At 48.9% G+C, this 69,784-nt stretch overlaps 2 protein-coding genes across 4 annotated transcripts; both read left to right on the top strand.

Annotated features, from left to right (window-relative positions):
* The first annotated feature begins 13,016 nt into the window (after positions 1-13,016).
* LAPTM5 (lysosomal protein transmembrane 5) lies at positions 13,017-36,738 on the top strand. Of its 3 annotated transcripts, none has more exons than XM_068172899.1 (8): positions 13,017-13,216; positions 19,043-19,136; positions 25,478-25,554; positions 26,359-26,487; positions 28,576-28,701; positions 29,336-29,431; positions 32,847-32,939; positions 35,597-36,738. In XM_068172899.1, exons 1-8 carry the CDS (start codon positions 13,130-13,132, stop codon positions 35,669-35,671), a joined length of 777 nt encoding a protein of 258 aa, XP_068029000.1. In that variant the 5' UTR covers positions 13,017-13,129; the 3' UTR covers positions 35,672-36,738. The 3 variants fall into 3 exon arrangements, with proteins under 3 accessions (XP_068029000.1, XP_068029001.1, XP_068029002.1); XM_068172900.1 differs by having other exon boundaries at positions 13,024-13,216; positions 28,579-28,701; XM_068172901.1 differs by lacking the exon at positions 13,017-13,216 and adding an exon at positions 17,587-17,611.
* An 8,152-nt stretch (positions 36,739-44,890) lies between these two features.
* Positions 44,891-66,140, top strand: MATN1 (matrilin 1). The gene is made up of 9 exons (XM_068172607.1): positions 44,891-45,202; positions 49,108-49,454; positions 53,990-54,212; positions 57,670-57,795; positions 58,046-58,459; positions 60,520-60,672; positions 63,301-63,381; positions 64,836-65,585; positions 65,654-66,140. Exons 1-8 carry the CDS (start codon positions 45,115-45,117, stop codon positions 64,883-64,885), a joined length of 1,482 nt encoding a protein of 493 aa, XP_068028708.1. The 5' UTR covers positions 44,891-45,114; the 3' UTR covers positions 64,886-65,585; positions 65,654-66,140.
* Positions 66,141-69,784: the final 3,644 nt, after the last annotated feature.

Raw genomic sequence — 69,784 nt, 5'->3', positions numbered from 1 at the left:
GCTCCGCTCTGTGTTTTCCAGAGCAGAATCCCGGGCACTACCGAGGCTCCGGATTTTGGGAGCGAGGTGCCAGAGGATGATTGAGCTCCAGCTGTGCCAGACACACTTGGTGTTCATTCCCAGTTAAAGCAGGACACGGGGAAGGGGAGAAAGATGGGATACAGGGTTCAGATGTCTGGGATTGGAGAAGGGGCATTTGTGTTCCCAATCCTGGATTTGATGGAGCACCAATAAAAGAACTGGGAGGGCAACAATGGAAAATAAACAGAATTTGGCCCCTCAAAAGCAGATTTTAGCTAAATTGGAGCCCTAAGTAATGGCTGTGACAGCAACAGGGCTCATCTGGGATCAGCAAGACAGGACAGCAACTGTCGCCCTTCCAGGACCTTTTGTCTGTGGGGAATGTGGTGGTGATTGGGAATGTCAGACCAAGGCTCCTCCCAGGATTCCTGTAATGTGGATTTGTGATCCTCCCTTGGAAGTGTCAGTGGGGCTTTCCAGGAGTGTCCTCTTTGGGGTTTTGGCGCTCTCCAGGAATATCCTCTTTGGGGCTTTCCAGGAGTGTCTTCTTTGGGGTTTTAGGGCTTTCCAGGTGTCTCCTCTTTGGGGTTTGGAGCTCTACAGGTGTCTTGTCTTTCAAATTTTGTATCTCTCCAGGTGTGTGGGGTTTTGGAGGGCAGCTTCTCCACGGGTGGCCCAGGAGTGAGGAGAGGTCAGCTCAGGGATTCCTGGGATTCCCATCCTGACCCTTTGGCTTGGCAAGGGTGGAGCTCTCCCAGCAGAGACTCCTCTGAGTGTAAATCAGGAATTCCTCAAGGAAAGCTGCCACTGGCACCAAACCCTCCCTGCTGGAGCTGTGGAGCTGCTGTTGAGCCAGGTTGGGAAAATTTGGCTCCCAAAATTTGGCTCCAATCCCAGGGAGAGCACAGAGTCCTGTCCCTGCCCTGTCCATAATTCCTGCAGTCACTCCCTTGTGGGGATGGGGTTTTCCCTCAGCAGGAATTCCCTGTGCCCATGGGATGGATGGATTTGTGTCCAGGGACTGCACCACCAGAGCCAGCAGCGAACTTGTCCCATGGGCTCAGATCTCCAAGGTTCATCCCTGGAGACAAGAGAACTCAGGAATCCTGAGGAACTATCCCAAAACAGAGGCAGTTGGACACAGAGGTGACACTGGAATAATTTAGGGAGTTTTTTTTGGTCTAAGAGATCAAACCACTGGGGGGAAAAAATCCCACCTATTCCCATTTTATTACAGCTGCTTTAGAAGAACAAAACTTTTCCCCTTAAAAACTTAATTCTAGCATTTAAAAATTAAGTTTGCCAAACTTTTCATTCAGTGCATCCAGCAGGGAATGGAGCAGCCCCGAAGGCTGGATTGGGATTCCAAGGTTTGGTTAAACCCAGACCCCTCCTCGGGTTCAAAAGGCACCAGAAAAGGAGGAATTGCCAGAATTAAATTCTTCCCAGGCTCCTGGGCTGAGTTTCAACCTCTGAGGAGAAAACCTGGAAATAAAGTAGGATTTTGGACAGGCACCAGCATCAGAGGACACTCCCAGCTGATAGGGCTCCTCCAGAGCTGCTCCCATACCCATAGAACATTGAAAATCCACGGGAACAGAGATGGGTATGTAAAGAAGGGATATTTCTGTTTGGAAAAACTTCCCATCAGCCCCACCTCTAGGCCCTCCCACCTGGATCCATAAAAACAGATGAAGTCATCAGCGAATTTCATGGAATCTCCACTCCCTTCTCCTGCTGGGTTTATAAAATCTCTGCTCAGATCATTTTTCTTGGAGTGCAGAAAGGAGAGGAAGTGGCAGCTCCGTGTTTTGTTCTGGTTCAGGCTGTGCTGCTGCAGAAGAATGGGTCAGTAATTGCCAAATGTTTCCAGATATTTTCCCTCCTTTTCCTTCACTGAAATCTTAAAAAAGGTCCAATCAGCTCCACAGTCCCACAACTGCATTGATAAGCTCTCAGAGAAATTCCTTTCAGTCGTTTTGAAGAACTCCTGATCATGGTTTTAAAATTATTGTTATAAATTCCACTCCTGGGGATGAAACTGCCTCTGATCATTGAGGGGCTTCACCCAAGGTCCCTTGCAGTGAAACTCTCTGTTATCATTGAGGTTTTAAGCCAAGGTCCATTTTAATGAGGAATTGTTTAATTCTGAGGTAGTTCCAGCCCAAGCTGACATCTCCACTCTGCCTGACTTCAGCTGGCATTTATCTGAACAAGCCCCATCCCAAAATTCATAATCAATTTAGATTTTATTCTGCAGTCAGGTTTCTGCTTTAGGTTAAAGCACTAAAATGACTCAAATAAAGGTACCCATGTGAGGGTTGAGTGCTCCACTCCCCCAGAACCCTTGATTTTGCTGGAAAAACTCATATTGGAGTAAAATTTTTCCACAAAATTTCACCGAAATTGAGTTTTGCAGGCAGCAAAGCACCTTCAGAAATGAGTATCAGAGTGGCCTTGGGGCTCTGGACGACCTGAGACAGTGAGGGTGCCCCTGCCGTGGCAGGGGTGGCACTGGGAGGTCCCTTCCCACATTACTCATTCCATGATCCCATGAGGGATGAGGAACCTGCCCCAGATGGGGGCACCTCCAGCTGTTCCACTGAAATCCCCGCAGGATTTTAAGATGTAGATGTTTGGGATGAAGGATGAGGAGAGGAAAGGAGCTGTCTTTGTGCAAACCCCAGAGCTGCACCCACTTCATTCAAAACCAAATCCAAATCCCACCCCAAGGCCTCATTAACCCAGCAGGAGCAGGAACCGGAATCTCAGCCCCTTCTCAAGGGGCTGCGGGATAAATTCCATTTGTTTCTACCCAAGGTGAAATTAATCTCTGGCCAGGAAATCAGCTTAAGGCCTCTCCCCTGCTTCAATCCCTGCAAGGCCTCTATGGCTCACTTGAGTAATCATTGATTGGGTTCTGCAGAGAAGCTCTGGCTAATTGCAGCTGGGAATGACTCAAGTGTGGGGCCTTGGGCAGCATTGAAATTTGGAATTAAAAAAGAAAGAAAATCAACCCGAAAGGATTCAAAACTGTGGTGTCTTAAAAAACCAGGCTGTCAAAATCTGGTCAAGTGAAACATTTTGATTTGATTGCTGCAGGGTTTTTTTCCCATATATAACTCAGAGACATATTCCGAGGTCAAATGTTTTCTCAACCTGAGGAGGTGAAAAGTTTCATTTGGAAAATGGCAAAACAAAATGTTCCCGTTCTTGTATTTGTGGGTGGATGATTTTTCTTTTTAAAAACTCTGCGAAGTTTTAATGCTTTTGTAGAGAGCTACAGCTTCTTCTCAGCTGAGTTTTGGGCTTCAAATATTTTGGTTTAGACTTCAGCATTTTGTGTGATCTATAGTAAAGGTGAGGCACCTGCACAGGGGCCCTGTCACCAATAACTGTGGGAATATTTGGAGAACATGGATTGTTCTTATCCTTGCAGAAAAGATGGACTTTGTGTGATCTGTGCACACAAACACAGAATTTAAACACAAATTTGGGATCAGTAGGAGCGGGGACAGCCACAAGAACTTGCATCCCCATATTGTTGAAGTTTCCTTATAGGAGTGGGTGAAAATGCTGGGAAGGTTTCTTCCAGCCAGATCCAGAGGGTTGGGATCAGCTGGGATCAGCTGTGCTGTGGGGACACCCAGAACCTCTGCTGTGCTGGGGACTGCCAGCTCCTGGCATGGGAGGTGGGAACAGCAGTGCCACATTCAGGGACATCCCCGTGGCCAAGACACAGCCCAGGGTAACCCCAAGGTGCCACCTACCAACCCTGACCTGCCCAGCACCCCCTGCACTGAGGCAGAACAGAGCAGGGATGGGGCTGTGCTGAGAAAATCCCCCGAAAATGGGATTTACTGCGCAGGGGCAGCCGTGGGGAGCATCCTGCAGGCCGGGGATGAGCAGGAGCTGGAGCCCTGCAGAGGCACAGCGGGTTCTCCTCTTGGAGAAGGATTTCACATGGAGCTTTCTGAGGGGAAAAAAAAAATGTGTTGCTTCTGCAAAGTGCTCAGCAGCCACCAGCTGGGTCCTCTTCCCATTTCCCGGGAGAAAACAGTGCAGGGATCAAAGGCGAAGTCTCCTCCTTCTCCTGTGGAATTTTACTCAGCTGCTCATGTTTAGCACAGAAAAACTTCCCTTTCCACTCAGGACAGGGGGGATTTATAATCCCATTTTCCCTCCTTCCCCACAACTCCTCCACTAGCATGACAACTCTAGGAGCTCTTCACTTTTCTGAGCTCGGCTTAAAGCTCCCCAAAAATCCCTGTTTTCCTACATTTCCTGGCTATTGCTGTTGGCCATGGCTGATTTGTTATAAAAACATATCAGAAGTTTCTCTCCCCACTGTGAATCCATTTGGGAATGGGAGCAGGAGCAGGAGCAGGAGCAGCCTCCCTCCCCACAGGCTCGAGGAACGTGGAAACATTGGAGAGGTCACTGAATTACCCACACAGGGTGTCCTGCCAAGCTTTGTGCAGGAACTTTCACCTTTTTTGGTGCCTCCTAATAAATCTTTCGGGGTTTGCAGACAGAGCAGCAGCCATGCTCCCTCTCCAGCTCAGTAATCCAGTGGTTTCTTGTTTTCCCTTTTCCAGAGCAGATCAGGGAAGGAAAGGTGGGAACGGGAGGGAATTGCAGATGTGACAGTGAGGGAGGAGGGCAGGCTGGGCACAGATCTCAGGAAGGGATAAGGCTTTTCCCTGGTGATTAAATCCCAGAAATATCTTGTTTTCCCACTGTGGGAAGAACTAATGGAGCAAATGTCCTGTGGTTTGCAGCGGGCAGGGCCCAGCCCTGGGCTCCTCTTTGCCCTCAGATGAGGTGAGTTTGGCTCTGGATGCAAACCCTCTTGTGGAGTTTTGTCTCCTGGCCTGAGCTGATCCCTGTGCTGGAACAGGACCAGCACTCCCCAGCACTCCCAGTCCTCTGGAGCTCAGTGGATGCTCCCAGGGATGAGCTGGTGCTGCAGGAGCCTGGAGCTGTTTTCCAGCAGCACTTTTTGGGGTTGTGGCTGCCTGTGGGATCATCCCCCATGTCCTGGCCCCCTCCCAGGCACAGCCTCCCAACCCTGGAGGGCTCTGAGGGGTTGTGGGATACACTCAAAGCCCCAAATCCTCCCTGTTTTGGGGTAATCTGCTCATGGTTTCTGGGGCATTGTAAAAGGGATCCCTCTCTGCCAGTGCAGGCTCCTCACCCAGGCTCCTCCATGCTGGGAGAATCCCAAATATCTCAGACTGGACATTCAGAGTGAGAATGAGCTCCAGGTGAAGGAGCAGCACTTTGGAACAACCTGGGATAGTGGAAAGTGTCCCTGTCCATGGCACAGGATGGAATGGGATGAGCTTTCAAATCCCTTCCCACCCCAACCATGCCACAATCCTGTGTGGGCGGCTGAACCCAGCACTTAATTTTTTAAGGCTTTATCAAGGTGGGAGGATCTCTCCATGAATCTGCCATTAATAAAAATTAAACAGCAGCAGTGGTTAATTGTTAACAGTGGTTAATTGATTTATCCTTGCTGGGTGAACATTGCAGGGAAGCTGTTGCCTCCCTTCAAACCAGAGGATCGACCTGTCCTCGCAGATCTGTGTGAAGGAAAGCCAAAGCAGCAGCTCCCTCCATCCAGCTGAATGAAAACAATGGACTTTCACCTCTGCGAGCACTTAAATATCCTCCAGATTATTATTTTTTATCTCTGAGAGAGGCAGGAGCCGTGCAAGCTAATGGATAAATCCAGGAAGGTGGATCCACGGGGAGGTTGCGTGGACATCAAGCATGGCAAAGCTGCTATAAAATATAATGAAGGAATAAAGCAGGGAATAGGCTGCCATAAATCCTAAAACAGGGCCCAGCGTGAGGAGAAAAGGAATAATAAATGGCCAAACACACATCAGCACAGATATAAAGTACAATGAGCTGCTGGCTGAAAGTCACATTAATGGAGAGGTTCTGTTGTCACTCCTAATAAGCAAAATGATAATTTTGTCTTTGGAGCCCTCAGAGAGCTCCTGGCTGCTGTGGGAGGGGTTGGGATTTCTCACTGAGCAATGAACGATTTCCGACACCTGCAAATCCTTCTGCTGGACGTTAGGAGCAGCTCTAAACCCCTGCCAGGCTGGGAATATTTGGTGTGGGGCTCGGGGGGGGGAGGACACAACAGGACAGGCTGGGGACACAGGGCAGGGACAGGACAGCAGCTCCAAGTCCTGGGTGGGTAAATGTCAGATTAAGCCCTTTTCTGACCCAGAGATGGGGTAACTGAGAGGCATTTTAAAAACTTTTATTCCGTTTTCAGTCTCATGAAAAGGGTCAGACAATACAGATGTTATACTTCACACCATCACAATCAGAAGCCAACTATTTCCTAATTGCAGTACACTGTAAGAGTTTCTTGGCCTATCAGCTTTAGCCACACCTTGCTGTAAATGCACAGGTAAAATATTGAGAATATTGGAACATCCAGGCCATGCACAGCCCCCTCCCCAAATCACTTGGTTTTAACAAGGCCAAGTCCGGTGCTGCCCCTGAGGTGGAGAAACTCCTGGGCTGGATCCAGATGGAACAGCCCTGGGAGGATTTGGGCGTGATGAAGGGTGAAACTGGACATGACCCAGCCCAGAACCCCCAGCCCCGGACTGATCCCAGGAGGCAGCCAGAAAAGGGGGATTGTGTCTCTGTGGCCCTCTCAGGTGAGATCCTACCTGCAGAGCTGCCCCTGCCCTGGCACCCCCAAAATGAAGGACTTGGAGCTGCTGGAGACAGTTCAGAGGAATCCATGGAGCTGCTCCAGGGCTGGAGCCCCTCTGGAGCCAGGCTGGGAGAGCTGGGGGTGCTCCACTGGAGAGGAGAAGGCTCCAGGAAGAGCTCAGAGCCCTTGCAGGGCCTGAAGGGGCTCCAGGAGAGCTGGAGAGGGACTGGGGACAAGGCCTGGAGGGACAGGACCCAGGGAATGGCTCCCAGTGCCAGAGGGCAGGGATGGATGGGATCTTGGGAATTGGGAATTGTTCCCTGGGAGGGTGGGGAGGGGCTGGGCTGGAATTCCCAGAGCAGCTGGGGCTGCCCCTGGATCCCTGGCAGTGCCCAAGGCCAGGCTGGACACTGGGGCTTGGAGCACCTGGGACAGTGGGAGGTGTCCCTGCCCATGGGATGAGCTTTAAGGTTCCTTCTCACCCAAACCATTCCATGATCCTATAATTCTGTGACTTCTGTAGAAAGACCCACCCACTCCCCTGTCCCCCAGCATTTCCAGCTGGGATCTGGCACATTCTGTGATTCCAGGACTGCACAGCTCCCCACCTCCATCCCACCCTTGGACCAAACTCACTGTGCAAATCCATTTGGGATTTTAAAAAACCCATTTCATTTCATTAGGGCACTCCAGAAGCAGAAGCCATTTCTCACCCAGACTCTTCCTTTTCCCTGGCAGCAGCAGAGCCTGACCCCGCTAGGTTTGCAGCAGGAATTTGAGGTGGCAGCCCCAGTGCCAAGCTCTGGCAGGGATTTATTGCATCGCTGGCAATAAATGCAATATTCCCCTCATTAGGTCTCTCATGTTGTTTGGCTTCTCGTGGAGGGTAAATCTACCGAGAAAAACCTCGGGAGAAGCCAATTAGGAATGTTATAAATAACAAATATAACAAATATATTTGTTATTAATATACATATAAAAATAAAATATAATATAAATAATTATATCTATTTTAGAATTAGATAATATTTATATTGAAATTATTTATAACAATAAACACATATAATAATTATATATAATATAAATAATATAGATATCTATATATAATATAAACATATATAACAGGGAACAAATATATAATATAAATATAGTTGCTTTCACATTTATATATTTGCTTTTGTTTTGCAAGTTATTATTGATGACAAAAATCCTGATAGAGTACAATTTGTAATTACTGCCTTTGATGCAGTATAATCTGTCAGTTTATGTATGCACCATATAGCTTCTATAAATAGTAGTGTAATATAGTGTAATATATACTATTACATGGTGCAATACTATTATATAGTGTAAATATAGTGTAATATTTACTATTTTAGACTGTAGCATAATAGAGTCTGTGAAATGTTGAAATGCTTTTTCATATAACTAACTCAGAAAATGGTGTAAAATAATCAGGTAATTTCCCACATCCAGGGACTATCTTATCTAAAAGACAAGATAATAGAAACGAAAACCAGAGCACTGAAAAAAAAAAAAAAAAAGAATAATTATTTATTGACCCTCGTTATCAGGGAGTGAGAATACAACAGGATGGAACCACAAGAAGAAAAAAAATATATTATTTTAATCTACAAGATGGAATGAAGACAAGTCAAAGGTTAAAACCAAGCAAAAGAACATCTAAACTCAAAAGAATGTTTGAATGTGTACAAAGTTTATGAATATTCATGTACCCCTGTGATGTAAGAGTAAATAGAGAACAGGGTTTAAGTTAAGGTGTGCTTTTGGCAAAGAGCCAAGCACCCCAGTGCTGGATTTTACCCCTTTTAACCCTTAATAAACTTTTATAAAAATTTTCAGTGGTGAGCTGTGTTTCTCACAGGAAGGACAAAAGAAACGTTTCCCAGCTCTGAGCAGGACTGGGAGCTGGGACAGGTGATTTGGGCAGGAGATGAACCCAGCCTGGCTCTGGGACAAACTTGGGAGTTTCCTCGTGCTCTGTTTGCCCACCTGTGAAGGTGGCGCAGACCCAAAGCTTTGTGTCCTAACCCCACCTCTCGTCCCTTCCACAGAGCAGCAAATGCCCCAAACCACCTCTGAAATGGGCAGAAAGGGTTCGGCAGGGGAATTTCCTGAGTCCCTGCCAAACCCCAAAATTTCCCCCCAAGTCCCCCCCAACAAATTCCTCAATTCCCCAGAATTCTCTGCCAACCCCACCCAAATCCCCTCTAAATTTCTCAAATCCCCCCTAAATGCCCAATCACTCCCAGAGCCCCCCAAAATTCCCCCAAACCCTTTAAATCCCCTCTAAACCCCTTCATGTCCCCCAAGCCCGCCCCCATACCCCCAATCCCTCCCAGATCTCCCCAAATTCCCCCAAACCCCCTTAAATCCCCTCTAAACCTCCCCATGCCCCCCAAGTCCCCCCATAACCCTCTCAGTTTTCCCCAATCTCCCCAATCCTTCCCAAATCTCCCTTAACCTCCTCAGCCCTCCCAAAAGTTCACAAATCTTCCCAAACTTCCACAAATGCCCCCCAACCCCCCTCAAATCTCCCTGAACCCCCCAATCTTCCCCAGATCTATCCCAAATCCCCCCATGGATTTTATAGTTCTTTACTTTTTATTTAAACATAGATATTTATTTGTAATTTTACATTTATGTATCTTTAGATAATATAATAAATATATATCTCAAAATGCATTATTATCTTGTCTTAGGGTGACTTAATGATGCTTGTATCCCCAGTCTGTTCTGTTTATGCTGGATATTAAGTTTAACCTTTAAGCCTGGTTCCGAGAGCAAAGGGTGGAGAACCAGTTAGAGGAGGGGCAGCTTGAATTTATTTTCTAAAGAAAACCATGTCAAAAGTTTACTCCCAAATTTGCCTTAAACCAGGACACATATTTATATTTATTTATAGGTATTTTATGTGTCATGTTTATATTTATCTATATTTAGATAATATAATATAATATAATATAATATAATATCATATCATATCATATCATATCATATCATATCATATCATATATATTATATCTATTATATCCATTATATTACATTTATCTATATTTTAATTTGGTCTATTTAGATATTTATATTTATATTTGTGTTTGTATTTGTGTTTGTGTTTGTATTTATTTTTAAAATATTATATCCTACATATTCTATTATATCATTCTATTATATTTGTATTTATTCTTATTTATTTTTAATTATTATTGGCAGGTTTATATTTATTTGCCATATTGGATTTATTCCCAATGGCTGCCCCACCCTCCAGCCCAACTTTCCTTGAGGAGCAGCTCACACAGGGCTGGGAATTTTCCCTGCTCTGGGGAGAAGGGACAGGGCCTGGTCCCAGCCTCTCCTGGTGGGAGATGCTCTGATGACCTCTCCAAGGAGAAATTCCAGCTGGAATTGCTGCCAGGAAGGAGTCACAGACAGAGCACCACAAAACACCTCAAATCCATGTCCAGCCAAGGCTGTGTCCCTTTCAGCAGAGCAACCTCCTAAATCCTGGAGTCCCCAGAGAGGACACGGGGGTGGCACTGCCAGGCCTCAGTGGCCTCCAGGCCCCAGCAGCACCCCAGGCCCAGCTCTTCCCAGTTTTGTCGTTCATAAGAAGACTTCTGATTCCTGGAGATTGCTCCCCGACCTGAGGAACATCAATGAGATCAGAGGTCAAGGGGCCTCTGCAGCCTGGACTTCCCTCTCTTTCAGTGACTCCAAGCGACTGGCCTCTTGTTGTCATCAACTTAAAAGATTGTTTTTTCAACATTCCACTGCACCCAGAGGATGCTCCTGGATTTGCCTTCTCGGTTCCAGCCATCAATAGAAGAGAGCCGCTGCAAAGGTTTTACCACAAGGCTTTACCAATGGACAATTTTTGCCACAAGGGATGAAAAACTTGCCTACTATTTGTCAATATTTTGTGGCAAAAGCTTTGTCTCCAGCCCAACAAAAACACCCACTGTTGCCCTGATTTTTTAAGATTTTCTAAAGCCTTCTGAGTTTACATTCTTGTTGCAAACTTTCTCACACACTTTCTGTATATAACTTATTGTTTTTGCATTCCTTCACAGAGGTGGAGAAATTTGATGGACTGGTAGTTTGTCCAGTGTCATTGGAGAGGTGGCACTTTCACCCTCCAATCCCCTGTCACCTTTGGAAAACTATAAATGCTAGAGTCAGAAAATAAACTTCCTTTTTTTACCTTCACAATAACAGCGGTACCTGTCGCGCTTTCTCGTGTCCTATAGTGACAACCCACTCAAGAATTTTACACTACATGGATGACTTGCTCATTGCAGCACCAACTTGACAAGAAATGGAACAGACCTGTGTCTGTCTGTGTTTGTTTTTCCACAGTTTGGGTCTGGAATGCTCGGGCACACAAGGAGAGCTCTGTGTGCCCCTGAGGGGACAGGGGACAGAGCAGAGGGAAGGGGCAGGGTCAGATCATAAACCAGCTTTTCAGAGCTGCAGGAAATCCTTCATCCTCTTGCACCTCCTTCCACAAACTGGTTTGGAGGGGAAGCAGCCCCTAAAGAAAATACATTTCATGTGGGGAAGGCAAAGCCAAGCCTATTATAAAGGAAAGATGATCAAAATTATCTATTTTTAAAAATAAAACTTATTTTTAACCCTATTTATCAGGGGTGGAGGTAGCCCCTAAAGAAAACACATTTCATGTGGGGAAGGCAAAGCCAAGCCTGTGTTTGCATCTGGTTTGTAAAGGAGAGATGCTCAAAATTATCTATTTGTAAAAATAAACCTGATTTTTAAGCCTATTTCTCGTGAGTGGATGCAGCTCCAGGGGTGCTGGTGGATGTGGTACCCTCAGTCCTCACCTGCAGCTTTGTGCTTTCCCTGCTGGTGAAGAGATTTCACCTTCCTGCTCTACCAAGGATCCATCAAGGAATATTTGCAGCTGGATTGTATTTATGAAGCACCCAGGTGGAATCTCTGCATTTAATTCTGTAAAAACAACCAAGAAGCCCCTCTGCTGCATCACTGCAGGGATCCTGTGCTGGGAAGGCTCCTGGAGGCATCAAACAGCAAATTCAGGGAGGGTTTTTGGGATGTGACACCCACAAGAGTTCATGTGAATGTTTGCTCAATTCTCATTTTATTTACCTGCATTTCCCTCCTGGAGAGCTGTCCCCTGCTGGGACACATCAAGCCTTTGTCAGAAAGCCCAAAACTCAGTACAATCTGCTCCACAGGGGTCTAAAGAGGGAATTTCTGTCCCATGGGGTGGGGGAAGAGGAGAAGAGAATTAAAAATGGGATTTTTTTATGAGAATGGTAAAAAATCACTGTCAAAGAGCACATTTTGGTTAGTTCAGGGAGGGGGACACCCTGATGTCCTGCACAGTGACAAAGCCACCAGGCTCAGATCCTGCTGGTTTCATTTCCAGGAGATGAGGCTACAAATCACATCCCCAGGAGCTGGGACCAGAGCTGCAGATCCCTCAGCTGACACTGATGCATTAGGATTTTAGCTTTTATATTTTCCATCTATTTGTAATCCTGCAGTTCTTCAGTTAGAGTTCTTCAACTCTAAACTCCATATGCAGTGTGAGCTGCTGCTTCCCCATTTTGGGCAGACACAACAATTCCTCTCCAGGCCTGGCAATCAAGGACACCTCACTGCCTCAGGCCCTGAGAGATGGAAAGAAAAGTGAATTGGGGGGGGAGCAAATTTGGGGTGAATAACTTAATTACCTGAAACTGTAATTGGAAGATTAACACCCAATATGCAAATGGCCCAAACTTATAAAAGTGTGAAAACCCGTAACCCCTGGTCCATTTTTGGGTGTAGCCCCTGGTGGGCTTCATCTGCTCAAAATGTACCTGAAGGCCCTTCAATAAACATGACTGCTTTTTATTCCCTTAATTCTGTCTGGCCTGTGGTTTTAGGTAGCCCCAAAAAGGCAATGACACCCTCTGCCATCCTCATCCTCCTCCTCCTCGCAGAGCCCAAGGCTGCTCCAGCAGCACTTCCAGGGAGTGATGCCTTTGCTGGTAGGGAACACCAGCTCCAAAGGGAGGAACTTGGATGCTTTGTTGCAAAAACAGCAGGGTGAGTTTGAGGTGAAATTCCTGGCCTCAGTTTTGTTCCTGAGGATTTCTGTAGGACAAAGCCCCGTCCTGCTCCTGATGGTCCTCTCCTGACACCCCATGCTGGACACAGCACTGGGGCTCTGATTTCCCAGCTGGATGTGCTTAAAAAGCCCCCCAGTTTTGCTTTCTTTGTGATTGAGAAACCCAAAGCCTCATGTGACTTTGTAGATGACTTCACACATTCAAAGAGCAGGAAGGAAGCCGAGCTGCTCTTGCTTCGCTTTCTGTGGGGTGGCTGCAAATCCAACCTCATTAACTCAGGAGTGCTCAGAGGGACCCGAAAATGACTGCCCAAACCCCCCCTGAGCCCGCCAGATGCTGCTGCTTCAACATCAAGACAGTGACAGTGGCCTTGGGGATCTTCCACATGGTGAGTCCTGCAAGGGGGCAGGGACAGGGAGACAGGAAAACAGAGGTGGAACCTCTCCAGGAGGCGCATTGTTGTGGGTTTGTTCACAGGGTTCCCTGACACTGGAATGTTCTCTGTTCCCAAGAGAAAAACCCAATGAGTTAAGAGGGATGAACAAAAGGCGGCGGGGGACAGGGAGAAGCAGAATTCGCTGCACTGGGGGAGGGCTTGAATGATTTTTTTGTGACTCTGCCAGTTGGAGAGAAACTCCCTCTGCTTCCTGTTTTTCTGCTCAGCGCAGGAGCTTCTACCTGAGTATCCAGAGCCTGCTGGGTGGGAATGGGCAGCACTGGCAGTGGGAATGTGGGAATGGGGCACTGGAGAGATTTGGGAGCTGGATGAGCAGAGGGTGATGGGCAGAGCTGACTCCTCTGGGTCTCTTTTGGTTTCCATTGGGATCATGGCCGTGTCTAGAAGCTGTTCAGGGCAGGGATGGAAGAGCAGGAGAGCCTGGAGGCCCCTCTCTCCCACGCTCCTGGCTGTACTGAGGAGCTTTAGATGTTTTCAGACACCCTGAGGATGTGGTTTCTTGCATGGCTGCATTATTAAAATAATCCCTGTGCTGCTCTGGGTGTGCACAGTCAGCGTTTGGGAGCCCTCGGGGTGGTAACAGGGCTCTCACAGGTTCCTGGGACAGCAGAGCAGGAGCTGGGGACCTGCAGCCTGCAGAAATCCCATGGGATCAGCTGCTGTGGCACTAGAAGGACATTCCATGGTCCCACCACAGCTCTGGATGTGCACTGTCAGGGCTGGGAGCCCTCAGGGTGATAATGGGGTTCTCACCACTCCTTGGACAGCAGAGGGAGAGTTGGCGATCTGCAGCCTGCAGAAATCCCATGGGAACGGCAGCTGTTGCACAGGAAGGACATTCCAAGGTCCCTCCTCTTCCCTGGAGCAGCAGGAGCTATACCATCCCTCTTGCCCTTGGAAAACAGGGTTATTTTTGGATAGGTCTTGTCTTACTCTAAGACCTATCACACAATAGCAATCATTTTCCCCCCTGCCTCTTCTCTCCCTTTCTGATGGGGCAGCTGCAGCTGGGCAGGGGAAGGGGAAGGGAAAAGGGGATTTATACCTTCACTGATTTGCTCCATCAGTGCTGGGGCTTTGGATCAGGATCAATTCCTGCTGCAGGTGCCGGGGTGAATCCCAGCCATGCTGGGTGAGAGCAGTGCCACCAAGGAGTTCTCAGGCTCTGTGGTGAGGTCTTCTCCTCCCATAAATCAGCTCTGCCTCACTGCTGATCTCTTCAGAGACAACTGGAATAAATCCTGGGCATTCTGGAGTAGACAGGGAAGGAGGAGGGGAGTGAGGGGAGGACGCGGGTGTGCGATCAGCAAAACTCCACTGGCTGTGGGGAGGTGACCTGCAGGTGACTTTCAAAGACAGCACTGGGGAGTTTGTCCTGTTCCTCAGGCCTCAAGGTGTTTGACAGATTTAAGATCAGGGCTGGAAAGCTGCTCCAGTGCAGGAACAGAATTCCCTTCCTGCTGCTCCTTGATTTGAGCCAGAGGAGCCTTGGGAAGCCGTGTCTGCACCTTGTCTGGCCTCAGCTGCACTCCAGCTCCTCTCTTTGGCAGCTCTGTAACTCACAGAGCAGAAATTCCCCTCTGGAACCCTCCCAGGTCCTGTCCTCACCTCTGGACACAACTCAAGTGAGCTCAGAGTGGGATTCACTGAGCTCTCACCAGGCTGGGGCTGACCGAGGGGTCCCACAGAGCCTGAGCTGCTTCTCCTGGAACAGCTCAACCAAGAAGGCAGCAGGAGAAGATGAAATGTTGTGAAAGGAAACCAAATGAGAACTCAAAGCACTCCTCACTTCATCCTCAGCTGCTACATGAGCCACTTGGAAATTCAAGAGAGAAAAGGAGAAGCTCTGACAGGGCAGCGTTTTTGGGTGGTGCTTTGTGCTGGTGTCCCAGAACACCCCAGCACCCAGAGCACCCTGTCCCTGTCCCCATTGGCCCCTGTTCCCCACGGTTTCAAGCTCCCCTTGCAGAAACCCCTGCTGTGAAGCAGAAGAGGAGCAGCCTCGCACCAGGGCCATGTGCACAAAGATAAATCAGCTGGAGATCAGGCAAGCTGCAAATATTTCAGAAAAAAAAGGCACAACATGGCCTCTAAGAGCAGTTTAACCCCTCTGCAGCTGCAGCAGGATTGCCCCCAGGGAATGGGGGCTCTGTGTGTCAGATTCTGCCTTCAAGTCACCCTAATTTATCTCCCTTGATTTAATGACTGGATTTATCTCAGTCCTACATTATTTCATAATATTCCATATCATGGAATCCCAGAATGCCTCAAGATGGAGGGACCCACAAGGATCCTCAAGTCCAGCTCCTGTCTCTGCCCAGACCCCCCAAAATCCCACCCTGGGCATCCCTGCAGCACTGTCCAAACACTCCTGGAGTTCTGGCAGCCTCAGGGTCGTGCCCATTCCCTGGGGAGCCTGGTTAGTGGCCAGCACCCTCTGGGGGAAGAACCTTTCCCTGAGCTCCAGCCTGACCTGCCCTGGCCCAGCTCTAGCCATTCATTTCCTGGGGATTCAGATTTCTTCCACCAAGAACTTTGAAGCTTCTTTTACAGACAGGCAGCAAGAAGATGGGGACTGCTCCAGAAGTTCTAGCTCTAGCAGATCAGGGAGGAAGGGTTGGAGAGGGGCTGGGAGTTGAGTACCGGGAAGTGAAATCCTCAGTTTTAAACCTGCATTTCCCTTTGCAATGGGAAAGGGAACTAGGTATTTTTCTGTCTGAAATGAGAAGTTTTTGGTTTCTGCCGGAGCTGAGGGTGGATCTGCAGAGGGAGTAGCTGAGTGAGGAGTGCAGGGCAGGCACCACATCCATCCTCCTCTGCCTTCCTCCCAAAAGGACCCTCTGCAGAGGGTTTATCCCCTTGGATGTGCATTCCCTGCAGGAATAAGGAAGGCTCCACATCCCAGCGTGCCAAAGCCAGCTACTGGAGAGGTGTCCTGTGCCGGCCTGGCTCTCCATGCCAAGGGAAAGGCCTGTAGGTCTCTGCCTGCTCACAGCTCAGTGCTTCTTTCTTTCTACACAAAATGGAAAATTTTAAACCAACTTTTGCCTTAAAAGTCTCCTGAGTCTCTGAGGCTGGGCTGGTGTTTCCTGCCATGTCCTTTTCTTGTGTGACTGCACTTGGTCTGGGTTGTGTGGCTCATTTCCTCACCAGCAAGGAAACCAGGGCCTCATTTTTCTCTGGCAGACATCAGAGAGGATTCCTCATGCTCAACTTCAGCCTCTTGATCTGCTGGATGGGATGGGGGAATTTGAGGTTTGCTGTCCTGCTCTCACCCACTCCTCTTTCAGAACAAAACTGATATTTAGGGCCCAGCTCATCCATTTTGCTCAGGCCTCCTTTTAAGTGGAACCTGAAAAAGCAATTTCTGCCCATATTTCCCAAGCTAGCAATTGAGGGGTTGGACCAACAGCAGAAATAAAGGAAGCAAAAAGTGTTTGGGAGCCTGAACACAAAACCACTCAGCCACCTTGCAGTCAGGTGTGATCTCCATGTGTCTTCATTAAGAGATCCCTCTCCTCCCAAGGGGCACCAGCAGCTGTAAAGACACTTTGGATCGATGCAATTTCATCCTTGACAGGGTTCAGAGCCGCCCTGGGAGCTGAAATGCTGTTCCATTAAGCTGAACTCGTGTTAACTTTGTCATGTCCTCGTGTAATGAGACCTGGATATTACTCTTTTTCTTGCCAGCTCATGAGCAAATTGCAAAGTTCATTTACTTAATTGAAAAAAAAGGGAAGACAGCAGAGTGAATCTTGAACAAGCTGATACCAGACAGGACCAGGGCAAAACTGACATATCCTTCCTTCTCCCTCAGACTCTGGACAGAATTTTAAAATCAGAGGGACAGGGTGGACAGGGGCTCCCAGTCCCCTCACAGCCCGGCGTGGCTGGGTGGGTGCTCGCTCTGGGAGTGCCACAGTTCTGGAAGCTGCAGCTGGGGCCTCAGAAAGTTGATGAATTTGGTTTGAAATTATTCTAGGTGTTCTGTGGCTGACACAGAGGCAGAGGGAGGGGCTGTGCTCAGCTCCTGTCACCTCCCAGCCTTGATTCCCCCTTTCTGGGGGGAGCTATGGGAGGCAGAGCCTTCCCTCCCATAGCTTCTTTGCAAGGGCAGCACAGCTCCTCTGGCTGGGCATCCCCGCTGCCCAAAGTGTGCCTGGATCCCTCTGAAAACCCAGCCCCATCCCCTGCCCAGACCCAGCCCGTGTGGCAGCTGGCTCTGGGCTCTTCCAGCAGCCCCAGTTTGCAAACGCAAGCCCAGACCACAGCAGTGCCACTTCCTCCTCGCCCGCGGCGCTGCTCGGGCCGTGGTTGAAGTGAAAGGTTGGTGCAGCTCTGGTGGAAAAGTTGTTTCAGCTCTGCCTGAGCTGGTGCTGATGTGGGTTGCAGATAGGGCCTGGCTTCTGCACCCCTGCAAGGCCAGAGGGCTCAGGGTCACGGAGAGGGGCAGCTGGCGGGACCCCAGGGTCACTGGTGCCACTCCCTGCTCCAGCAGGGCCATCCCAGAGCCCAGGGCACAGCAGGGTGTCCATGTGGCTCTGGAATGTCTCAGGGAGGAGACTCCAGCCCCTCTCTGGGCTCTGCTGGGGGCTGGCACTGCCCAGGGCAGTTCTGCCTCCTGGGCAGGGGCAGCTCCTGGGCTCAGGCCCTGCCCGTGGCTCTGGGGCCATCGCTGGGCCTGGAGCAGAGCCTGGTTCTGCTCTGCCCTCCTGCACACAGGGACACCCAGGGACAGACAGGGACAGACAGAGAAACCTTCAGGGATGGACAGAGAAGCTGTGTCTGCCCCTGGATCCCTGGCAGTGCCCAAGGCCAGGCTGGACACTGGGGCTTGGAGCAGCCTGGGACAGTGGGAGGTGTCCCTGCCCATGGCAGGGGTGGGATGGGATGAGCTTTCCAATCCTTTCCAACCCATGGGTGAATCCCTACCAAATGTAGGCAATGGTTCCCACATTTCCAATGGAGCAATATTCCTAAATATTCCCATGGATGGATTGGAGGCTGCTCTGCTCAGCTCAGCCCCCAGTGCAGGGTGCAAACCCCTTTCTCCAGAGCTTTCCCAGGAAATAACCCAGCAGGGAATGACCCAGCAGGGAATAACCCAGCATGTTCCATCCTTTCTGGGATTCCCTGATTCCATGGCGATCTCCTAAGCTGGGCTCAGACATCCCAGGGTGAGTGCAGAAGTTCAGGGCCAGGACTGAGCCCACAGCTCTGGACCTCCCTCCATCTCTCAGCTCATTAAACTCCGGACAGAATGAGCCCTGGAGGCTGGGGTTTGAGGGTTCACTTGGAAAACTTGGGGAAAACCATTCCAGTTCAATGTGAAATGGAACATTTGGAGATTTTCCTCAAATAATAAAGGGAGGAAAGTGATGGTTTTGTCAGTGGAGTGGCACAGCTGCACTTACAGGGAGATCTTTCATCTTTTTTGTGTTTCTTTTTACTCTTTGGAATACTGGTATTTCACTTTCCTCAACTCTGAAGCAAAAGGCAATTTAAAAACATAAAACCAGGATAAAAACCATTGAAACAAAACTCACTGCCTTTGTCATTTCTCCATCCTCCCCCTGCTAGCAGTTAAATCCAAAATATTAATAAACTGATAACTGTTGTCTCAGAATATCCTGGGATTTAAACCCTTTGTGTTTGGCTCACTTGGAGACTCATCCATCCAGCGTTCCCTGGAAATAAATTCACTGCTGGGAATTTGGCTCAAGGCCCCTGAATTTTGTTTTTTGCTTTATTCTCCAGGTCATGAGCATCCTGCTGCTGATCGAGTATTCCCTGGAGGTGGCCAACGGGAAGGGATTCTGCAAAGACCTGGACAAGGATTACTACAGAATTGGTGGGTCTTGGGAATGCTGGGAAGCAGCTGTGGGGCAGAGAGGGATCCCTCAGTCTTGCATTGCTCTCTCTGCCTTTTCCATCAAAGAATTTGGAATTCTGGGTCAAAAGCACAGGAAGGAATTTAGGCTCTCTGTGGGTTTTGCTTTAGGCCAAGGCTGTGTTGGAGATCAATGTGGAGCCCACAGAAGTTTTTATTTCAGAGGATCAGCCCAAACTCTGCAGCACCAGCAGAGTCCTTCAGCTCCCTCTGGAATCTCCTGTGGATTCCCTTGGCAATCCTGGTTTCCGTTCCTCTCCCTTTTCCCAGCTGTGGATCATTCCAGCCTCACACACACTCCTGACCTCCTTCACGTTCTGAGCATTTCCAGGGAAACACTGAAGTGTCACAGAACTCCTCAATGGACAGAGAGGACAAATCCCACCCCACACTAATCTCATGGATGTGTGGGCTGTGGGACACTGCCACCAACACACCAAGACCCCTCCATGCCATGGAACCATTGCCATGGAGCCATTTCCATGGAGCCATTCCCATGGAACCATTCCCATGAGCCATTCCCGTGGAACCATTCCCATAGAGCCATTGCCATGAAGCCATTCCCATGGGACCATTCCCATGGAGCCATTGCCATGGAGCCATTGCCATGAAGCCATTCCCATGGGACCATTCCCATGGAGCCATTGCCATGGAGCCATTGCCATGAAGCCATTCCCATGGGACCATTCCCATGAAGCCATTGCCATGGAGCCATTCCCATGGGACCATTCCCATGGAGCTATTCCTGTGGAGCCATTCCCAAGGAACCATTCCCATAGACCCATTCCCATGGAACCATTGCCATGGAGCGATTCCCATGGAGCCATTCCTATAGAGCCATTGCCATGGAGCCATTCCTATAGAACCATTGCCATGGAGCCATTTCCATGGAACCATTCCTACGGCTCTCCTGCCTCTCAACTGGACAGAGCCACACCACCCCTCCCTCCCCCTCTGACCCCTATTCCCAGATTTTCCCAGCCCCTGGTGTGTTTTTCCAGAATATTGGTGGCTGGAAGAGGCAGCCAAGCTATCCCAGAGCTCACAGTTCCTGAAAGATTGAATTCCTCCAGAAGGATCCAACTCAGATCCTTGCAAAGACCTGGGGCTGCCTCATGGGCTGCCATCTAAAAAAAACAAAGCCCTCAATTATTGCCCAACCAGGATGTTCTGCCGGAGCTGTTTGGAAACAAGTGCAGGGGGGTTTTCCTTTCTTGAGTCCTTTTCCGTGAAAAACCACAAGCTGAGAGAACCCTGGGAGCAAAAGAAAGAACCCAGGCCCCATCCCTGCCCTGTCCATGCCCATGGAGAGAAAACACAACACCTAGCAGCCAGGAATTGCTGTTCCCTGATTTTCCAGAGCTGAAAATTCCCTGTACATCAGGGAAAATGAGACTGGAGTACGGGTTCCTGCACATTCCAAACCCTCCTGTCCCCAGGACAGGAGTCAGAAATAGGGAAAATCACCACTCCAGGAATAGGCACTGCCTGGTGAAGTTATAAAAGCTGGCTTCAAGTTTTTCCAAGGAAAGAGGCAGCACTGGGATCCCCCAGGGCTGTTTGACATCAGCACTCAAAGGTTTGATTCATCCAGCAGAATCATGGAATGTCCAGACTGGAAGGGATTTTAATCACCCAGTTCCAAGGGGAAGGGCATCAGTGAGCAAAAAATGGGAATTTGGGTGAGTCCTGCTGATAGGAACCCAAGCAAGGGCAGTGCAATGGCTCCCATATTTCCCATGGAACAATATTCCTAAATATTCCTGAGGATGGGTTGGAGGCTGCTCTGCTCAGCTCAGCCCCCAGTGGAGGATGCAAACCCCTTTCTGCAGAGCTTTCCCAGGAAATAACCCAGCAGGGAATGACCCAGCAGGGAATAACCCAGCAAGCTCCAGAGCCAGGGCTGGGATCAGCCCAGGGAAGCTGGGAGCATCCATCCATCCATCCATCCATCCATCCATCCATCCATCATCCATCCATCATCCATCTATCCATACATCCGTCCATTCATCCATCCATCCATCCATCCATCCATCCATCCATCCATCATCCATCCATCCCCCATCCATCCATCCATCCATCCATCCATCATCCATCCATCCCCCATCCATCCATCATCCATCCATCCATCCATCCATCCATCCATCCATCCATCCATCCTCCATCCATCCATCCTCCATCCATCCATCCATCCATCCATCCATCATCCATCTATCCATACATTCGTCCATCCATCCATCCATCCATCCATCATCCATCTATCCATACATTCGTCCATCCATCCATCCATCCATCCATCATCCATCCATCCATCCATCCATCATCCATCCATCCATCCATCCATCCATCATCCATCCATCCATCCATCCATCCATCCCCCATCCGTCCATCCATCCATCCATCCATCCATCCATCCATCCATCCATCCCCCATCCATCCATCCATCCATCCATCCCCAATCCATCCATCCCTGTAAAACATGTTCCTACTTCCAATTTTTGATGGGAATTGAAGAACTTGATGCAAGTGTGACCTCAAGGGTTTCCTTCCTCTTTCAGGGTTTGTTTGTTTTGCTGTTTCATGGGGGGTTTTGCGTTGGTTTTGGTTTGGGTTGGGTTGGTGTTTGTTTTGGTTTTGTTTGTGGATTTGGGAGTTTTGTTTGATTTTTTTTTTTTTTTTTTTTTTTTTGGGGGGGGGGGGGTTGTTTGTTTATGTATTTTGGGTTTTTGGTTGGAGTTTTGTTTGGTTTTTTTTGTTTGTTTGTTTGTTGGTTGGTTTGGATTCTTTTTTGTTTGGGGTTTTTTGTTTTGTTTGTTTGTGGGGGGGGGGAAGGTTGAGGGGTTTTTTATGGTTGCGTTTTTTGGGTTTTTGTCCATGGTACCAACCCACCCCTGCTGCAAGCAGGGAGGATGACTCTTTTTCCTGGGAACAAACAGGAGGCAGACAGCTCATGGAAAGTTGTTTTCCCTTGGTTTTCCTTTTCTTTCCATCCCTTTGTGTTTGTGGGGTTGTGGAAGTTTTGTTTCTTTGTTGTTTTGTTGGGGGGGGTTTGATCCAGGTTCTGCTTGGAAAATCCAGCTGGGCAATTAGCTGGCAATGGCTGCATCCCAATTAATTAGGGATCCTGCCAGAAAGCTGGTGCAGGAGCCCGTGGAGAGAGAGAGAGAGGCAGGAAAATGTGGCTGTGCTGGATCTCAGAAAATCCTGGGATAAGGAGATAAATCCTCTCTGGGCAAACTCCTGAGTGCTGGTGCTGGACAAAACTAGGGAAAAGGCTTTGGGAATTTGGTATTTAATGGGATTGAGATTGGCTCCTTTAGGGAAAAGGCTTCAGGAGTTTGGGCTGTAATGGGATTGCAATTGGCTCCTTTAGGGAAAAGGCTTTGGGAGTCGGGCTTTTAATGGGATTGGGATTGGCTCCTTTAGGGAAAAGGCTTCAGGAGTTTGGGCTGTAATGGGATTGCAATTGGCTCCTTTAGGGAAAAGGCTTTGGGAGTCTGGATTTAATTGGATTGGCTCGTTTAGGGAAAAGGTTTTGGGAGACTGGGTTTTAATGGGATTGGGATTGGCTCCGTTAGGGCTGATCCCACAAAGGCTGAGTCTGGCTTCTTTTTAAGATCTGTTTTGGGTTTAGGTTGTTCCCTGTTAATCTTTGGCTCTTTGTGCACCACATCCCAGCCTTGGTTCTACTCCCCTGCTCCTCAAAGGTGGTGTTGTTGTTCTGCCTTGGAATTCCAATTGGAATTCTCTTTCCCACACCCGTGGGAGCAGAAGGAAAGCAGCAGTGGCTGCCTTTGGAGGGAGCTGCCCTTTGTGTTCCTGATTTTCTCCAGGAAAATGCCCTTTCCCCCTCTCCCTCGAGGTTTGCTGAGTTTGGGGGTTCTTTCTTCATTATTCATGGAGATTTCTTCCTCCTTTGGGTCTCAATTCCCACGGCCTAGGGAGGAGCAGCCATCAAAGAGCAGTCATCAGATCCACAATTTCCTTTCCTACCTGGGGATACTGTGCTCTCAGAGAACCCAGTGTTGTGTTTGAATGGATTTTATGTTTAATCATTTGATATTTACTGGATTATTGATCCCAGTCCCATCCCAGCACTATTCTGAATTCATGGAATCCAGACCTGCTCTGGAAAATGACATCAAGGCCACAATTTCTTTTCCTACTCAGGATATTGTGCTCTCAGAGCTCTCAGTGCTGTGTTTAATGGGGTTTGTGTTTAATCACTTCATATTTACTGAATTATTGATCCCAGTCCCACCGCAGTGCTGTTCTGAATTCACTGGGGTTTTATCAGGTTATGAGGAAAAGCTGTTTCCTTGCTTTGCACCATCACAGCCCTCCTTTCCAGGTGGAGGGTGAGTGGATAATTTGGATCATTCCCTGTATCCCACCCCTTCAGATGGCTCAATTCCCCCTCGAGATCAACTTTTTTGGTTTCCTGGCAGGTTGCAGCCTCCCCAGAGGGTTTTCCCCCCCCAGCCTGAGGAAGGAAGAGGCTCCTTTTGCTGGGGGGAGGAAGTTCTGGGCAGAGCTTCTTTGCACACTGAAAGTTTCCCATCAGCAAAGCTCATTTCTGGAGGAGATTTAAAGAGGAGACAGCAGGGGAATTGAAAATCCCTTTTATGTCAATTGAAATGAATTTAAATTGCATTTAAATGAACTCTGTCAGCAGAGGGAGGATGGGAGGGGTGGTGCCGCTGCTGCCACCTGCCCAGATGTGGCTCAGGAAGATTTTCAGCAAACCTGGAATTGTTCCAGAGCTTCTCAGTGACATTTTTAGTCCTTTCTGTAGCTGGGAGTAGATTGGTGTCCCTTTACCCTGGGGGGAATCTTTGCATTTCCCCCTAAACACAGCAAATGTCCAAATTCTGATAAAGTTACCATTGTTGGGATCACCTGCCTGAAAAACAGGTTTCTCTGCCTTGACATCTTTAGGAATGATTTTATCCTCTTGGCAACAAAAGCCCGCCCCCCCCCCAAAAACAACAACAACAAAAAAAACCCACAAAACCCAAAAAACCAAAACAAACAAAAAGCAAAACAAAAATAAATATATTTAATTAATAAATATTCACTGGAATAAAGAATATCCACTTATAGAAAGAGAATAAGGGATTATTTGAGGTCTGCCCAAGCACTGAAATCTTCCCTCACCAAAGGGGCACCAAAGCTCCAGGTGAACATTCAGAGCTGGGGGAGATGGAGATGAATTTTCCTGGGGAAAAAAGGGTGATATGGTGTAGTTAAAGATCTCAGAGCAGCTGGAATGTGACAGGGATTCTACAGGCACAATTCCCAGAGTTCTTTATGAAAACAGTGGGAGCGTGGTGGATAAAACAGAGTTAGGCACTGGATTTATTCATAGTTCCATGGAATATCCTCAGCTGGAAGGGACCCCCAAGGACCATCAGTCCTGTGAACCTATGGGAAGGATCATCTGCTTAAAAAAAAAAAAAAAAGAAAAATTAAAAGTTTGGCTCTTTTCTAGCAGAATTAAACTCTTTCTTTAAGCACTTAGGAATTGAAGAGCCCAAACTGGCCAGTGCTGATTTCAACTCAGGTGAAACAGAAGGAAAGGAGCTGGAGGAAGCTCTGGGAAAGGTTGTGCAGAGGCTGATAAAGAAAAACAGCAGAGTTTTGCCTCTGGAGAGGTGAATCAGCAGCAGGGCAGGCTGTGATTGCAGGAGGGAAAATTGCTTCCAGGCAAAGGTTGAGCAGGAACTCTGTGGATATAAAACATCACCCTCACACCCAAAGCAGCTGCTAAAAATCATCCTAAACCCCCTCACATGGCATTTTGAGGAGTCCCTTGCATCCCACAGCTGCAGAGTTGGGGGAAGAGATCCACCCTGACCCTCCCCAGTGTGAAAATTCCTGCTCTTCTCTGAGAGATTCTGAAGATCCTTCAGCATTTCACTGCTGGTTCCTTTATCTGCCTTTCAGCCTCTAAATAATTTTCCAGCTCAGGAAAATTAGGATATGAAATTTGGCTCAGAGCTAAGAGCCAAAATCTCTCTGGGTTTTTTTAATACTTCATTTTGTAGCCTGGGATATTTAGCATTTCAGGCCTTGGTTCCCTCAAGCTCACAACCCACAGCACCTGGTGGATACAGGAACTTCAAAGGGAGATGAAAAATGGGTGTAAAAAGGGAAAAGAGGGTTAATTCCAGCTGCATGGCAGTAATTCCTGCACAGACACAATTCTTTGTGCCAAGTTGAACCCTCCCTTAGGGGTGTGATGGAGCTGGGACATCGTTTGGTGATGTGGTGATTCCTTTTATAACTTTTATCCTTTTCAGCTGATATCACCACCAGTTTCCTGCTGATCCTCATGTTGTTTGCCATCAGCTTCCATCTCCTGATCGGGGTGCTCAAGGTATGTTCCCCACAAATGTTGGATGGTGCTCACTGGAATTGTGGTCAAAAAAGCAGGAAAACCACCCAGAATCACAAAATCACACAGGAAAAAAAAAGGCAGATAAAAATCACAGAATCACAGAATCACACAGGAAAAAAGGCAGATAAAAACCCCAGAATCACAAACTCACACAGGAAAAAAAGGCAGATTAAAAATGTCTCCTGGTTCCAGAGAGGGAGAGGGACTGGTTTGAAGCCTCAGGTTCCTGTGAAAAGCTTCAAACACCCAGATTTACCAAATCTGGGCAGCATTTCCATCGGAGCTGCATTTGAAGCTGCTAAATGAAGGAGATTTTATGATTTAGAAAGGTTTTCTTGCCTCATTTCCTTGCCCTGTTGCAAGTCAGGTCCCATGAGAGAACTGTCACTGCCCTGCTGCAGCAGGGACTCATTTCCCAGTGCAGGAGGAGGAATGACCAGGCCTGGGGCTGGAAACCTCAGGAGTCTGAACCCAGTTCTCCCTCCACAGAGGTGAATTTCATGGACAGCTGGATGACACCTCTGATGGGTAGTTCTAATGTCACGTAGTGAGAATTTACAGGAATTTTCCAAAGGGTGAAAAAAGTCAGCATTGATGCCCTGTTTTCTTTGGATCAGTGGTCACTGAAATCAGAAATTTCAGGGAAGTGTTAATTCTTGGAGCACCATCTAAGGTGCTCCATTCCAGGTGTTGCCAGCTGGTCTAATTTCCCACTTGGAATGGAAATAACCATTAAATATAATGGTTATATAATAAATAACCAGCACTGCTTTTCCTCCTCAGAAGAGGGAGCGGTTCCTGATCCCCTTCCTGGCTCTGCAAGTCATCGATTTCCTCCTAAGCCTCCTGACTATGTTCAGCTCCTACATCCAGGTGCCAGCGATCATCTCTGTGTCCTCCCTGGGCCACACGGTGGGTGACAGCTGCTACTCGTGGGGGCTCCTGGGTGGGTGACAGCTCCTCCTCCTTGTTGGAACCCTGGTCACTGAGAATTTGAGACTTTCTGTGCTTCCAGGCACTGACCCCCGGGAGAACACTGCACTGACCTGAGGCCATGGAGAAGGCTTCCAAAATGGAATGGCAGAACTGGGATTGTGGGTGTGGAGTTTGAATGGAAGTGTGTGATATCACAGGGTGGGAAACTTGGAGATTAGGGTTTTAGAATGTAGTAATATCTATAAAGCAAGATGGAGGTTTTGGGGCGGAGGCTGGGCCTTCTCCTTCTCCTTCTTTCTCCTTCTCCTTCTCCTTCTTTCTCCTTCTCCTTCTCCTTCTCCTTCTCCTTCTCCTTCTCCTTCTCCTTCTCCTTCTCCTTCTCCTTCTCCTTCTCCTTCTCCTTCTCCTTCCCCTTCCCCTTCCCCTTCCCCTTCCCCTTCCCCTTCCCCTTCCCCTTCCCCTTCCCCTTCCCCTTCTCCTTCTCCTTCTCCATGGGTTGGGGTGGTTTTGTGTAATTGGATAAAAAGCCCGCACTGTGGGGCACGGGTGGTTGGTTATTGGGTTAAAAGTGAAAATAATTCAGGTGTCGTTTCTTAATTGGACACTTTATCCCTAAAAGAGAGACAAACAGTTCCATTTTCAGTGTGTTAGAGTGCAGAACTCGGGGTTTGTGAGACTGTGACAGAGATAAGAACTGATAAACATCTGAGTCCAAACGAAAAATACTGTCTGGCGATTTAACCCCGGCCCTGGCAGAAAATATGCGTGGAATGGAGGATCGTACCCTTGGGGTGGTTCTTCATGGAATTATCTAGTTTGGAATGAAGGATCTTTACCCTGGGCTGTGGTTTATCATGGAATCCTTTAGGTTGGAAAATGCATTAATGGTCCTGGAAGGTTGGAATGAAGGGTCATTACCTTGGGCTGTGGTTCTTCATGGAATCCTTTAGGATGGAAAAGACCTGTAGGATCCTGGAAGGCTGGAATAAAGGATGGTTACCTTGGGCTGTGGTTCTGCATGGAATCCTTTAGTTTGGAATAAAGGATCATTATCTTAGGCAGCAATTCTTCATGGAATCATTTAGGGTGGAAAAGACCTTTAGGATCCTGGAGGATCCTAAAGGATCATTACCTTGGGCCGCCGTTTGTCATGGAATCCTTTAGGCTGGAAAATGCATTTAGGGTCCTGGAAGGTTGGAATAAAGGATGGTTACCTTAGACTGTGGTTCTGCATGGAATCCTTTAGGTTGGAGTAAAGGATCATTATCTTAGGCTGCAATTCTTCATGGAAAACACCTTTAGGATCCTGGAAGGTTGGAATGAAGGATTGTTACCTTGGGCTGCAGTTTGTCATGGAATCCTTTAGGTTGGAAAATGCATTTAGGGTCCTGGAAGGCTGGAATAAAGGATTGTTACCTTAGGCTGTGGTTCTGCATGGAATCCTGGAAGGCTGGAGTAAAGGATCGTTATCTTGGGCTGCAATTCCTCATAGAATCATTTAGGGTGGAAAAGACCTTTAGGATCCTGGAAGGTTGGAATAAAGGATTGTTACCTTGGGCTGTGGTTTGTCATGGAACGCTTTAGGATGGAGTAAAGGATCATTATCTTGGGCTGTGTTTTGTCATGGAATCCTTTCATTTGGAAAAGACTATTAGGATCCTGAATCCAGATGTGAGGTGGTTTCTCCTGGTTAGACAGGATGCAATCCTTGGAGGCGGAAGGAAACCAGTGGCAGCTGGGATATTTATCTTCCCCTGTTTTGAAATGTTGATTTTCTCCTGGCTTTGAGGGAGGTGGCTCTGGGTGTGCCCCCGACAGGAGGGGTCTGCTGGAGATAAACTGAGATTGTCACTGCTCTGGCCAGAGGCTTCTGTGGAGCTCAGATGAAGCCCCAGGAACAGTTTGCTCACTCTTTGTGCCAGCAGAAGGGAAGGTTTGCATTGAATTTAAGGGAATTTAGTGGCTTAGACTCCATGTGAACAAACCACAGGCTCTGTGTAAGCTGTGAGTAGTCTGCAGAAGTGACCCAATCCTGTGATTGTAACCCAATTCCTGTTCCCTCAGCAGGGCCACGCCAGGACTCCCCTGCTGGCGCTGCAGCTGCTGGATTTCTGCCTGAGCATCCTCACCCTGTGCAGCTCCTACATGGAGGTGCCCACCTACCTCAGCCTCAAGCCTGTGGACAGTGGGGTAGGTCTGGAGCCAGCTCTGCTCATTTCCCACACTGGGAACTCCTATAAATTCCCATTCCATGGCTGTGAAGCTTCTCTGGAGCATCCCAAACTGCTCAATTTGACAACAAATTGTTCTCCCCAGCACTGCTCCTGACTGACAGCTCCTGTGTTCCTTAAAAATAAACCTTGTTTCTCCTTGTAGGGATCTGAGGGATGCAAATTGTGGAGCTGCCTGCATGGAAAATGCCTCAAATTTCATCTTTATTAAACAATCTTATTTAATAAGTCCCACCCCAGTGTTATGAACAGATGGAATCATCACATTCCTAGGGAAGGATGGAGACACTGATTTAAGGCCCTGGGATCACGGTCCCAAGTTTCTCCCTCCAGAGAAAAGAGCAGGAAAATCCCAGGCTGGTGGCAAAAGTGGAAATTAAAATTTTAAAAGTCCATTTAAACAGGGCTTTGCCCAAGGAGTGGAAACAGCAGGAAGAAAACAATACCCCTGTGATCCTGCTGCCAGTGAAAATCCCTTGTTCCTTATTCTGCCCGAACCTTGAACCCCTCTCTGTGGGTGCCCCTGGCAGAGGGAACTAGTGTTTTGGGCTGAGACCTGAGTGTTCTGGGCTGAAACCTCCCTTTTCCCCCAGGGCTCTTTGCCAGCCCTGGAGAAGCTGCCAGCGGAGGAATACACCAAAGTGATGATCACCTTCACCATCGCCTTCGTGGCTGTGCTCATCCTCAAGGTAAGGACTTCCTCCTCTGAAGTGAGGCTTCCCCAGGAAAATTCAGCTTTAATTCTCTCCCAAATCTGCCTTGCTGGGCTCTCCTCCGGTGTGGGAAACTTTGAGATAAGAAATGCTGACTTAGAAATGCTATAGAATAGACATTGTTGAGAGAGAAGTGAAACTAGAAACAAGTTTCAAAAGATGGCCTTGCAAATAAAACTAGATACTTTGGAGAAGTAGAACTATGAAAGATGCATTGCAGTAGGACCCATGAGGGCTAATTTTAGGTGATTGGCTTTAAGGCATTTACAGCATAGTGTGGCTAAAGCTGATAGGCCAAGAAACGCTTATAGTGTATTGTAATTAGGAAATAATTGGCTTCTGATTGTGATGATGTGAATTTTAACATCTGTATTGTCTCACCCTTCTCATGAGACTGAAAATTGAATAAAAGTTTTTAAAACACCTCTCAGTTACCCCATCTCTGGGTCAGAAAAATCTTAATCCAACACTTGGGCACAGTGGGAGCTGTGCCTCCATACAGTTTATCCAAACCTCTGCCTTTACTTTTCTGTGTGAGTTACCAAGCAAAATCGCTCTTACATCCCCAAATCATCGCTGTCCATTCCTGTCTATAAGGAGAAAAAGGTTGAAAAAACCATAGCAAAGTCCTCTGCTGTAAAGTGCCCAAATAAATGAGATTATTGAGCTGCAGATGAGATCTTTCATTGGGTGAGTGGCTGTGTCCTCTCTGATGGGAGCAGGGTTCTGCACCCTGATACTCCCAAAGTTCATTAAAACCAGGAGCTAAACCCTGCTGGTGCCTCAGGAAGCTCCACTAGAGAGGGGCTTTATTCTTCTATTGCTTCAGTGGCACAGAGAACTGATTTTTCACCTTCAGCCCCATGAAGAAAGCCATAATCTTGCAGGTACTTGGACAGAAAGTGCTGCTTGTGAGCTGGAAACCATTTTATCTTCTGAGCCCTCCAGGTGGGCCAGATAAACCAGTGGGGAGTGGAGCGTTGTGTATGGATGCACTCAAGGCACGGCTTTAAAATCTCTTTTAATATTTGCATGGAATGTGCAGCTGGAGTGAAGATAACCCCAAGCCCCAGCTGGCAGGAATCTCCCTGCCCTGGCAAATGGATTAATTGGAATTTTCCACAGCTTTACCCACAAAATGCTGGACTCGCAATGGGTTTTTGTGTTGGGGTTGTAAGAGGAGGGATGGGGTGGGATAATAAAACTCCAAAAAGCCACCAGGACCCCCATCCTTTAATCCCTGTGCCAATCCCTCTCCTCTTCCATGGGTAACATCCCATGGAATTCTCTCCCTGCAGCCTCCCAGCTCAGGGCAGCATGGGGCTGCTCTGCATTACCTGTGGTGGCAGAATCAGTTCAAAATTCCCTGGAAAAATATTCCAAGGGCAGGGTGATGCTGCCATTGCACCATTAGGGCAATTCCACTCTGCACCCATGAGTGATCCTAAATCCATGGGGTGGTGGGGGTGGGTTGGAGGCACCTTTAGGTTCCTCTCACTTCCACTGTGCCAGGTGCTCCAGCCTGGCCTTGGACACTTACAGGGATGGCAGGTGGACAAATATTCCAATAATCTTTATCTCACTTTGGAGTCATAAAGGCCTCCAGTACCACAGGGATAAGAAAGCAGAAATTAAGGGGAATATAACATTCCTTGTGATTTTGATTTATTTCAAAACCAAAATCGGGAAGTGCATTCCTTGTTGTATGATTTTAATTTATTTCAAAATCGAAATGGGGGAATGCATTCCTTTGTTGTATGATTTTGATGCATTTCAAAACCAAAATCAAGGACTGCAGTCCTTTGCTGAGTGGTTTTTATTTATTTCAAGACCAAAACTGAGGAATGCATTCCTTCCTTGTACGATGAAAATCAGGGAATTAAGTCCTTTGTATTATTTTATTTCAAAGCCAAAATCAGGGAGTGCATTCCTTTGCTGTGTGGTTTTTATTTACTTCTTAGATTTATTTTTTAGATTTTTTAAATATTTCTAGGATTTTTTTCATGGATGAGTGGAGGTATTTATCCAGTTTCTATGACAGCTCCAGATTTGCTGTCTGGATGAAGAGGCTTTCGAAGCAGGAAGGGTTTTGCAGCATTCCTAAAAGATGCTCAAAGTTTGGATTTACCTCCAATCTCTGAAATGTTGAGATTGATTTTTTCAGCTCAGATATTTCATTGATTTTTTTTTTTTTTTCCTCTTTTTCTTGGCTTGGTGCCAGCACAAAGAGCCCTCATTGTCCTGGGCATGCTCAGCTGCACAGCCCGGGTTTGGGATCTGTGGCTCCCTGTGTTCCCTGAAAATCCCAACTGCTCCTGAGCACGTTCCCAGGCCAATACAAACACCAGGCACACGACTCGTACTGCTTGGAGCAGGGAAAATATTGATTTAACAGGGCCAGCCCCACAGACCCTGCTTATTTCCCTGAGCCACAACCCCTCAATCAACCCTTTTTCCTCAGAAAATGGATAAATATCCATTTATTGCATGGATAAATCCATGGGGTGCCAGGAGGTCCTGTCAGGGAAGTGCGAAAATGGGATTTTGCTGAATGAAAGGATTTTTGGGGCAGTCCTTGGATCTCTGTGGTGCCTCTGGTGCTTTCTTGAGGCAGCCAGAGTTTGTAACCTGCTCCAAAAAATTACATCAAGACCACGATTTCCTTTCTTACCTCGGGATATTGTGATCTCAGAGGTCTCAGTGTTGTGTTTGAATGGATTTTATGTTTAATCATTTGATATTTACTGGATTATTGATCCCAGTCCCATCCCAGAGTTGGAATGGGATTATTTTATGTTTAATGATTTGATATTTACTGGATTTCCAGTCCCACCTCAGTGTTTTGAATTCATGGAATCCAGACTTTATAAACTGCTCTGAAAAATGATATTAAATCCACAATTTCCTTTCCTATCTGGGATGTTGTGCTCTCAGAGAACTCAGTGTTGTGTTTGAATGGATTTTATGTTTAATCATTTGATATTTACTGGATTATTGATCCCAGTCCCATCCCAGCGTTGTTCTGAATTCATGGAATCCAGACCTGCTCTGGAAGATGACATCGAGGCCACAATTTCTTTTCCTACTCAGGATATTGTGCTCTCAGCGCTCTCAGTGCTGTGTTTAATGGGGTTTGTGTTTAATCACTTCATATTTACTGAATTATTGATCCCAGTCCACTGCAGTGCTGTTCTGAGTCCATGGAATCATCGCATTCCCAGGGAAGGACAGAGATGCTGATTTAAGGCCCTGGGATCATGGTCCCAAATTTCTCCATCCAGAGAAAAGAGCAGGAAAATCCCAGGCTGGTGGCAAAAGGGGGAATGCCCTTTCTGCCCTGCAGTGCCATGGGAAAAAATGCCCTTTTCCTTCCCTTTTCCCTCTTTTCCAGGCCTACATGTTCAAGTGTGTCCTGAGCTGCTTTAAGCTCATCAAAGCCAGCAGGAGGGATGAGGAGAAAGTGGAGCCACACGCAGTGGAACAGGTGAGGAAAAGTGAATTTACCCCGAAAGTGGAGCCAAAACAGTGGAAAAGGTGAGGAAAAGTGAATTTACCCTGAAAGTGGAGCCAAAACAGTGGAAAATGTGAGAAAAAATTAATTTGTTCCTGGAAGTGGAGCCACAAGCAGTGGAAAAGTGAATTTTCTCTGGGATAACCCAGCCCTGCAGCTCCGCCTGCAGAATTCCTACAGCAAAGGGATCAGCCAAAAATCCCCCAGGAATTGCACTACCACTTCCACAAGAAGTGGAAAAGGGGTGTAAAAGTGAATTTATTCCTGAAAATGGACTCAAAAGCAGTGGGAGAGATGAGGAAAAGTGAATTTATTCCGTGAACAGGAATCCTTTAGACTGCTGATCCTTATCTCTCCTTTTTTTTTGGGATCTGAGAGAATTTCCAACCCTTCAAATCCCCAGTAGCAAGTGGTAATAATCAGCTTTTAATTACAATATATCCATTTAATTTTACTTCAACATAAAATCTTTAAAGTCAATGTGCAAGGAAGGTGAAAGTCAGGCATAGCAGCTAAATGGGAATGGATTCCCCGTGACCCTGATCCAGGAATTTGGGGTTAATTCCATCTGGATTTTAGTTTCCTTAGCTAAAAGTGTTTAAAATCAGCTTTTTCTTCACTTTTCTGTCTGAGAGTTTGGGATTTTCAGTGTTGTAAGGATGGGTGGGAAGGAAAAGGGGAAGGACATGGAATGCTGAGGACTGGGAATGCTGAGGGATGTGGAATGCTGAGGGAAAGGGAATGCTGAAGGGATGGAATGCTGAGGGACGTGGAATGCTGAGGGATGTGGAATGCTGAGGACAGGGAATGCTGAGAGGATGGAATGCTGAGGGATGTGGAATGCTGAGGACTATGAATGCTGAGGGATGTGGAATGCTGAGGGATGTGGAATGCTGAGGGATGTGGAATGCTGAGGGATAGGGAATGCTGAGGACTGGGAATGCTGAGGGGATGGAATGCTGAGGGATGTGGAATGCTGAGGACTGGGAATGCTGAGGGATGTGGAATGCTGAGAGGATGGAATGCTGAGGGACATGGAATGCTGAGGGATGTGGAATGCTGAGGGATGTGGAATGCTGAGGGACATGGAATGCTGAAGGGATGGAATGCTGAGGACAGGGAATGCTGAAGGGATGGAATGCTGAGGGATAGGGAATGCTGAAGGGATGGAATGCTGAGGGATAGGGAATGCTGAGGGGATGGAATGCTGAGGGATGTGGAATGCTGAGGGATTGGGAATGCTGAGGGGATGTGGAATGCTGAGGGATGTGGAATGCTGAGGGATAAGGAATGCTGAGGGACATGGAGTGCTGAGGGATGTGGAATGCTGAGGGATCAGGAATGCTGAGAGGATAGAATGCTGAGGGATGAGGAATGCTGAGGGATGTGGAATGCTGAGGACAGGGAATGCTGAGGGGATAGAATGTTGAGGGATGTGGACAGCTGAGGGATAGGGAATGCTGAGGGATAGGGAATGCTGAAGGGATGGAATGCTGAGGGACATGGAATGCTGAGGGATGTGGAATGCTGAGGGATGTGGAATGCTGAGGGACGTGGAATGCTGAGGACAGGGAATGCTGAGGGGATAGAATGTTGAGGGGTTGGGAATGCTGAGGGATAGGGAATGCTGAGGACTGGGAATGCTGAGGGATAGGGAATGCTGAGGGAAAGGGAATGCTGAAGGGATGGAATGCTGAGGGACGTGGAATACTGAAGGATGTGGAATGCTGAGGACAGGGAATGCTGAGGGGATAGAACGCTTAGGGATTGGGAATGCTGTGGTTTGGCTTTTATCTCAGCCAATCTGCTGGGCCCTGTCTTGCCAGCAGTGGTGCCCCAGCTGTGCACCTCTGAACAATTCCTCAGCTTTCCTCAGGAATGAGGCTGGGACTCCACACATTCAGGAGCCTTGGGACATTTATTGTCCAGGGACTGGGGGCAGCACTGGCACAAGGTGGATCCAAACCCTGCTGGCCCCAGCTCTGCAGGATTTCTGCCCTTTGTGCCCTAAATCCAAAAGTGGTTCTTTGTCCCTGGTTGGAACCAGGCAGAGGAACCCTGATTTGCAGAAAAAAGCAAATCTACAACTTGTAAAAGTTGTAAAGTTGGTCTGATTTATTTCAGTGTTGGGCGCATGCGGGATAGCTCCCCCAAAGGACAGTGCACCTCTGAGAATTCTTGAGTCTATTTTATCCACTAACCTGTTGCATATGCATAAAGTTTCAGGACGGGTTCATGCATATTTATTTCCTAGCCCCAGTTCGTATTAAAACTGTCTCATCAGTTTTTATGAGCCTGTGCAGTTCTCTAGTAACGTCGTCGTAACATCGCTGTGTCTGCAACTTAGCTTTAGTTTTCTTTCTAAGGTTGGTGGGGTCCCTCCTTATCTCTCTTTAGTTTAGAAACTTGTATTTCTTTAAGTAACTTTAATTTTTTTTTTCTGTAGGCTTTTTGTGAGCACAGTAAGTTAGTAGATTAAATAAGTTTAGCAAGCTATAGACTAAACAAGTTACAACAGCACTCTTCAGCTAAATCTAAATTAGTTTCTACTTTAAGTTCAATTTCTAACTCTCTGTCTCAACCCTCCAGGATGAAATCCCTGTGATCCCATAAGCTTTGATCTCTTCCAGGCCGTGCTGCCGTCCTATGAGGAAGCCCTGGAACTGCCTTCCAAGGATTGTCCCCCTCCCTACGTGACCATCTGAGCCCAGCCTGGGGGAGAGCTGGCACTGGGTGCTGCTGGTGCCCACCCCCCTGCAGAGCCCCAGTCCTCACCCAGAGCAGTTCCCAGCTTTTTCCAGCCACATCCTGCCAGGGAACTGCTGGAGCCTTGTCCCGCTCTGGCACGCCAAGTTCCTGACCCTGGCACCTCAATTTCCTGGTTCTGGCACTTCCATTTCCTGACTCTGGCACCTCAATTTCTTGACCCTGGCACCCCAAGTTCCTGACTCTGACATCTCAATTTCTTGACTCTGGCACCCCAAGTTCCTGACCCTGGCACCCCAAGTTCCTGGCTCTGGCTCTGGTTGCCATCCCTGGAATCTGGGATTTGGCTGCTGTGGGTGCAGGGTTGGCCTGAGTCCTGCCAGCCTTTCTCTGTGCCACAAGGATGGTGGATCTCCTCTGGCTCACTCTGACCTTTAGGAAGTGGGATTAAGGGATTGTCGTGGTTTAGGGCAATTCTGGGAGAAAAACTTCTAAAGGGGTTTCTTCTAGAAAAACAAATTCAAGTGGTTCCTCCCCTAACTAGTTCAAGAAAAAGATTTCCTTGGAGAAAAGTGGAAAAAACTGCTTATTTAATAGGCAAAGCATTCACCAGCACAAAAAATGAACAATGTTAAACAATAAAACCTCTCGCTGAGAGGTTCTGAAGAGAAGACAAACTCAAAAAGTCCCTCCGTGGGCTGTAGCTCAGATCACTCAGTCTCTTATCAATTCCTTACCAGCCCCTGCGGTGAAAATGGAAAATGGAAATATTCCATGAGACATGGAAATCCTATGTCAAACTATGACAGGGATGAACAGGGAAGGAATTTTCTCAGGGATAACCCAGTCCTACAGTTCGACCAGCAGAATTCCTACAGCAAAGGGAGCAGCCAAAAATCCCTGGGAATTGCAGCCCTAACCCTGTTTGCTTGTGGTGATTGACAGCCACCCAGAATATCCAGCTCTGCCTTTTCATACCCGAGTGGGTGCATTTTTCTGTGCCTTTATGTCGCTTGGAAGATGAGTTTCAATTAAAATAAAAGTGTTAATGGCTTTCAAACTGTGAGTCTGCTTTCTGAGGGTGTCTGATTGCTGAGTGAAGGAAGAAATAATTTGATTTCTAAAAGAAATTAGTGAGCAAAAAATGCTGCTTTGACCTTGGCCTGATCTTTCTCACACTTGTGCTGCTTGCAAAGGAAAAGCTGATATTTCTGTTTCAATTTCCTCTCAAAACCTGCCTCTCTGCCTTATCAGCAGGGACAAGGATCTGTGGCCTGTTCACCAGTGACTCTGCTCAGCTCAGGCCCTGCAGATGTCACTGATGGTGCTGCTGATGTCCCTGGAATTCCACACCTGCTCCCCTTTCGGGATCATTTCCTGCTCTTTTCAAACATCACAGTAGGAAAAAAGTGGCATTTTCTCAGTCTTAAATAAAGTCTCCATTACAGCCTCATCCAGAGCTCAGATCACAGCCCGGGGGGGCTGCTCCACCCTGAACCACCACAAACCAGGCTTCAATGGAATATTTAACAGCAAACTTCAATGGAATATTTGCAGAGGATGAATAAGAAATGTGCTGCTGCCCCTGCTCTCTTCACTCGATATGCATTTCTGTAATGGGGACAAAGAGGATGATGTTGATTGTATATTTTCCAGCTGATTTTCCCATTAAGGGGGGGGATAATTCTGTTTTTCTGTGCTCCATCTCCTTGTTCTGGGCACCAGGATGCTCCTCAGCAGACCTGGAGTCCGGAAGGGTGCCCCAAATGACATCTCAGTGGCTCCAGTGCTTTTAAACATGTTCAGAAATCTCTCCCAAAAGCTCAAACCGGACCAATCCTCCTAGCAGAAAATGCTCTTCCTCCTAGCAGTTGGCCCCTATGTCTGCCAATTGTTTAACCAAAGAGCAACCAAATTGTGCAACCAAAGAGCAAGAGAGCAACAAGAAATTCAACCAGAAAACTTTGCAGGAGAGCCCAGATCGCTGCAGCAAGGCCCAGCCCATCTCCTGCTTTATTCAATGGAGAGATTAAATGTGATCTTTGAATTATTAATTGTTTACAGAACCCTCCACACATCTCTGGGTCCCAGCCACAGGACCAGGCTGGGTGCTGGAGCTGTTCTCATTTCCCTCCTTGGTTGCTCCAAGCCAGGCCTGGAGAAGGCCTCGGGATGGGCTGCCAGGGTGGAGATTCCCTTTGGAAAAGCACATCCTGCCCTAAATATTCCTTATCATAGCCTGGGATGGTGTGGGACAGCTCTGGGACATCCAACCAGGTTCCTCCCACCAAAATCCCATTAACTGGGGCTGCCCAAACGTGAAATGCTGGCAATTCTCTTGGTTTCCAAACCAGAGGAGGGCTCCTCAATGTGATCCTACTAAATTCTGTTAAAACCTCTCCTTGACCTTTCTCAGTGGTTCAGATTCTCCCGCTAATTCAATTCCCGTTCATAATGGGGAATGCTCCTGGCTGTTGAGTGGCTGCAGCAGGGTAAGTCAGTCCCTGGGCCTCTTGCTTTATTTAATTGGCTTTGATAATAGAGCTGCAGTAGCTAAAATATGGTCAGGATGTGTCTGGCAGAGCTGGGCTTGATTTCAATGTGGGTTCACACCTGGTCTAACTGAGCCTGGCTCAAGCCAAGCCAGCCCATCTCCTGCCCGAGGCAGAGCTTCCTCTCTAGAGCTCAGCATTCCAGCATTCCGGTTCCCTGTGAGAGCCTCCAAACCCCCAAACCTGATAAAATGCATGGATTTATTGTGAGTTCCCAGCCAGGCCAGGGCTGAGCTCGAGACAGGATGTGGGGTTGGGTTTCTGAAAAATGCCAAAGGGCTCGGCCAACACAAACTGAGCTCAGCCTGGCCCAGGCTGCTCCCAAGCCCCACCATGGCCCCACCACGGCTGGGCTTGAGACTGAGAAAAGACCCTTTAAATACCCATGTTATTCTGGTTTGGCTTCTCCAAACTAATTTATGGATGTGTCCCCAGCTCAGGCTGAGACCCAGCTCACGCAAAGATCCCAGTGCTGCTCCAAGCTGGAATTTGGTCAGGGCAGAGGAGACCTGAGCAGCAGTTCTCTGGTGGAGGGGAAGATCGAGCTGATTATTGAGCTGAGGATCTCAGCACTGGCAGCACAGATAAATGAGAGGGTCTTGACTGAGCCAACAACGTCTCCTGGAGTTTGGTCATCTCCAGGGATGACAATTAAATTCCCTGGCTTGCCTGTGGCTTTTTCTACCCACAAAAGCTCCAGTGGAAAAGGGGATTTTGCGGAACATTCCTGCCAATGGAAGTATTTTACAGTGATTTTGGATGGGCTTGGAGCAACCTGAGAGAGTGGAAGGTGACCCTACCTATGGCAGGAGGTGGCATGGATGGGCTTTAAGATCCCTTCCAGCCCAAACTACCCCAGGATTCTGAGATCCTCTGATTCCAGGGGCTTTTGTGTGCCTTGCCTTGATCCATCAGGTGTTTTGGGTCATTCCCCTTGGAGAAAAGGAGCTGCCCACACAGTGACCACATTTGCAACTGGTAAATCTTATCCTGCTGTTCATTCATAGAATCATCAAATCGTGGAATATCCTCAGCTGGAAGGATCTGCACAGATCATGGATCCAACCCTGGTCCTGCCCAGACCCCCCACCAACCCCACCCTGGGCATCCCTGGAGCTCTGGCAGCCTCGGGGCTGTGCCCATTCCCTGGGGAGCCTGGGCAGTGCCCAGCACCCTCTGGGGGAAGAACCTTTCCCTGAGCTCCAGCCTGACCTGCCCTGGCCCAGCTCCAGCCGTTCCCTGGCTGCTGTCCCTGTCCCAGAGCAGAGATGGGAGCTGCCCCTCGGGAGGAGCTGCAGATCCCTGAGCTCTTTGCTCCAGCTGGACACTCTAAGTGCCCTCAGCTGCTCCTCCAAACCCTTCCCCATCTCCGTGTCCCTTCTTGGCTGCTCTCTACCACCTTTAGAACTTTTTTCTATTGTGACACCCAAAATTGCACAAAGTTCTGGTGCCATCCCAGCCGTTTCTAGCACAGAAACAACCTCGGGGCCTCCTGGTCCAGGCCAGAACTGAGGAATTGCACAGGTGGAGAACTCCAGGCATGGATGGAGAAGCAGAGCCCTACAGGTGGCCAGCAGGAGAGGCAGAAGCCATGCCCAGGAGGCAGCTCAGTCCCAGGGGAAGCTGTGGGCACGGGGAACAAACAAAAAGTGATCCCTGTGAAATAAGCGTGACCCATAAAACACACAAACCAGGCCCAGCCATAAACAGCATTTGCTATTTCCAGCAGCAGCCCCAGGGATACTTGCCAGCTCTTTGCAGCTGGAAGGATAAACAGAAATTCCTTTGATCCTGACTTGGTGCAGGGGTTATTTTCAAAGCCACTCCTGCCTCCCCCGCCATTCCATTGCATCATTTGTTGGATGCTTTGCTCTGCCCCCACTGCTGTAATTCCACATTGCCAGGGTGGGAAATGGGGATGCAGGAGGTTGGGAGGGGTCCCCCCATCCCTCAAACCAAAATAGAAACATTTTGGGGGTAAACCACAAGAACTGGAGCTTTTGTCATCATTTCTTTACAGGTGAAAAGTGGAGCTGGGAATCCAGCTTGGAACACTCACCTGGAACATCAAGGAAGCCAGAAATAGGCAGAAATTAGGGAGCATTTTGTAAAACTTTGGAGCTTTCTGGAGGCTGGAGGGCAGCAGAACTGTGTTTACTACAACTCCTGTGTTTGTTTAGAATGAAATAAAAACCAACAGCAAACAACTCAGACTTTGGCTGCTGCTCCCTTCCCAGCCTTTTCATTCTGCCTCGTCTGTGGGACTCAGGCACCCTCCAGATCCCTTTGGAGAAGAATTTCTGGTCCAGGGCTAAAAAAACAAAAAGAAAAAAATCTAGTATTTAACTCATGGCATTGTTAAGGTTGGAAAAAACCTTTAAGATCCTCATGTCCAGCCATGGTCACCACTAAACCACATCCTAAAATGCCCAATCCACGGATTTTTTTTGAGCAATTCCAGGGATTTGACTCTATCACTGCCCTGGGCAGCCTGTGCCGATTCCTGACCACCCTTTCCATGATGAAATTTTTCTTAATATCCATTCAAAACCTCTCCTGGCCCAATCTGAGGTGATTTCCTTATCCTGCCTTCCATTGGAGCTCCACTGGAAGTTTGGGAACATCTTGAGATCCCTGATTTTCTTTTTTTCCCTCCAGAAAACCTTCTCATTTTTCTGGGTCATTTCCATGGCAGTGCCTCAGGGACTGCTGCTGCATTTTGATTTTAACACGCGGGCTTGCTCCAGGGTGAAATTTACAGTGAGATATTAAATGCAATCAGGGGGTGTCTATTGGGAATAGGGAAATCCAAAGCTAAAATGCAGTTTTGAACTAAAACTCGAGCAGAACTAATGGCATGAGTGCAATGCCTCTTCTAAACAAGAATTGTCAGTCCCATGGAAAATCCATTGCTGTTTTTCCTGGCTTTTCCCAGCTGATTAGCATTCCTGGGAAGGGCTGTGATGGAGAAAGATCTGCATTTACATAGTTTATTCCATCAGAGTTATTTGTGTGATGACAAATGAGGAGTTGCTACCTCTCCCAGCTTTAATTTTGCTTTAATGTTTTCATTTTAGTATTTTCAGGACTTATCCTTAAGCTGGGCTTTACTTTCCCCGCCCCAAGACTGGCAGATTTGGCACTTTAAAGGTGAAGGGGTCCAGCAGAGTGGAATTCTGTCACAGGGAACTGGCAGACCAGGGATTTGCAAATCAGGAAATTTGTCTGGAAAACAACAGAGGAGCTGAAGGACAACAAGAACGACCAGGAAACCATGAGGAATTTGGGGAATCTTGCAGAGCTTTCAAAACTCTCTCCTGCCTGGGTGCAGATGATAATTCCCAGTTGTGCTCCCCGTGCTGGGGAGGACAAACTGCAGCTCCTGAGCTTATGTTGGAGTCTTGGAATCACAGAATTCCTCAGGCTGGAAAGGACCTCTGGGATCACCAAGTCCTTCTGCCCCCCAGCACCACCAGGGCCACCACTGACTGTGTCCCCAGGGGCCACCTCCAAGCCCTCCTAGGACATACCAGGGATGGGGACTCCACCACTTCCTTGATTCCACCTGAGCCAATGCTTCACAACCCTTCCCTGAGAAAATGTTCCCAAATACCTTGAGCATGTCCTGGCCCAGCCTGAGGCCATTCCCTCTCCTCCTGTCCCTGTTCCATGGAGCAGAGCCTGACCCCCCCGGCTGTCCCCTCCTGTCAGGAGTTGTGCAGAGCCACAAGGTCCCCCCTGAGCCTCCTTTTCTCCAGGCTGAGCCCCTTCCCAGCTCCCTCAGCCCCTCCTGGGGATCCAGCCCCTTCCCAGCTCCATTCCCTGGACACGCTCCAGCCTCTCCCAGTCCTTCCTTTCCAAAACTGCCCCCAAAATTCGAGGTGTGACCTCACGAATGCCCAGCATGGGGGACTCTGAACCTTTTGCCTTCAGCAGGAGAAAGGTGGGACAACAATTTTCTGGTTCTCCACCAGTGGAAGGAAAGGGAGGATTTGGTGTTTTAGAGCATCACTTTTGGAGTCAGGATCCATGGATTTGAGGGTGTTGGAGGAGAGGCAAAGCCTCCCCGTGCCAGGACATGTGAAGGCCACAACAGCAGCAGGGCCACGCTGGGGCCAGCATGAGCCATTCACAGTTTGTGTGTTTACCTTGCAGGCAGGCTGGGGAAGAGCTCAAAATGCATATTTTCCTCCTGAAATATTGACTCCAGTGTTCTCCTTCTCAGGGGCCTGGGGAGAAATGATGTTTCATATTTTAAAAATAAACACTGCTTTTCCAGAGGCATCAATGCAGCCCCAGAGCTCCCAGCACACCTTTGCCTCTCACCCTCTTTTCAAAGCTTTAATGCTGCTTGTGTGCCACAAGCTCTGCTGGTGAAAATATCCACCTGAAATGTATTTATCTTTGCTAATTAACAGCAGAATGACACAGAGCAACTTTATATTTTCCCCGCAAGAACAGCCATAGAGGCTTCATTTACGGAGGGCTCTGAATGATTCCCATTCATGGGGAGCAAGTGCTGTCTGCACCAAGAGATCCTTGTGTGCAGGGCAGGAAAACAGGAGAAACCCCAGCCCAGACGGGTCCAGGGTAAAATCTCCCAAATTTCAGGCTTTTATTTCACTCTGGGCCCTGACAGTCATAAATGGATGAGGGCAGTTTTATGTATTTGGGGAGCAAACTGTGTGTGTGTGAACATGGGAGGGGATTGTCGTGTTTGCACTGCCCTAAATCCGTGATTTTATAAATATATCCATTAAAGCATCCACAGAGGAAGGGAAGGGGTGAAAGAGACCTTAAATCCCACCCAGTGCCACCCGTGCCATGGGCAGGGACAGTTCCCACTGTCCCAGGTGCTCCAAGCCCCAGTGTCCAGCCTGGCCTTGGGCACTGCCAGGGATCCAGGGGCAGCCCCAGCTGCTCTGGGAATTCCAGCCCAGCCCCTCCCCACCCTCACAAAGAAGAATTCCATCACAATATCCCACCTAATCCTACTCTTTTTCAGTTTGAAGCCATTCCCTGTGTCCTGTCCCTCCATCCCTTGTCCAAAGTCTTTCTCCATCTTTCCTGCAGCTCCTTCAGGCACCAGAAGGTCTCAGTGAGGTCAGCCCAAACCTTTTTTCTCTCCAGGCTGAGCAATTCCAATCCTGCCACCCTTTCCTCATGGCACAGCTGCTCTATCCCTCACCTGGAGCATTTCCTCCTCCTGACTGAAAATCCCCAGAGCTGTCAGCTCCAGAGCTGGCTGAAAGCCTGGGACTGATGCTGTGGGAGACAGTGGGACAAATCCATGCTGATTTTGCATGAGAACATTGCCAGATTTTGATATTTTAATTAATATTTTTAATGTTAAAGAGTTAAGAGGAGCCTGGACGCTTCAGTGAGGACAGGTCCTTCTTTCCCCTCATCAAAGAGCCTTTTTCCCCAGGAGCTCCCAGGCTGCTGAAGAGCTTTTGGAGGAAAGAGAGTCTGGATAAGGGAAGAGAAAGTGTGCTTTGTGTTAAAGGTACTTTGCATGGCCCTGCACTCACACAATGCAGATTAAATGGATGAGGGATCCAAGGATGTGCTGCAGGAAAAGGTGAGCAGAACCTAATCCATGCGAGGAGCAGGGCTTTAATCAAGTGACAGCAATGTAAAACAGTCGTTAAAAAAAACAGAAAAAAGGAAAAGATGCACTGCTTTGTGACAAAGCCATCATTAAATCTCTCTTTCCCGGCTACCAAATCTCCCTGCTGCTCCTCCACAAAGGAAACATCGAATTTCGCCTCATTTGCAGCACCCTCAGCCTTGGTGGCTGATTGAGACTGTTGGGTTCTGGCAAGAGCTGCATCTCCCTCGTGTGTGCGGAACGCTGCACTGCCAGCTCAGTCAAACCCCTCAGCTGTATGTCTGTCTGTCTGTCCCCAGCCTCTCCCGTTTGTCTGCTGTGGGCTCTGGAGCCCGCTCTGCTCACAGGGACTCAGCCACACGGAGAAACGCCTGTTCCTGCAGGAAAATTCTTCCGCATCCCGGATCGTCACCCGTGCTCACAAATCCTCCTCTGCTTTCCTGAGCCTCTGTCCGCTGCTGCTCTGAGCGAAGCCCCTGATCCCACAGGATGCTGTCCTGCCCTTGGCCCAGCGGGCACTGAGAGGGGACCCGCGTGTCACTGCCGCTGTCCCCTCCCTGAGCTCTGCAGGAGGGACACAAGCCTACCACCCCCATCCCTCTGCTTTTCTTGCCTCTCTCCGCTGCTGCTCTGAGCCTTCCCCCAAGGCAGGGATCCCAAAGTGATCTCCAGCCCTGCCCTTGGCACAGCGGGGACTGAGAGGGGACCCGCGCGTCGCTGCCGCTGTCCCCTTTCTCTGGGCTCTGACAGGGGAAGGACACGAGCCTGGAACCCCGAGCCTCTTTGCTTTCTTGAGCCTCTGTCCGCTGCTGCTCTGAGCGAAGCCCCTGATCCCACAGGATGCTGTCCTGCCCTTGGCCCAGCGGGCACTGAGAGGGGACCCGCGTGTCGCTGCCGCTGTCCCCTCGCTGGCACCCCCGGCCCTGCTCAGCTCTGCGGGCAGCAGCCGCTGCCGTCCGGCCCCACCCAGGGCTGCTCTCAGTGGTGCCACTGTTCCAGCCCCTCATTCCCCACCTTCCCCCGCTCCTCCAGAGCTCCCCGTGCCCTCAGCAGCAATGGGGCCATTGTGGGGGGCTGGGGGCCCCGGGGGCAGGGCAGGGCTGGGCATCGCCCCCTCCCCACCCTGGAGCAGCATCTCCTCCTGCTCCTTCTTCCTGCCCCTCTCCCCTCGCTGCCCCCCCGGCCCCGCCGTGTCAGGGGCTGGCTCGGAGCCTCCGCAGAAGGGCAGGTTAATACTCGGGGCCAGCGCTCTGCCCCGCACTCCCAGCCCGGCTCAGCCATGGCCAGGATTTGCTGTGTCCTGCTGCTCTCGCTGCTGCTGCTCCTGCACAGCCCGGGCACCTGCGGGGCTCCTCCGCAGCCCCGCGGTGAGTGGGGACCGGGGCCTGGGGGGCTGTGGGGGCTGGGGGTCCCTCTGTGCCTCCGGCCTGGCGCTGGGGACGGGGAAGGGGAGGGAATGCCCAGCAACAGCCGGGGAAGGGCAGGAGCTGTGTCCCCAAGGCAGCGGGACCTGGGGCTGGGATGGCTCCTGTGGGGACAGCACGTGTGGCCCCGGGTCACCCCTTGGGGCTGGAGGAAGCCCAGGTGGGACAAGGGCTCTGCCTGCCCTCCTCTCTCCAGCTCCAGAGGGGCTGGAGCAGGACCTGGCCGGGCACCCGGGGTCACCTCCCGAGCAGGAGGTCTGGGTCGGGTTGCTGGGATTTCCTCGGATTTCCTTTGTCTGATCCTGAGTGAAATCCTGCTCTGCCTGGCTTCCCGGGTGGGCAGTAGGGCAGCCAGGAGCAGGTGAGCTGCCTGCTCTGCAGCTTGCACGGGGTCCAAACCCCAGCCTGGAATGAGTGCAGAAAGGGCTGGACATCCAGGAAAAGATGGACATGCAGGGAAGGGATGGACACTCAGGAAGGGATGGACACCCAGGGAATAGAGGGACACCCAGGGCAGGGATGGACACCCGGGGCAGGGATGGACACACAGGCAGGGATGGACACCCAGGGAAGGGATGGATACCCAGAAAGGGATGGAAACCCAGGGAAGAGATGGCTACCCAGAAAGGGATGGACACCTAGAGAAGGGATGGAAACCCAGGGAAGATATGGATACCCAGAAAGGGATGGACACCTAGAGAAGGGATGGAAACCCAGGGAAGAGATGGATACCCAGAAAGGGATGGACACCTAGAGAAGGGATGGAAACCCAGGGAAGAGATGGACACCCAGAAAGGGATGGACACCTAGAGAAGGGATGGAAACCCAGTGAAAGGATGTTCTGGTCCTCAGGGGCATCCCTGCTCTTCCCCGGGCTCCAGGCAGCCCAGGGATTTCTGGATTTCTACAGAAATCACTGCAGGAGAGGCAAACTCGGCTGTAAGGCCAGACTTGTGGGAATTCAAAATGTTTGGACAGTGTGATGATGAAGTCTCGCCCACAGCCATGGGCAGCCGCAGCTGTGCAGGTGTGACAGTGACTGCAGAGGTACCTGGGGCTGAGGGAGGGGGGATTTCAGATCAACTGAGCCCTTTCCCCTCAGGAATTCGGGAAAGGAGGGTTCTCTTGGCTGTGTGAAGTTGGGAAACACAGCAGTGACTGAGCTCAGCCTTGCTGTGAGCAGTCAGCTCTCTAAAATAAACCCTTTTTAGTCCTGGGCTACTGCGCTGTTCTCCCAGGATTTAATGGATATGGCAAAGATGCCCTGGGAGAAATTTTCTGCTTAAGTCAGCATTAATTCAGCTATTCCTGAATAAGTCCTAGTGTGGATATTTGTAAATATAGAGGAAGGTTTTATTTCTGGTTTAATCCCAGTTTTAACTAAACTATGCTGAGTCAAGGTGTCAATCAGAGCAAGTCACCTCCTGGAGAGAATGGGCCTGTCCTGCAGACCCTGACTATGGATGAAATCCCAAAAATCTCCTACCTGATATCCCTTCTTTATTCTTTCCTTCTCTGAAATAAACTCCACTCTCATAAAAAGAGCTTAAAAATGTTATTTAAGGCCAAATCACAGAGCAGAAATAAATAAAATTGATAGACTTTGAAATTTCTATTGGCTCCAGCTGTTCTTAGGGAAATAAAATAACTTTTTCTGCTTAGTTTGTCACTAAATCCAGGGATGATTCATCAGCACAAAGGGGGATTTGTGTTTTATTTCTGGAGGAATTAATTGAGCCTTTCCCTTGACCTTCATTTCCCACCTGTAAACTGGGCACAAGCAACCCCTGGCAGAGGGATTTCCAGTGCTGCAGATGGATCTCCCTGGGAGTTTTTCTCCTCTGCAGTGACTTATGGGGGGAAAATGAAATTCATCCATATGGGGAAATGTTAAATTGGATTTTAGTGGGAATTATAGCTCCTGACAAAGTGACCACTGCCTGCTTTGCTCCCACCCTACCAGACCTTTCTGGAGCAGATTCAGCCTCGATGCCTCTCAGGAAACAAACCTGATTAATTCCTTTACGGATCCATCACTGAGTATTTATTTTTATCTGCCTCAAAGACTGAAAGACCCATTAGATCTCACACTGAGGACCAGCTGTAATATTTATGCCATCATTTGGTGCAGTTTTTTTGGACCAAAAGCTCACATTTAAAAATCTGTCCACAGAAATCTCCTTTATGACAGGAACTCCCTGGGCCCTGCAGAAATCAAATATTAACAGAGCACTTGACAGAGACAGGCTAAATGAGGAGAAAAAAATTAAAAAGAACAGGATGCCATAGATCTGCTGGGGAAAATGGGGCCATTCATTTAGGAAATCATAAAAAACACCAGGCCTTTTTTTATGTCTTGCCGCAGCTGAAAATGAAGATGGAAAATGGCATGAAAGCGAGAAATTAAAATAATAATAATAACAATCATTCTGTTTGTTGCATTGCTGATACCTCCTGTTTATAGCCTCTCCTTTTCACTGTGGTTATTCATGGGGTTGTAGAGATTAATTATCTATTATTAATTACCAGTTATGGGTTCCAGATTTCTCTGTTGTGAGAGACAGATGTGAACCAGCTCTGTGCTGTTACTGGTGTTTATTATTGGTGCCATCACTGGGGAACAGGGGTCTGGCTCCTGTTGTGCTGGGAATGTTAACCCTTAACCTGGGAATGTTGTTCCCAATCCCAGCTGATTGCTGAGTGTTGTTCTGGGCCCATTCCCATTAACTGGTACCCATGGGGATTGGTTATCCAGGTCTGAGGTGCAGTAATCCCTTTCCAGCCTTTTTTGGATGCAGAAATGCAGCTCAGGTTTCAGTCCACAGCTTTATCCTTCCTTCCTTCCTTCCTTCCTTCCTTCCTTCCTTCCTTCCTTCCTTCCTTCCTTCCTTCCTTCCTTCCTTCCTTCCTTCCTTCCTTCCTTCCTTCCTTCCTTCCTTCCTTCCTTCCTTCCTTCCTTCCTTCCTTCCTTCCTTCCTTCCTTCCTTCCTTCCTTCCTTCCTTCCTTCCTTCCTTCCTTCCTTCCTTCCTTCCTTCCTTCCTTCCTTCCTTCCTTCCTTCCTTCCTTCCTTCCTTCCTTCCTTCCTTCCTTCCTTCCTTCCTTCCTTCCTTCCTTCCTTCCTTCCTTCCTTCCTTCCTTCCTTCCTTCCTTCCTTCCTTCCTTCCTTCCTTCCTTCCTTCCTTCCTTCCTTCCTTCCTTCCTTCCTTCCTTCCTTCCTTCCTTCCTTCCTTCCTTCCTTCCTTCCTTCCTTCCTTCCTTCCTTCCTTCCTTCCTTCCTTCCTTCCTTCCTTCCTTCCTTCCTTCCTTCCTTCCTTCCTTCCTTCCTTCCTTCCTTCCTTCCTTCCTTCTTCCCTCCCTCCCTCCCTCCCTCCCTCCCTCCCTCCCTCCCTTCCTCCCTTCCTTCCTCCCTTCCTCCCTTCCTTCCTCCCTCCCTCATTTCACAGCTTTATCCCTCCCTCCTTTCCTCCCTCTGTCTTTCCCTCCTTCCCTCTCTCCGTGCTGTCATTCCACACATTTATCCCTCCCTCCTTCTCTCCATGCTGCCCTAGGCAGATGAGGTTTCCTGCCGCCCTCAGAGGCAGCCCGGGGTGACAAGGGACACCCTGCTCACCACAAGTCCTTGTCACTCCCCAGGAACTCTGTTTTCCTTAAGGTGCTTCCCTAGAAAAGCATAAAGAACATTTTAAACATTCAGCTAAAGCTGTGAAACAGAGAAAGGACTGAAACCTGCAGTTCCTCTCCACCCAGTGCTGCTTTACCAGCACCAATCTCTGCCTCCCGGGACACTTTTACTTTGACACTTTTCCTTCTCTCCCTTTGATTTCCCCTCTGTCCCTGCGGTCCCCAGGCACCCTGTGCAGGACCAAGCCCACGGATCTGGTGTTCATCATCGACAGCTCGCGCAGTGTGCGGCCACACGAGTTTGAGAAGATCAAGGTGTTCGTGTCGCGCGTGATCGAGGCGCTGGATGTGGGCCCCAACGCCACCCGTGTGGGCATCATCAACTACGCCAGCGCCGTGCGCAGCGAGCTGCCCCTGCAGGACCCCCAGAGCAAGGCGGCCCTGCTGCAGGCCGTGCGCAGGATCCAGCCCCTCTCCACGGGCACCATGACGGGCCTGGCCATCCAGTTTGCCATCAGCCGCGTCTTCAGCACCGCCGAGGGTGGCAGGGGCAGCGCGCCCAACTTCAAAAAGGTAAAAAAGGTCTGGCTCCTCCAGCTCCTTGCTTCGGAGTCATCGTGGAGCGGTTGGGATAAGCAGAAAGATGATTTTTTAATGGGTTTTGGTTGTGTGTAGACACCTGGGGGTTGATTGTTGCAGGTGGAAAACCTCTAGGAGGTGCAAACCAGAGGTTTGAAAACCTCCAGGAAGTTCACGCCTCTCAGTTCTTCTTGGAAACCTCTGGGAGGTGCAAATCCCTCAGTTCTTGGAAACCTCTGAGAGGTTCAAACCTCTCAATTCTTGAAGACCTCTGGGAGGTTCAAATATCTCCACTCTTCTTGGAAACTTCTGGGAGGTTCAAACCTCTCTATTCTTGGAAGCCTCTGGGAAGTTCAAACCTCTCAATTCTGCTTGGAATCCTCTGAGAGGTTCAAACCTCTCAACTCTTCTTGGAATCCTTTGGGAAGTTCCAACCTCTCAATTCTTGAAAACTTCTGGGAGCTTCAGATCTCTCAGTTCTTGAAAAATCTCTGTGAGGTTCAAACCTCTCAATTCTTCTTGAAAAAGAAGCTCATCTTTGAGGCTCAGTGAAAGAAAATACAAAACTCATTATGACGTATTCAGTCTTAGTCTCAGTTTTTGTTCTAAATGCAGTCTGACAATTACACACAGCACTGGCCACTCCTGCAGATTGGAGAGACATTTCCACTGAACTGTCCATGAAAGTGCTGATCCTCATCACTGGAATCTCTTCCACACCATTCACCATCCCTCTCCTCGTGCACTCTTTTCTTGCTGCCAGACAGCTCCCCCAAGCCTTGCTGTTCCCTGTCACCTCTGGTTGTGCGGAACAAACTATCCTGGATTTCCAATGTCTCCCTGGCACCTCCTTTCCTGGACAGCTGGAAGAGCTGGGAGCAGTGAGCTTTGGAATGATTTATCTGAGGCATTAAAAAAAAGGGGGGAAAAAGGAAATCACTCCTTGTTTTCCCTCTTTCCTTCCACTCCGGAGCTGATCTAATAGGCAGAATCACAGAAGGAGGTTGGGAGGGGTCTCTGGAGCTGAGCCTGAGCTCCAGAGGGGCTGCCCAGGACCATGTCCAGGTGCCTTTTCAATGTCTGCAAGGTGGAAAACTCCAGAGCCCTTTGTGTTCTTGGTTCCCTGGTTATTTTTTCTATTTTTGCTCTGCCTTGAAGTCCAGCCAGCTTCTCCTTTCTGCTCAGGGTGACCCCATCCCCTGCCTGGGAGGAGGAACAGGTCATACAGGGGTTTAGGGAGGTGAAGCTTCCAGAAACACCAGACACGGTCCTTGCTCCTTCCCACAGCAGAAATCCAACAAATCCTCACGCAAATCTGGTTGTCAACATCCCAAAAGATCACACGGTGCTTTGCTCTTGCTTTGTGCAGCAAATGTCACCCCCGGGCAGGGAAAAGCAAAATTTGTTTCTGGAGGAGCTCCGAGAAAAATCTGCTCCCACCTTCCTCAAAACCCGTGGGGAGCCCAATTATTTTCACCTTATTTTTTTAGGGAAGAACAAATAAATTGGCAAATTGCTGAGCAAATCCGGGGCCTTATGCAGCTTCCTGCCCGATTCTCCTTGGAGCGCTGCTGGAACATCACGTTCCCAGGGCATAATGAGCCATCAGTCCCTCATTAGCTGTGGGATCGCAGGGAAACGCCAGCCCAGGCTGGGAATACCTGGGAATGCCAAGGAATGCTCGGGAATGCTCGGGTGTCTGAGACAACCAGGAATAAACTGTATCAGACCACGTGGGATTTCTGTCTGGCAGAAGGATGAGGGATCCAGAATGTCAGGAATTCACAGGGAAAGCTGCTGGTTAATTAAGCAAAAGGTTTGACCTTGAAAAGCAAAATTTCGGAGTTTTCCCAGGGTAAAACTGAGGATCAGGGCAAAATTCAGCTGTTGGAGGCAGCAGAAGCTTTACCTTTTCATAATTTCCCTCACAAGGCTGAGCAGTGCTAGCCTCCCCAGGATCCAGAGGCTGCTCCTTCCCTCCAAGCCTTTCCCAAACCAGGCCCACACCAGGACTCAGCTTTTTCACTGACAGGGAATTACAGAGATCCTCAGATTGCAAATAATTTGGAGGCAGGTTTGAAAATAATAATAATAGAAAAGGATATTTTTTCACATTGATGCAGGGAAAATATCTATGGTGGGAATCCTAGGAAAAGCCGAGGATTTCCTGATGAGTGGGTTAACCAAATGTGATATTAAGAGATATTTTTTACACTCTTTCTGTCAGGCTATCACAGACAGGTCCCCTGGCTTCCTCTCACTATTCCATTCATTTTCCCCATGGGTACTCTGATTAATTCCCAATCCTGTCTCTGTATCCAGAAGTTTTGTTTTCTCCAAGAGCAGAGCAGGAAGCAATGTGAACTTTGAATCCTTTATGGCAGATTTCCACACAGAAGCATTATGAGGCTCTTTCCATCACATCCAGGTGTGGACACTGCAGCCCCTCCTGGTCTGGGTTTATCTGGGCTCGGGCTTATCAGGGCTTGGGTTTAACTGGACTAGGGTTAAGCTGAAGAGGGAGAGGAGCTGATAAAACCTGGAGAATTTCTTGATTTAGGAAGAGGATTGCAGGAGGGCACATGGCTGCTGACAGGACCTACTGGCAGGGTTTGGTCCCTGATTTGATAACGCCTCTGATCCCTGATTTGATGACGCCTCTGGTGTCTGATTTGATAACGCCTCTGATCCCTGATTTGATGATGCCTCTGATCCCTGATTTGATAACGCCTCTGATCCCTGATTTGATGACGCCTCTGGTGTCTGATTTGATAACGCCTCTCATTCCCTCATTTGATAACGCCTCTGATCCCTGATTTGATGATGCCTCTGATCCCTGATTTGATAACGCCTCTCATTCCCGCATTTGATAACGCCTCTGATCCCTGATTTGATAACGCCTCTGGTGTCTGATTTGATGACGCCTCTGGTGTCTGATTTGATGACGCCTTTGGTCCCTGATTTAATAACGCCTCTCATTCCCTCATTTGATAACGCCTCTGATCCCTGATTTGATAACGCCTCTGGTGTCTGATTTGATGACGCCCCTGGTGTCTGATTTGATAAAGCCTCTGGTGTCTGATTTGATAACGCCTCTCATTCCCTCATTTGATAACGCCCCTGGTCCCTGATTTGATAACGCCCCTGGTGTCTGATTTGATAACTCTCCTCGTTCCTGCCAGCCGGGCTTTGAGGGCGCTCCTCTCCGCGGCAGCCCCGGGCGGCGCTGCCGGCGCTGCTCAGGCGGAGCAGCCCGGCTGGAGCAGGAGCCGGAGCTGAGGCTGAGGCTGAGCCGAGGGCTCTCTCTCCTGGCAAAAGGCTCCACTGCACGGATGGATCCACTCCCGCCCCATGAAAATCCCGGGGCTCCTCGGGCACACCCATTCCCCCCACACCTGCCCCAGATGCTGCTTTGCCTTTCTTTTGCCACGCTAGAAAAGCAAGGCTTGAACTTGTTTATTTTTTCCCCCGTGGAAGCACTAATTGCGGAATTCTGATGCTCCTGGGAGTTTTTAATTGTACGTGCTTTAGGAAGTGCAGATAAACAGCTGAAATGAGATTGTAAAGCCCCACATTTTTCCTGTTTCTCCTGTTTTTTGCAGAGGGGAAGCTCTTTCCCCATTCTGTATTCCAGCCCAAGCCATTCCTTTCGAGTCGGCAGTGGTGTCACAATAAATCAGTTGTAAGGAAAAGTGGCAGGGGCAGAAGAATTGGCAAAGAGCAAGAATTCATGTCTTGTGACATAGTCTCTTTCAGAAGAAAAATAAAGAGGAAAAGGGACAAACGAGGAGCAGGACTTGGGAGGCTTTTAACTGGTTCAGGGCACCGTTTAATCCAAGCTGAAATCCAGTTCCCACTTAAACCAGCTGCCACTTCAATGCTGGGGTTAGCAGGGGTGGGGTTTAATCCCTGCTGTTTATTTTGGAACAGAGAATCACAAATCCTGGCAGGCCCTGACACACAGCATGACCTCGAGCCTCTTCTCCTCTCTCCCCATGGAGATGGTTTCAGTTCCATCCTTCAGCTCCTCCATCTATAAATGGGATGAAGCCTTCATCTCAAATTTCCATGGCATTTTCTGAGATGCTGTGAAGTCCCACACTCAGCTGGGCTTGTCCCGAGTGTCCCTGGAGATCTTTAGTTTGGCTTGAGCTCAAGTTTGTTTAAATTAAAACATAAATTTTAATTTAGTTTCCTTAGAGGGGGATGCAGCAGCTGTTCCTTGGTGAACCCATTCAATCCCTGGCTCTTGTCTCTTGGGGAAACCATCAATCCCTGGCACTTGCCCCTTGGTGAAACCATTCAATCCCTGGCAGTTTAACTTTTCCAGCTCAGAAAGAAACTAATTCCACCTCAAAAAAACATGCTTTGTGTGATCTCCAAAGAATGGGAAAATCTGGGGGGGATTCCCTTTTCCCTTAATTTTAGAAATGTAAACCCTTCCCTCCTACCCCGGCCAGTTCCATCAACATTCTGGGCATATGAACGAGAATAGCAGTGCCCACCCAGCCCATCCCTCCCCGCTGCAGGTGGCCATCGTGGTGACCGACGGCCGGCCCCAGGACGGGGTGCAGGACGTGTCTGCCCGGGCCAGGGCTGCAGGCATCGAGATCTTCGCCATCGGCGTGGGAAGGGTGGACATGGGCACGCTGAGGCAGATGGCCAGCGAGCCCCTGGACGAGCACGTGGACTACGTGGAGAGCTACAGCGTCATTGAGAAGCTGACCCAAAAGTTCCAGGAGGCTTTCTGTGGTGAGTCCTGGAGTGCCCAGCCCGGAGCTGCGTGTCTGCCAGCCAGGGACTGGGAATGGTTTGGTTGGGAAGGACCTTAAAGCTTTGCAGAGAATCCTGGAATGCTTTGGGTGGGAAGGGGTTGGAAAGCTCATCCCATCCCACCCCTGCCATGGCAGGGACACCTCCCACTGTCCCAGGCTGCTCCAAGTCCCAGTCTCCAGCCTGGCCTTGGGCACTGCCAGGGATCCAGGGGCAGCCACAGCTGCTCTGGGAATTCCAGCCCACCCCCTCCCCAGCCTCCCAGGGAACAATTCCCAGTTCCCAAGATCCCATCCATCCCAGCCCTCTGGCAGTGGGAGCCATTCCCTGTGTCCTGTCCCTGCAGACCCTTTTCCAAAGTCCTCCTCCAGCCTTTCCCATGGAAGTTGTACCTGTAACCACCCTTCACCCCTGTGGGAATCAGGGGCTCCTTGAAGTTGCCTTTCCAGAACTGCAGGGTTTTGTCCAGGGAATTTCAAGTTTTGGTTAAAGAAATCTCCAGATTTCACTGGCACCGGAGAGTTTGTAAACACGATCCACACACTCCTGGAGGAACTGGAAAACAACCTGGAAAAGAAGATTTTAGGCACAGCTGAAATCACACCCCTTTTGGGGCAGTTGAGAGAATTTGTTTTGTAACTCCCCCCACCAGAATTCCCAGTTCAACTGGGATTGTCCCAGTTCCTGTCAGAGGCTGAGCTGCCTTTGCCTGATGCTGCTTTTGGGGTTGGGTGCCTCATGGGGCAGGAATCTCTCCTGGCTGGAGCAGGATCTAATTCCTGTCTGCACAGTATGTCAAAGGAGCCCGAACATCCTAAAAACACCATCCCAAAAACACCATCCTATAAACACCATCCTCCAAACGACACCCTACAAACACCATTCTACAAACAGCATCCTATAAAACCACCATCCTCCAAACCCCATCCTTCAAAAACAGTATCCTACAAAAGAGCATCCTAAAAATAAATCCATCTTTGCTCCTACAGGAGCTGCTGAAGGACCGGGTATGTTTTATTGCTTCCAAATGTGCCCCAAGGCAGCAGGAATGGGCCATAAATCCCCTTTTTCTGTCAGCAAGAGAGGCCCAGGGGCTTCTCCCTGCCATTCCCTGGAAGCCAAAACGTGTGGCAACACTTCCTGAAAGGTGTTATCAACCTGGAGCTCCAAACACACACGGCTGGGCCTGGAGAACTCCCAGTTTCTGAGAGGAGTAAAACCTCCTGGTCCAGCTCCCAGGCTGAAAGTGATGAAGGGGAGCAGCTTTTTGTCATGGAAGATTGGCTCCTCTGTGGAAAGGAAGGAAATTTCAGATCCAGAGTGAGCCATGGATTATCCTCAGGTGATAACACAGAATGAGTCAGGTATTACCAAGTGTCACTGCAGCAGCAGCTCGTGGGAGAGGGAACAAACACTTCAGCCAAAAGGAGGGAGAGAGACAGAATTTGAGGAGTGGAATCCAGGCCATGAATATTTGGGGAGTTTGAATTGGCTGCCCTGGAGGCAGCAGCGGTGCCAAGGTCTCACCTTGTGGTTTGAAGTTGTGGGGGAAAATCCTTTCTGTGCCTCCCTGTGCAGATGGCAAAGCTCTTCCCATGGAAAAACCCTGGGAGATGAGGGAAGCACTCAGGATCGCTGCAGGGAGCAGAGGACAGCCCTGGGGGAATGCCCAAGTCCCTGTTTTCGTGTTCTTCATGTGCAGTGCCCTAAACCACCCCAGAGATGAACCCAAACCCCCTGCTCGGGCACAGCACAGGATTTGTGGGATTGGCAGCAGGGAAAAGTGCTTCCCACAGCGCTCAGCAAACTCGTGGGGAAACAGGAAATCCTTGGTGCTCCAGCCAGTGGTGAGATTAACCAGAGCACTGAACTACAGGCAGCTCCAGGGGCAGAAACATTCCCAACAATCTGGGCTGGAACAATCTACCAGTGCTGGCACAGCCACGGGAAGTGGAAAGGCCAAAAAAACGTCCAAAATATGAGTGGAGCAGAACACAAATGGTTCAAAATAACAAACCTTAACTCGGAAAGACTCTGTTCCACTCCAGCTTCCATCCGTTCGCTCCAGCCCAGTGCCTGGATTTCTGCACACTTTCCCCTGGCATTTGTAACTGAATTTGCCTCCCCAGCCCTGTTTGCTCTGGAGTTTGTTTACCACTCTCACTGCTGTGGCTGTGACAGCACTGTCACCCCCAGTGCTGCTGGCTCCTGGTGCTGCCACTCAGATGCTGTTTGCTCAGCATCCCAGGAGCCACAGCCAGGGCAGGAGGGGCAGCAGGAATGTTTGGAGAGCAGGGATCTGAGAGCTGCACATGCAAGGAGAGCTCTGAAGTGAATTCCAGGTGTGTTCACACATGAATGCTGTCCAGGACGGGTAGCTGAGCTGCCTGCTCAGAACGGCACTGTAGAGCTGCAAAAATGGGGTACTGACCAGCCCAGAGCGCAGCTGGGACCCAAACCTCACCCAGGAGCTTGGCAGAGTGAGGTTTGCTGTGATTTGCCCCACACCCAGCGGGGTTTGCCCTCAGGACAGGGAAGATTTCCAGACCTGGCTGTGCCTTGGAGTAGGGAGACTCGAGGGAATTTCTTCCTTGTCTTTATGCCTGTCTTGGTTTGAACAGAAAGAGGTTTGCTGAGGAAGGCAGGAGCCTCCCCTGAAATGGAAAATGTAAACCCCCTCCCTCTGAATTAATGTAATTCTGAAATTAAGGAGCTCTCAGGCAAAGATATGGGAATAGGAATAACAGTTCTTTACTAGGGAAATTAAAAATACAAATGCAATAGCACAAACAAACCAGTGCCAGAGTCAGAGCAGGCCCTGGCAGCCTGTGGGTCAGGCTGGTGGCAGCAGTCCCATCCCATGGTGGCTCAGCCCTCCTGCAGTGCCAGCTGTGCTTCTGCTGGAGCAGGGATCCTGCACAAGGGTGGAGTTTTCCTCTGAAGCTCCAGGGCTGCTGGAGATGGGCCTGGGCTTCCTCTGGGAATGCAGTGGGGAAAAAAGCTGCTCCTCTGGGAATGCAGTGGCAAAGGCTGCTGTGGTGTGCCAAGGTCAGATTGTATCCAGGTAGGAATGCTTGGCTGCTCCCCCTGGGCGGAGCCTCTCCCCATGGATGATGGAATTTTCTCAGCCATGCAGGGACACTCAGTGGCCATGAACAGAAGAGATCTCCTGGAGGGAGGATTGGCTGTGGGAGAGATAAAGAAATCTGCTCAATGGACAGCAGAGAGCTGCCCCAGCTCTGACAGATGGGATAGAACACACAGCCCCATTTCCAGCCTGAGGCATTTTCTCAGCCACTGTCCAGGATCAATGAGCTGTGTCCCCCTGCAAAGCAGAGTTAATTATGGAGTCAGTGTGGGGCTGTGCAGAGCTGGGTGGGAGTGGGGAGGCCTCAGGCTGGCCCCTGCTTGAAGCCACCCCCTCCTCTCCTTGCAGTGGTGTCCGACCTGTGTGCCACGGGGGACCACGACTGCGAGCAGGTGTGTGTCAGCACCCCGGGGGCCTACAGGTGTGCCTGCAGGGACGGCTTCAGCCTCAACAGCGACGGCAAGACCTGCACCGGTACGTGAGGGGTCCCTGAGGGGATGGTGGTGACAGCACTGGGATGTTCTTCTCAGGGAAGGCAGAAAGGAAAACCCTGCTCTTACAAGCCAGAATCACTTTCAAAACAATGCTGTGATCTCCTGTTGGGTTTTCATTGATTAACCCCATTTCCTCAGCAATAAATGGCATTAGGGTTCTATTTTCCTACATCATTTATTGAGGCCTTTGCTGCTGTTTTCTTCTGCCCTCTTCTCCTGTTTTTCCTCAGCTTGCAATGGTGGCTTGGGGTCTGCTCTGGATCTTGTATTCCTCATCGACGGCTCCAAGAGTGTGAGGCCTGAGAACTTCGAGCTGGTAAAGAAATTCATCAACCAAATCGTGGATTCGCTGGAGGTGTCAGACAAACAGGCCCAGGTCGGGCTGGTGCAGTACTCCAGCTCCGTCCGGCAGGAGTTCCCCCTGGGGCAGTTCAAGAGCAAGAAGGACATCAAAGCAGCAGTGAAGAAAATGTCCTACATGGAGAAGGGGACCATGACAGGCCAGGCTCTGAAGTACCTCATTGACAGCTCCTTCTCTGTCATCAACGGAGCCCGGCCCGGGGTCCCCAAGGTGGGGATTGTCTTCACTGATGGACGCTCACAGGATTATATCTCAGATGCTGCCAAGAAAGCCAAGGACTCAGGTAGGGCTCCTGAACTCCCAGGGGCTTCTTTCTCCCTTGGCCTAAGCAGGAATTTTTCCCCTGGATCTGTCTCTTAGGATATAAACAGGTCACAATGAGTAATTCTGGGGAGATATTCCCTGACTGTCCTCGCCCGGAGAGAGCTTGGAACTCCTCAGTCTGGGCGTCAGGTGCGCCTTGGTTTGCCAAGAACTGGTTTTAGTTTCCTTCTGTGTCTTTGGAGGAGTTTCTGCTGGCCAGGATAGAGTTCCATGCCTTTGGAATGAGATGGACAGGATGGAGTTCCATCCCCTGGAATGGGATGGACAGGGTAGAGTTTTACCCCCTGGAATAGGATGGGCAGGGTGGAGTTTTACCCTGTGGAATGGGATGCACCCAGGTCTAATAGCTCCACACAAATGTGGAAGGAAGCTGCAGGGGGAATTTGGAATTAGGACGTTCCAGCACCTTTAGGGTTGGACAGGGCTTGGAGCAACCTGGGATAGTGGAAGATGGTGGAGCAAGAGGAGCTTTAAGGTCCCTCCTAACCCAGGCCAGTCTGGGATTTGTCTGGGGTTGGTCAGGAAGCCCAGCCCAGCAGCAGAGGCACACGGGGGCAAAGACAACGAACCCCAGGATTTGCAGGGCCAAGTGTGGCTTGGCTGCATCAGCCTCAAGGCCTGGAAAAGACAAATAAAAAGCAATAAAACAATAAACAAAGCACAGACATGGGTTAAGGAGGAACCCCAGGCACATTAATAAGGAACTTTTCTCAGCTGCTGTTGTAGGAAAAGCACTCAGTGGCCACACACTGATGAATTCCTGTGTCTGAGCCCCATGAAATATTAATGCCTCGAGAGCTGCCCCTTTGCTGACCCGCTGAGCATGTTCCCAGTCTCTGGCACCCCTGTGTTAAATGGATCCAGCCCCTGGGAATTCATTCAGGAATTGCTGAATCCTTCTCTTCCTTTTAACTTCGCCCTCCACCACTAGAGGGGACTCGGGGCCAGCACATAACCAGAAAGGTCAGGGAGCTGGTGAAAAACCAATGTTTACAAAGCACTCTGACATCTTACAGGGCTGTTCAGCTCTTATAAAACAAAAGGTTCTTAAAAAGTGTATTTATAGAATTTATTCCTCCCTGGTGATAAAACTTTGTGCCTTGTCTCTCCCTCCTCTCTCGTCCCTGAAAGGAAATCTCTTATCTGTCCATGAGTTATTGCTGTGGGATAAACAAGTGCTTAAAAGGAGACTGCAAAATTGTTCAGTGAGCCGAGCCTTGGAAAAACAACACATATTTGATACATCCAGAGAAAGAGAGGCAAAAAGGGGAGCAGGGAAACATTTCCAGTGCCTGGGCATGGACAGTAGAGACAAAGTAGAGACAAATATTTTGAATCAGGGCGAATTAATACCACCCAAAATGGGAAAATTGCATTTCAGTTCAACAGAAACAGGTTTAATGCAGATCAATCTCCTGACAGAGCAGGATGATCCCTGGGCAAGTTCTGAACTCCCAGGGGAGGCTGCAATTTTGGACAGAGACTCAGCTCAGTTCTGCTGACCCCAGGTCTCCACTGCAGGGGGACTTTTCCACTCAGGGGCTCGTTAACAGGGTTGATTAACAGTGGCTGAGCCTGTTCTGGAGACTGCCACTGTTTCCTTTGGCTACATTATCACTTCCAGATCAGTGGGATGGTGTTACCATCACCTGTCCTTTCCTGCATCTCCAAAACCTCGTTCTTGTTGTCATTGGCTGGGAAATTCTACTTAAACTCTGCCTACAAAAATATTTTGGCCTCTGTTTGACCTGGCTGAAAGGAGCATCTCCAAAACCTTGTTCTTGTGGCCACAGTGCCCATGGTCTGGTAAATTTTAATAAAATCTCTGCTTGTAAAATTATTTTCACCTTGTTTGACCTGGCTGAAAGGAGTCTAGAATAGTGGGGGTGAAGGGTAATTCTCAGTTAGGATCTGGAGCTGTGTGGGGCCTGGGAGTGCAGGGGGTGGATGAGGATGTCCAGCCTGGTAGGGTGGCACTGTGCCAGCTCCGTGCTGTTGACAGGATCCTGTTCCCGGTAGGATTTCGGATGTTTGCCGTGGGAGTGGGCAACGCCGTGGAGGATGAGCTGAGGGAGATCGCCTCAGAACCTGTGGCTGAGCATTATTTCTACACTGCTGACTTCAGGACCATCAGCAAGATCGGGAAGAAGCTGCAGATGAAGATCTGTGTTGGTGAGAGGGGACTGGGGTTCAGCCACAGAATCTGAACGGCTGAGGAACAGCTGAGGAACGGCTGAGGGAGCTGGGGGTGCTCAGCCTGGAGAAAAGGAGACTCAGGGTGACCTCATCACTCTCTGCAGCTCCTGAAAGGTGGCTGTGGCCAGGTGGGGTTGGGCTCTTTCTCCAGGAACTGACAGAACCAGAGGACACAGCCTCAGCTGCCCCAAGGGAAATCCAGGTTGGATATCAGGAAAAAGTTTTTCATGGCAAGAGTGATAAAGTTCTGGAATGGCTGCCCAGGGAGGTGGTGGAGTCACCATCCCTGGGTGTGTTTGAAACAAGCCTGGATGTGGCACTGGGTGCCAGGGTTGAGTTGAGGTGCTGGGGCTGGGTTGGACTCGATGATCCTGAAGGTCTCTTCCAACCTGGTGATTCTATGATTCTTAAGAGTGGAGCAGAGGGGTGAAAATGCCCCTCCAGAAACTGCCAGGTGAAGATCTGTGTTGGTGAGAGGGGATTGGGATGGAGGGGTTTTGTCCCAGTGTTTGAAGGCTGGAGTGCAGAGATGAAAACGCCCTTGGAGAAGCTGCAGATCATCAGTCTGTGTTGGTGAGAGGGGATTGGGATGGAGGGGTTCAGGGAAGGCTGGAGAGGAGGGATAGAAATGCCTGTGGAGAAGCTGCAGATCATCAGTCTGTGTTGGTGAGAGGGGATTGGGATGGAGGGGTTCAGGGAAGGCTGGAGAGGAGGGATAGAAATGCCTGTGGAGAAGCTGCAGATCCTCGATCTGTGTTGGTGAGAGAGGACTGGTGTGAGAAATGCTACTCACTTCCAAGAATTTAAAAGGTTTATTAAAACCTTATCAAAAATACAACACAAGACTGAATAGAGAAAATATCACAGCGCCAGGAGCAGAGGATTTTCCCACCATGTGCTCACCCACACAGTGGAGATTTCACCTTTTAACCCTTTGGCCCCTCCCAAAGTTCTGTCCATCGACTCCTCCTTGGCTGTCCAGTGCTGGAGATCACTTCCTGACATCCTGACTGGGGGCAGCTGTTGCCATGGAAATGAGCCCACCCTCCCAAATGTCCCAGATTCCCCGGCCATCCCATGAGAACAATGCAAAAAGGGGGAGGACATAATTATAAATCTATAAAACTTCTCTTAACATGTACATAATATTTGCCCTTTAATTGTGAGAGTCAACTATTTCATTACTCATTTATCACATCTGGGATGGAGGGCTTCAGTCAGTGGTTGAGGCTGGACTGGAGGGGGTGCAAATGTCCCTGGAGAAGCTGCAGCTGAACGTCTGTGCTGGTGGGAGGGGGATTGGGGATGGAGGGGTTCAGTGACATTATTTGTGGCCTGGAGTTGAGGGATGAAAATGCCCTTTTAGGTGAATGTGATAAAAATCTCCCAGTTTTCAGTGTGTGGAGCTGGCAGAACACACAGGAGCATCAGGAGACATCAATATTTTGGGTGGTTACCTGAGGCAAAGCAACCCCCACACCTTAGCCATGTCCCCCTCTCCCAAATCCTCTTCTCCTTCCTTTTCCCTCTACCTTTCTGCCCTTTTTCTTCAGAAATGATGAATTTGTCTCCCAGGTTCCTAAAGATGGGATTTCCTTTCCTCCTGGAAAAGTTGGAGAGGGATAATCCCCATGTCTGCAGAGCCAGCATTGCAAGGCAGAGACTCTTTGACAAGTCTCATTAAACAATTAGGATCAATCCAAGAACAAGAGGATGGGATCTATATGAAACCCCCAACAAATTGTACTTTAAAGTCATTCAAATACATTTAAGCTTCAGCCTTCCAAAAAAAAATTGCCATAAAACTGTCTTTTTTAAAATAACAATTTGGGTAAATATGTTTACATTTGAGTATTAAAAATAAAAGGAAGGCAAGGAGACATTTGCATTTTTTTTTTCATTTCCGGTGCCAGCTTGTATTTCTCAACAGCTGCCTTGAAATCTTCTGTTAATCTCCAGCTTTAGGTTACACCTGGCTGGTTTAAACTTGTTGTTTTGGTGCAAGTGATTAATTTCCTTTAAAAATTCTGTCTTTTATTTACTCCTTCTTTGCTCAGCTCATAGTGGCCTTGTAACCCTGCCCTTTCTTTCCCAGTCATCTTTTTCCTCCTGTTCCAGTCTAAGTTAATTTTCCTTGAAGAACAGATGTTAATTAGTGACATAAATTAGCCAAGTGATTAACACTCATGGTTCCACCCCCTCAAGGACTGGAGTTACTGAAGCAAAGCTCAAACCAGTCTTGATGGCAGCAGTGCCTCCAATTCCTATTGGATCTTGTTGGGGAGACAGAAGTTGGTTTTATTTGGTCAGACTCTAATTTTAGGGCAAATTTGAAGCATCAGGAGCAGAGCATAGTGGGTTTCCAGAGAGATGGGAACCCAGGAAAAGCTTCTTATGGCTGAAATAACAGAAAAATGTGACATTCTCTGTTCATCTGAGGTTAAAGCCAGAAGAGATCAATCAGCTAATTAGAAATAATTATATTTTGATTTCATTTCTATTTCTGACATAGAAAATAAGAATTGTTCCATTTCACTGGGCTCAGGGATTTTGATTAAGTCAATTTTTTGGTGCCACTCATTCTCTTGCTGTTGTGACCCACAGAGGAAGATCCGTGTGAGTGCAAATCCATCATGAAGTTCCAGACCAAAGTAGAAGACCTCATCAATTCCTTGCAGCAGAAACATATCCTTTGGAAGTTTGGCCAGGATTGGGTGGTTTAGGCTGGGATTTCCAGAGGGACCATGGGGAAGGTCTGTTCCTGGGGGAAGGAGGTGGGGTGGGGCTCAGGAAGGAGGGAATGAGGCACCTGGGGGAGTCTGGGCTGGTGACGATGTGGGGGTTGGTCAAAAGTCGGGCTTGATGACCCTGGAGGGCTTTTCCAAGCTCTGGGATTCCGGGATTGTGGGGAGATGGGGCTGCAGGTCCTGAGACAGCTGGAATGGGAGGCAGGGAACTCCTTCAGAGCAAACATCCACTACTGCCCCAGTTCCTTCATGGACTGCAGGGACAGAGGGACATCAGAACACCTCAGACTGTAGGTGGGTGGTGTGGATAATCCAGATGGACACATCCACCCATCCCAGGTTGTCCCAGCTGGCCGAAACTCAGTGCTGGGAGATAAATCCTGGTGGAACCCTGGAAGCATCTCCAGCCAGGTGAGTTGGATCCCATCAGAACCCACCTGGTGGGACTGAGTTCTGCTGTGCTGGGCCTTTCATTAAGTGGCAGAAAGAGAGAAAAATCCACAAAAAAACTGTGAGTAGGATTAAAACTTCTTCTGAAAAAAGGAATTCATGGAGCCTCAGGGTGGCTCACAGGGGCAGGGGAGATGTCTCACCACTGAGGATCAGGAGAGGTTCTAATTTTAAAACAACATTCTCATTTCTTCACACATTTCTGGGCCCTGCTGTGGCACAGTTCTGTTCCTCCTCCCGGAACCAAGCTGGGTGAGATCCGTGACCTGTGTGGTGCAGAGGTCACGGGAAGTCACAGTTCCCACCCGGTGGGTGGCCTGTCCCAGCACACCATCAACAGCAATTAGTGAGAAGAGCAGAAAACTGCTCTGCAACTCCAAGAAAAGCTCTTGCTCCTCTCCTCAGGGTCAGAGGCTCCATCAGCCCCTCCTTTCCCTCCTCCTCTGGAAGTGAGCCCGTGGCAGTGGGAGGATGTGTGAGCACCGACAGCTCCTTCCTGCGGTGAGCTCCATCAGCCCGAGCAGCTCTGGGAATGCCAGAGGGGATGGGCACAGATCCCCTCTGCTCCTGCTCCCATCCTTACCTGTGCTGCCAGCCTGGGATCAGGGAATTTTTGAGTGGTTTGGGTGGAAGGGGCCTTAAAATTCCTCCCATCCCACCCCTGCCATGGCAGGGACACCTCCCACTGTCCCAGGTGCTCCCAGCCCCAGTGTCCAGCCTGGCCTTGGGCACTGCCAGGGATCCAGGGGCAGCCACAGCTGCTCTGGGAATTCCAGCCCAGCCCCTCCCCACCCTCCCAGGGAACAATTTCTTCCCAATATCGCATCAAAATCTCTCCTCTTTTAGTTAAAACCTTGGCCCATCACTCTGTGCCCACACAAAAAGTTTCTCTCCCAGCATTCCCAGAAAATTTGTAGGTTTTCCTCCTTAACTCCTCCTCACTGGAAGCTGTGGCCAAAAGAATCGAAGCCCTGGAGAACAAGATCATCTAAAACCCCACCCCAGCAGTTTTTCACCTCCTTCCCAAAGTAACAGAACCAGAACTGCTCCATTTTTCAGGGAGGGCAGCTCAGCCCCAGGGCTCTGGGCAGCTTTTATTAAGGTCTAGGCTACCTGCATTTGTTTAAAAGGAAGAATTATTACAGTAGAGCAGACTTTGTATAAAGGGCAGAGCACAGGGTGTGACTGAGAGTTAGACCAGGCTCGAGTTTGCTGCATCCTATAGAGTGCATATATTCAAAAAAAAAAAAAAAAAACCTTGAAAGATTTTTTTTTTATTTAAAGCTTAATATATATACAATGTGTTACTGAGTACTTGATGATGAGTTCTGTGAATCCTCTGCTGCAGCTTTTGTTTCTATGCATGAGATAATTTAATTTAAAATGGGAGTGACTTAGAATCACCCTCAGCTGCTGGGTGTAAAGGCCAAAGCTGAGCTCCTGGCTGTTGTCAGTAATTAGGTGAGGTTTAGTCCTTTTCCTGAGCGTGCTCTGCAGGCAGGCTGGGCCAGGCTGCTCCTGCCTGGGCTCATCCCGAGCTGTGGAACTAGAACGGGAACAGCTTTCCCAGAAGGGAATGGTGGCAGTGTCCCAGTGCCTGGGCTGAGCCTGCTCTGGGTGACGTGCTGGGGACCCTCCATGGCCCTGAGTGCCACCAGCCAGATGTGCCCTGCTCTGGGTGACCGTGACATGGTGCCAGGTCTGTGGCCCCAAGTGCCACCCGCCAGGAGATGTCCTCTGTTCTGGGTGATCCTGACAAGGTTCAGGGACCCTCTGTGGCTCTGCCACAAGCCAAATGTGCCCTGCTGTGTCCCCACAGCCTCAGCTGGCACTCCAAATCCATCCCCCACCCTGGGAATGCTGCTGGAGCTGCCCTGGAATCAGAGCCTCCATCCCTGCTCCCGCCCAGGTTCACCTCACACCTTGGAGCAGCTCCCAGGCTCACCACAGACCCTGCAGACTCTGCTGCTCCTGGATTCCCTGGGAATGTGGGCTGGGAGCACCTCAGGCTGCCTGTCCCTGCAGCTGTACCTGGCCATGGATCCCCATGGCACCGCTGGATGCCTTGGGGGAGGTTTATGGGGTTTATGGGTTTCTTTATGGGGTTTTATTTTTTGTATCAAAATATTTATACTTGAGACTATGTGAGAAAAGCTTTTTGGGGCGACTTGGCCTGTTCAGAAGTGTCACCAGAGCAGATGTGTTTTGGTTTTGGGGGAATATTAAAAGTTTGCTGGAAATTTGGGAAGCCAGCGTCATCCTTTGTGTGAGTGCTGAGGAGGTTGCCTGACAACACCAACCTCCAAAGGCTTCCTAGCGGGAGGTAATCATCTCATGTCACATCCTCTTATCTCTGTGAAAGGGAAGAAATGGGTCCAGAGAGAAAGGCAGATCCTTCTCTCCAAACAGAGCCTCTTTTACAATAAAAATAATTTCTTTCACTCCTGGAGACGCAGGGATGAGTCGAGCCCTGAGTCAAGGGCTGCAGGCAGCCCTTGATGGCCAAACCTCACCCTCACAGGCAAATCCTGAATATCCCAGATTCAGGGTAACCCCTCCAGCTCCTGAACTTCTTGGGATGAGTTCCTGTCTATTTTTCCATATAAATTGCAGATGTTTAATATTTGTGTCTCGACTGGAGCAGATCCTGTTACAATCATTTGTGGGATTATTCCAAGTGCACCTTTGAGAGCCCCTGAGCCACTTCTCTTTATAAATTAGAACAAATTCAGATGTGCAGGTGCCTCCTGAACCCCTCTCCCAGGGGAGCAAGTCATCCCTGCTGCCACCCAAGGAATCCTTTTCCTGATGCTGAATCACTTTCAATCTAAAATGCATTTTAAATGGGAGAAGAAAAACCCCTGCAGGAAAGTAGAAGTTGTTTCTTCATGTTCTGGTTCTCAGCTTTTTTCTTACCCTTCACTCTGTTTTTCTCCTCTTCCATTTTCCCCTCTCTTCAATCAGCTGATCAGAATTCATCCCCATCTGATAAGGTTAATCATTGATTACTTTTCTTTTATTTCCGGCTATAATCCCTTTGCCCATCATGGATATGAGCTCTCGTGGGTAATTTCCTTATGTGCTTATTTATTTATTATTTAAATGCCTTAAAAGTAAAAATGTAGTGGCCTCAGGATCTGGAAGATGGATTTGATTTTAGTTCCTGCCGTGGCACCATGCAAGGGCCCACATTAGAGGGTTTCACTGTTGCCATCCTGCAGCTGAAGCCATTTCCCTAGTTTTTCAGGAAATGGGAAAAATTCCTGGCTGGATCTTTGCCTCCAGCACTGAGCCCACTTTGAACCCAACAACTTCCATGAAACTCATTTTTTGGGGAGAGAAAACAATTCCAGCCCTTTCTGGGGAGGCTGAGCCAGGCAGGGCCATTCCTGGGGCAGGGATTCCAATCCCAGTTCTCAGGATGAGAAGGGCTGATCTGAACATTGTTCCTTCACGGCACCTCCAGGCAGGACCTGGGGGATTGGATCCTCCCTCAGTCCTGGAGTTCCTTGTTTCAGGAGTGCAGACACAGCAGATCTTCTTCCCTGTGGTTTTTTTTTTTACAGAGAGAAGACCATTACATCCATGTTTTGCTCTGCATTTTTCCCAGAGTTTCTCTGCCTATCCATCCCTTCCATCAATCAAGGAGCAATCTCCAGATTTCTCTGGTTATTACTCATTAAAACCCCAATCCCAGCTAAACTCTGGATCACCTCTCACCCAGGAAAATCCCCCTCAAGGAGCCAACTTCAGAATTGGCCATAAAAAACAAAACCAAAAAGAATTTTTCCTCCCAGTGCTCCAGGGCCAAGATCCGTTGTCAGGCCCAGAATAGTTTTTGTGAGGAATATTCGGGGCTGTGGTCCAGATAAAGCAGAACTAAACTAATTAACAATCCTTCTTCCTCCCTTCTCCCTTCCCCTTAAAACAACAAAAACCAGCCCCGAAGTCAATTAGTCACCGGGTTCTGATGTCCTAATTAGCTTCATTAATGGATTGCCCAGGGCATCGGGATGCAGAGGAGAATTCCTCAGCTCAATGCAGCTGATCTGGGAAACAAAGGATGCTGCACAGCCAAACACAGCTCTGATGTCCCTGTGAAAAACATGTTCATTGTCTGTGCAAATTTAAAAAGTTTAAAGTTTAAAAGTTTTTAAGGTTTTTAAGTTAAAACTAAAGTAAGTAAAAGAAAGTTTAAAAGTTTAATAAAGGACAATAGGAGACAAAGACAATAAAGCAAAGATTACAGCCAAGAGCCTCCTGCTATTTCGGAAACACCCTTTATTTACCATTTCTTTTGCATCAGCCTCTTACAGATTCATAAATAATTATGCATAGTAAACTTTTCCCCAAACTAGTTTACATGCTCCAAGAATTCTTTAGCCTGGCCCCTCCTCGGGGACGACATTTTAGAGCATGCACATTCCTTGGCTGTGCTTTTTGTCCTTTTTGTCTCCTCCAGTTTGGGCCCTGGCCATCACTGCCTTCAGACGGTGAGTGCTGCTGGGTGGCAGATCTGTACAGGTGTCCTCACCCTGTGTCCATTGGGTGTTATCCCATCCCAGCAGCATTTTAACACAGGCACACTGATATCAGCCATTTCACTGAGCTTAATGAACAACAGGAATACAAACTGTACCTTCATAACAAAGTCATTTAACACCACACGTATAAACTCCATTTTAATATTTGCAAAAGCCAATATTACAATATGTATCTGTAACATCCCACATCCCGCAGGGATGGGCTGGGAGAGGTCTGGGTGCAGGAGGGTGAGATGATCCCACTGCACACAGGGAGCATCTTTTCCTTCCCTTTGCTGCCTCATCCTTAAGGGAGATTTTCCAGAGAGGTGCTGATGCCACATTCCTGGAAATAGTCCAGGCCGGTTTGGATGGCGTTGGAAGCAAACTGATCTCCTTGAGGAAGTCCTTGCTTGCTGACCAGATGACCTTTAAAGGCCCTTTCCCATCCGAACCATTCCATAATTTCATGATCTTACACATGCCCCACTCCTTCTTTTCACTTTTCCACCATGTCCAAGTTCCTTTAGATTTTCAGGCCAAATGATTTATAAAATGATGTCCCATTCCCTTTAGGGCTTCAAGTTCCTAAACTAGTTGTCCCAAGTTCCTTTAGGTCTTCAGGTAAAATAATTTATAAGTTATTGTTCTTTGGGCATGGAAAAAAGGCACTTTTCCCTTGCCTCTCGTAGTGCTGAAGCCACGGGAAGCCTGAAGCTCCCCAAGGCAGAAGGAAGCACTTTTCCCTCTGGGGAAGCCGTTTCCTCTTGCAGGGCGCTGATATCATAACACAGGGGCATTACTAATCAAATTAAAAAGTGTTTTCAATTAAACCCGGGGCTGGGAGCTCGCTAACATCTTTCAGCAGCAATTTGTAACACTCACGCCCTGTAATTGCTGCTAATGAACGGGCAGGGAGCACCAGGCACTGTTGTGGTTTTCCTCCAGGCCCTGGAAGCAGGCTGGGATCCCAATAAACGGGAGCAGTTCCCTGCCCTCGGGGGTTCCTGGGGAGGATCAGGTTGGTTTCCCCCTTTCCTGGGTGGAGGAAGTGAATCCCAAGAATTCAGGGCATCAGGAAGTGCTGGGAGAATCCAGATTTTTCTCCAGGGCCTGGAATCTGTCTGAGGCTGGAGGAATTTCCTCTTCTTTGGGAACAGCAGTGAAGTTCCTCTCCTCCCTCCTCTGAGTTAATTCAGTGATCAGGCAGCTGAAGGTGCTGCTGGCTTTATGTTGTGCTGTCTTGGTTTGAACAGACAGGTGTCTGCTAAGGAAGGCAGGAGCCTCCCTTGAAATGGAAAATGCAAACCCCCTCCCTCTGAATTATTGTAATTTTGAAAATAAGGGGCTCTCAGGTGAAGATATGAG

The sequence above is a fragment of the Anomalospiza imberbis genome, chromosome 25 (genome assembly GCF_031753505.1).
Source record: "Anomalospiza imberbis isolate Cuckoo-Finch-1a 21T00152 chromosome 25, ASM3175350v1, whole genome shotgun sequence".
Lineage (NCBI taxonomy): Eukaryota > Metazoa > Chordata > Aves > Passeriformes > Viduidae > Anomalospiza > Anomalospiza imberbis.
The sequence above is the reverse complement of the archived record's forward strand: the minus strand, read 5'-3'. Positions and strand labels throughout refer to the sequence as shown.

What these genes read in the sequence shown, in the direction of transcription:
- LAPTM5 (XM_068172899.1), top strand. Translation starts at nt 13,130, where the DNA reads ATGACTGCCCAAACCCCCCCTGAGCCCGCCAGATGCTGCTGCTTCAAC. An exon ending in TGTCCTCCCTGGGCCACACG is followed by an intron (nt 26,488 to 28,575) that starts GTGGGTGACAGC and finishes CTGTTCCCTCAG; the next exon opens with CAGGGCCACGCCAGGACTCC. An exon ending in TGGCTGTGCTCATCCTCAAG is followed by an intron (nt 29,432 to 32,846) that starts GTAAGGACTTCC and finishes CCTCTTTTCCAG; the next exon opens with GCCTACATGTTCAAGTGTGT.
- MATN1 (XM_068172607.1), top strand. Translation starts at nt 45,115, where the DNA reads ATGGCCAGGATTTGCTGTGTCCTGCTGCTCTCGCTGCTGCTGCTCCTG. An exon ending in GGCTCCTCCGCAGCCCCGCG is followed by an intron (nt 45,203 to 49,107) that starts GTGAGTGGGGAC and finishes TGCGGTCCCCAG; the next exon opens with GCACCCTGTGCAGGACCAAG. An exon ending in GCAGATGAAGATCTGTGTTG is followed by an intron (nt 60,673 to 63,300) that starts GTGAGAGGGGAC and finishes TGTGACCCACAG; the next exon opens with AGGAAGATCCGTGTGAGTGC.